A 64108-nucleotide genomic window follows, 5' to 3' on the forward strand; every position below is an offset into this window, starting at 1 on the left:
CGCAGAACACAATGAATTGCATTAATAGGCGCAAAATGTACCTTCATTAATACACTGTTAAAAAGTTCAACATAAATAAATAAATAAATAAGATGGATTGTATAATTGAATGTGAACAACAAAAGTTTCCTTTGTACATGCAAAGGCAAAAGTGATTATAGCGCTACTCCCATCTCACGAGCAACTCCATCATCGATTGTATTGTATGGCTTAGGTTAACAAAAATTCAATGAAAGCTCAACACTGGCGAAAGTAAGGACTAATTCTGATATGCTCATTGCGCTACACACCGCGCAGGAATTATAGTAAACAGTATAATGTGCTCTAAAATCGGGTGGTCAAATTCACAGGATCAGTTTTACTAATATCTTTTCACCTTTTATTATCTAACTTATGAAAAGAGATTGATATTGCTAACCCTAATTATGAAAATCTAAAACCAAGGCGGAGAGAGATGATAACTTAGGGATAAAATCATGGGATAAAGTGGTGGCTCAGGCTTACTCCTCTCAAGACATTTACAAAGACTTCCTATATTCGCTATTGGTAGAGCACTCTTGGATTGTAGAGATTCTTAGAGTAGTTGATTCCTTTAGTTCAGATAATCAATCTTAATCCCATATGATAATTATGCATTACCCTATGATTGCATGACACTTCGCAAATCCCTCTATTAGGTCACCCTAATCGAGAGAGTTCGGACACCATACATCATAGAAGTGCACTCAACCTCTAAGATCTTGACACCATACCTCCTACTCTCTAGGTATGCACTCAACATCCGAGGAGCTAGACACCATACATCCTAGCTTTAAGACTGCACTCTCAACCCCTCAAGTTTCTATATATGGCCTAACATGATGGATTTCTCAATCATCATCACGGCATGTCGAATATGCAATTAAGTCTTTCGCATAATGTAAATTACAAGCATGAAGCAATATAGAAGATTCACAAAAATACTCATAGCCAATATATAAAAACAAGAAAATCAAATACAATAAGTCTTGGGATTCATGGGCTGAGAGCAATCGGATGGCGGTTTAACCTCTCATGTTCAACAATAGCATGATACAATCCAAGATTAAAGACAAGAAAGAAATCATAATGAAAACTCAGGCCGGACCTCAAGGGAAGCTTCAAGGATGGAATCCAAGGATGGAAAAGGCCGATTCATCAAACGCTCACCTCCAGATCTTGAGGAAAGCTTTAATCTCCCCTTGATTGATGGTCTTTGGCACTCTTCCAAAACCCTAGCCATTTCCTTTATTCTCCAACAAAAAGTCCTCTCAATAGTCTAACTTTTGGGCTTAAATATACAGATTTGACTTATGCCGCGAGTCGTGCACTTTAATGGAGAATTTCGCCCCGAACCACTGTGAAAAATCCATCTTTAGAGATTTGTACGGGGTGAAGCATGGCTCGAAGCATGACTGTAAGGAGTTGGTTTTAGTGAAGAGGAGAAAGAGAGTAGTGTTGGCTCAATGAATTTTTGAATTCCAGCTTCTTGTGATCTCGATGGCTTGGAGCACGCGGCTTAAGCACTATTGTGTATGTCTCTGGACTACTCTTTTCCTTCTTGTTTAGCTCTCATGCATTCTCTATTCTTTTTTCCCTCAAAACTTGCTCTTCCCTGCTCATTAATGCACAAAATACCCAAAAGTAGCACTAAAATATAAAAATCATGCAAGAAGAGCAAGCAAAGTGTATGTAAAATGTATGTAAATCATGTATATAATATGCACTCATTAGCTTCTAATATCAACTCACATGCAAGAAAGCCAATAACAAAAATAATTTAAAACCCCAAAATACAGACAAAAAAGGAAACACTACAGGTGAGGTGAGACAAATGAATCTAGAAACCATCTCAGTAAAAACAACAATCAACTTTGAATATCAATGATAATAAAAGATGAACCAAATAGGCTACAAGGTAGCATTTTCCTGCCTCCCAATTACCTTGCCTCACACTAGCATACAGGATTGCTTAAAAAGAGCTACTCCAATTAAAGTGGTAGCTTCCCAACTCAATTGAGTTGTTCCTTGGCTACAAAAAGAGGGTTCCTCCACCCTAACCATTGTCCCTGCTAGTGCAACCAAGAGTTGTATGAAGCCTCACACTACATGCTTGTTTCCAAAACACAAAGTACAAAATTAATAAATCGAAAACCTTGGAATACCACAACATGTGTCAAATATCTAAATGAATTAGTCTAGGGGAAAAACAACTAGATAATCCGTTGACATGGACATGATTCACTACAAGCAAATAAACCTCACACAATTAAACTTGGAGCAATTAAACCTAGTAATAATAAAACCCGGAGCAAACCATGATTAGATCCACATGTCTTACCAAAAAGAGCAAGTCAGCAAATGTAAACAAGACCAAAATCAAATGTAAACTAAAAATAGCAAACATATTGCAATACAAGTTAGCGCATAAAACCATGACATACTCAGCTTACACACACAACATAATGCATAATTAAAAACATATGAACTCATGGATTACGTATATGCACACATTAGTTCATGATAACAAAGAGAAATGAATGCCCAAGTTTGCATGATTAGTCTGTAAAAATAGATGCACACAATAAAAATACAACTAAAAATATCTAGATATAAAAGTCAAGCAAGGCGACAGCAGCAGTAGTGACGTCAAAATAGGAAAACACAATATTACGAAGAGGTGACACAAACACAACATACAGGTAGGGAAAAACAAAACATAATATCGCACAATAGCAAAAGAATAAGTGAACAGGTAACATAACAAAAACATGAGTAGCTACTTCCATATACAAGTCCACATAACCACTTGTACACCAAAACCAAAATGCATGAAATGCATAACCTTATAGAGTTCAAGCATGTAGGAAAAATAAAAGATGCATTAGAGTGTGGAAATGTAGAACTACATGTAGTCAGAAGTGCAGAAATGCATTAAATACATAAGGAAAAATGAAAAGATGATAAGAAAATCAGCATCAGTCCAGGATGACCAAGAGCGCAACAACATGGAAAAGGGTGATTCATTCCATTAGGTGAGAAATTGTTCATTCAAATGTTGTTTGAGAGCCATCGTCCTCACCATGAACCTTCTAGCTTGACTTTCACACTCCTGCAAATAATCAAAATACATCAACTAGCACTTTTTCCTCAAAGCCCTCTACTTATCCTCTCATATAAGGTCTCCGTCCAATGAATGAGTTCTTAATTGTAGAAGCTATTTTACAAACCACAAGGAGATCACTCATCATTAAAGGTTTTTAGTGATCTTGCTTATATGTTGGAGTCATTTGGGGAAGAAGTAGCTGGCTACTAGTATTGAGTGGTGTAGAGTTAGTGGTCACCATTCTTCTCACTAACAGGTTCTGCATAGACTGGTTGAACATTATCATTATTGTTTTCTTCATTTTCTCAAAACCGGGTCCCAAAATTTTGAAAACATATAGACTTCATGTACAAGCCAATTACATTATCACCACAACATTATCCTCAAGACCTTTATAATGTTCTATTGGTTTGTTGATGAATTGCCTTTCAGCTAGTGTGCCTACATCTCAATAAAGAATTGTAGAAGTTATAGTTTAGACAACAATTACATGTAGATCATGCTTACAAACTTACAGCACTTACCTCAATGAATGTGAGTGCTACAATTGGAGTCAAGAATGATTGTTTTTGGTCGTACCATCCCAGCCGAACCCACTTGAGCTCTCTTGCCTTTTAATTTCAACATAATGTGCCTTGAATGTTTTGTAGTGATTCTCTACATTTTCACAGCTGAAACCAATCTTGAATCTTGTGTTCATGTGACAACAACTAACACAAAATGTTGAGGTGCTTAAAAAGACTTTTTAACAATTGAGACATTTCCCTAGCTACTTGCTCCATTTTGCTTGGTTTTCTAATGAAAAATAAATGAAGCCATTTGTGTAAATCAAATTTAGCATAAGTACTAAAAAGACATACAATGGTAAATAAGAAAAAAAACATGTTATAGTGTAGAGCATGGATTTATAATGCATAGCAAGTTAAAAATAAAAATAAAAATACATGCTGCAAGGGTTACACAAAACCTCTATAGCGAATCCACATGTGAATCGCTACTTTATTCTAAACTCCACCATTTGTCTATATTCTTCTTCCTGTGAACTTCATTCAAAATCTTGTTGTTCTGATCAACACTAGCTATAGTTATGAATGATGCAACTCAAGAACTAATCTTACTTGTGCCTTAAATGAAAAGAAAGGGTGTAAGGTGAGAATTTTGAATCTATTTTTAAGAGTGGAAAATGCTCTCTTGACTCATGAGCACAACATTGAATGCCTAAAGGTTAAAGAGTTCCTTGGGATTTGTTGGTGGTCTTCCACTATGTTCTTTAAGTAGTATCTAACACCTCGATATTGTGCTACAAGGGCCATTCATTGTGAAGTGTAACCAGCGCTCTACTAAATAATGTTTCCTATAAGGAAAGACAATCATCAAATAGGACTACTTTTAAGGTTATATGATCTAAAATATAATTTTCTTACCTTCTATTAACATCAAACCATCAGGCTCTCGTTGTGATATTGCATCACGCAAGCCTGTAAAGTCATTTACCTATTTTACTCAACCCGGCAACATATGTGAATTTCAAATTAGGATTCACCATTGTGAGAATATTTTGGGTTAGGCCCTTTCGAGCCACTGAAAGTAAGGTAATTCTTGTGGAGGGGGCGACACATCAATCTCAGCCTATCCATATACCTATGTAATCCTATACGACAAGCATAAATGAATGAATTTGCATTAGTGCTTTGAGAGTTTTATTAGAATCTGGTCGATTGAATCCTTACTTTAAAATATGTGTACCAAGTTGTGCTAGACTCAATTTCAGGATGGCAGGAGCTGCTCGTGCCCACGAGGGGAGAGGGGGTGAATGAAGTTATCACCTATGGCACATATAGCTCAGGCAACATTGTTAACATACCAACTAATTGTTTTCCCAGAGCAGAAGAAACTTAACGGCATGATCCAATTCTTGGTGTTGTGACCAACTATGTGCAGGAATATTTCCAATTGTTCCTCTATAATATGTGTATGCTGCCTACGAACAGGTGCTTGTTATGCATAATAGATGGCAAAATGCATGAAAGGCATAGGTCCATCCTAAGGTAATTGACACTCATAGTCTCGGCCACTCTTTTTAAAATACATTCCATGTGTTTCTTCCCTAATTATGTCTTGAATATTGAAGGTTCCCTTTGCGTCTTGCATCCCGAGTTAGGTGCATCTCTTTAATTAAAAAGACAATAATTACAACAATTGTAGTGAATATTGCTGCCAAAAGTCTCACTCGCTCATTTAAAGCCTAATTATCCATCTACATGATTTGGTAATGAAATATTGTTTTAATTAAACTTGCTATCAAATTGCTATGTATGTGGCCCTATTGTAGTGTTTGCCATTCATAATTTATCGAAAACATGCCATCTAATACATGCAGGAAGTAAGAAGCATGTTAAAGGAGATGCAACATAAGCAAACCTAATGTGAAATGTGAAACTGATCAGACATCAAGGTAGACTATGTTATCCATTATCTTGAGAAAAATTCAAAAATAAAGAAACTATAAGAACAATAGGGATTAATAGATCATAGCACTTAGCAATACAATTTAGTAGTACAAGTTAAGCAATACATATTTGTAGCTTATTAATAAATCATAGCACTATCCACAATAAGCCTGATATATGTACATGGTAGATGAAAAGTGAAGAAGCCAATGACATAAACAAATAGATGTAGTCTAGTAGAAAAACAAAAATATAAGACAAAACATACCACAAAATAATATTATGAAGGGGTGACACATAACGTCTTATAGTCAGGCAACACCACAAAAAATTTCAATCCAATCTTAACAAAATTAATATGGAAGTATGCTGTCGAATAGGTCAGCATAAAAACTGAGGCACCATTGCACAACAAAGCATTCATGTTAACAATATAAAGCCTTGATAATACAAGAGGGTAACAATTCAATGAGGGAAAATAATACGAAAAAGTATATGTATATGTCCATTAGAAGAAACCATGACAACAGCAAAAGGCTAGAAAAACATGACAAAAAAGAAAATAAGAGAGTAAACATTTCAAAACAAACCAAAGAATCTAATGTGGAAACACTGCAGGTTAGCATAAAAAATGAGGACCCATTGCACAACATATAAAAAATGTCAACAACAAAAACCACCATAACACAATAGAAACAAAATTTTAAGGAGAGAAAATAAATCCCATCTATAGTAGTACATATATATATACACACACACATATATACATCAAATGCATGATAACAAGAAGAAAAGACCCAATAAGAAGAGACCATGATAAGCAGGCCAGAAAATTCATAAAGTATGACAATGATATATGAGACCATGAACACAAGGGGAAAAATTTACAAAGCAAAAAGTTTAAAACAAACCAAAGAAAATAATGTGGAAGCACATGTGGAAAACAAATTGCATGTAACATTAGCAAAACATTTCACATATTCAAAAACCAAATGACTTTAATTTGTACAAAATGAGTTTTAGTTCTGTGAGCTACTTCTCATATCGAATAAGAGAATCTGATAATAGGTAATCTTGTTGTGGCAATCATTGTTAATGCATTCTCACTAACTAGTAGGATATATATTGATTAAGTAAAATGACAAGGAAAATCAAAGAAATTGAGGAAGAAGTATATTGAACAACTCTTTGTACCCAAGTATCATAAGAACCATCAAGAGTAGAAGTCATTTAATTCCTTTTGGAAGTAAAATTCTATTCAAATAAAATCAAAGTGCAACAAGCCAAGAACAAGGAAACAAGAAAATTTAGCATGAAGTTATTTTCTTATAAAATGTGAAACAATCTCTCTCTCTCTCTCTCTCTCTCTCTCTCTCTCTCTCTCTTTTCAAATGGATGCTACAAATAAAAACCTTTGACATCAGCTAGTATCAATCAGAGACCAACATTCATTGTGGTCTAACTGTCTCATGACAATACACACACAAAATCAGATATGGTACAACAAAAATGAGGATCCATTGCACAACAGAGTCAGAATTGTTAACATCACCAATAGGTACATTGCACAATAACAACAAAAGAAACCATGATAACCAGAAAAAAATTCACTGATAAAAAATTTCAAAATAAACAAAAGAAATTTTTTTTAAAAAAAAGCACAAGAGGTAAGCATACAAAATGAGGATCCATTGCATAACAAGAGAAATTTATGAGAAATACAAATCTATTTCAGAATATCAATAGAAAACCAATGAAGATAGACTATGCATTGCAATAGCTTGACTTAAAAAGAAACCAAGACAGAGGAAAAATTTAAAACCAAGCCAAACAAAATATTGTGGCAGCATGTTGTTCAGTAGATCATCAGAAAAATAAAGATATGTTGCATAATAAGGTAAAAGTACATCATAAACCATGATAATAATAATAAAAAAAAACTCATGCATGGGAAAAATTCAGAGAGAAAAAAAAATTCTAACAATAGCTATATACACACATACGTATGAAAGCATGATATTAAGAAAACCATGTTAAGAAGAACATAACAACATATCAACACATATCAACATCACAGGAAAAAATGTGGTGGATCCATTCTATCGCATAGATCAACATTAGAAAAAATAAATACATCAAAAAATGATACAAAACGAGTAAAACAAGCTATCAAACAAATCAACATCACAATTTAGGAAAAAAAGAAAAAAAAACAAAGCAAATCAACAAAAATAACTGCATGTGGGAGAAGAGGAGAATGATCTTACAACAACAAAGCTACCAAGAGACAATTGCCTGAAGAGAGACACAAAACAACAAGAAATTTAGGTGACAAAGACCTAAAAGTTTTAAGAAATAAAATAAGCTAAAATAAATCAATGAAATACTACTGTCAAACTAATCAATGTTGCAAATCAAGGGGGAAAAACCTATAACAAACCAGATTAAGGCAAAATATCTTGCTTTAGGAAAGGACAGGGATGATCTTGTTATAGCAAAGCAAGCTTGGGCTATTTTCCTGTAAGGATATGGAAGGCAACAATCAAATTAGGTGACCAAGTCATGAAATCCTAAAAGAAAAAAAAAAAAGAAACATAGAAACAATACAGATTGAAGAGTAATCATGCTACCAAATAGATTTGAAAAGAACCCCATAATGGAGTGGACATAGGGCGAATTGGTGGTTGCAGAGAAGAGGGGTGACCTTAAAACATTGAAGCCACCACAAGGCATATGCTTAGAAATAGCTGGATTACAAGGCAACTAGGGCTTGAAAATCATAAAACATAAATAAAAAATAAAATAATAATGCAAAGTGAAGAGTATGCTGACGGATCATCAACACAAATAAAAAAAACCAGGTTAGGGAAGAAATGACACCTATTAGAGAAGAAAGGAAAGAGTAGAAGACAACAAAATTAAGGTCGATGGTAAAGTGATGATGATGCTGCAACAAAGAAACCATAGACAAGTGAATGAGCGACAACAACGCATGGAGAAGAGGGCCTACTAGAGAAGAGAGGTGAGAATCGTGAAAGAGGCCAAAACCCTAGCAATGGGGAAGAAAAGCTAGAAGTGGGGGTGATCACATTGAGGCCATGTGATACCACGTGCTAACAGTGCATACTTTAGCTCGAGGGAAGTTGAAGACCGAAATAGACTTCATATTTTTTTTTCCCTCTGAAGTCAAAAAAGGAAGTGAGGGGTATTTGGAAATGTCAAATCAAACCACTTCGGATCAAAATGAAGTAAAACAAACACCCTAAAGTGTCTTCTCAAACTTTAACAACTTCCCCCTCAAATGAAGTGAAACAAACACCCCCTTAGCATTTTAATTATGGTCAAAAATTTGACAATATTATCCATGGCAAAATGAAATAATGTGACAGAGTATCTGTGTGACAGTAATTTCATTATCCTTATTAAACCAGTGCCTTGAGATACTTAAGGTGTGGATGAGGATTGTGTGTGTGTCTACGCATGCGTGTGTGGTCATAAGAGCTACCACTACAGCTAGTTTATTAAACCCAAAGAAATAAGGGCCAAAATTACAAACCAAAAACTAAAACACCATTGAACAAACAAACAAACTTTAAAAATAAAAGCCTTGTTGAGCAACCCTCTTCAAAATCCATCTTGGAAGCTCTATGCTTTTGTGATAGAAATGGAGTCACTCTACACTTAGTTATCAATCCGCCTATAGGTATAAGCTCCAAATGAGCACTTGTATTCTCCAACAAGTGCTTAAAAGATGTCACTTGTTACTTCACACTCCAAATATTATCACAATTACCATTCTTAATATGGCAGCACAATATGGGAACACAATAAGTGAAAATGATATCTATCATAAGCTTTCTATCGTTGGAACATATTAATGCTAGAATTCTGGACCCTCTTCACTAGACTCGTGAATCCGGAATGCATTTGAAAAGAACATGTATCCAAAATGAGGTGCATGTCTCATGGAATTGATAACACTCCTTTCCATTTTGCAATTAGAAACAATAATGTATTCTTTCACATGATCAAAAGCTCTAACCACAATTCATTGAAAATCAGGTTTTTTGGAAAAGCAAATTACATCTGGCTATACAAAGATGCCATGATGTAGTGGCTTCAAAGTCAAAAGTGGGAGAAGAAATACCTTCCAACCAATTTCTTGAATCTAAGACCTTAGCAAAGAAGATGTGTTTGCCTAATCTGTATCAAACTTCCCTCAACACTCTTTGAGTTTTAAACAGATATTAAAAATATGATTAATATTCTCATAACAAAGGCCACAAAAACACATATTTCTGTAGGACCCAAATTTATGGCATGCGAAAATTGAAATGTTTTGATTCTCCCATGCATAGTTAACCAAGTGAAAAATTGCACTATAGGTGCAGCTTTTAGTTTTCAAATCCTTTCCTAACCCTTCCATCTATGATCCATTGTACTTTTGCAATTCAAGAAGAAATAAATTGTATAAACCAGATAATTACTATTTGAATTCGGGTAGCAGACAACAGACCCAATTATTTCTTTCAATTAGATCCACTTGAAATTCAAAATAGGCTAGTCAAATTGTCTTTAAACATGCTTCCTAAATTGTTCTTATCCCAATTAGAGTTCACTACAAAGTTTGAAACATGCAAGGAAGCAATGTCTAAACTTACGTTCAGTAAAGTACGTTTCAACGCTACAGGGATCTTAAAGCACCAAGCATCTTCCAAAATAGATGTGGCATTAGAGTTAGTGGAATTAATCCAAATGTAAAATTTGATAGTATCTGCAGTTCTCCACAAAGCTCTAAAGAACTTGGAGCATTTTGTAGGTGCCTTTGAATGCAAAAAATTAAACGAACCATATTTAACATTCAATATGGCTAGACTAGCTAGGAGATTCTCTTAGACTAGAAGTGACAATAGCAGTGGCATTCCTTTCATCATCTGGAACAGTATTACTCATAGTAAAGTTGAGGGGGGTCATGGTATTAGGGATCACATTCAATCAAAACACAAATCACATACATGCACTCTATTATTTAGGGTTAGGGTCCCATGCATCATTGAAACACAAATGCATAGAAAAGGTTATGAAATGTTGATAACAAGCCAAAATACACATGATTAATTTAAACTAATAACATAGTAATTTATTAGACAAATACAACTCACAATCAATCTCACATTCATAGAATTCCTTGTCAAGATAAATTAAATGTGGTTCTTAAACGTAATTTCAAAATTTTCTAGGTAAAATCCTTAGGCTTAGATAGTCACCTAAAGTTATGAAGCAATAACCTGATATAGGTGCTAGTATAATATATAATTTGATGCTAAAACAAATTTAAGATCAAAATTTGATGATAGGAACAATCATTCGAAACATTTAGAGAATCATACCATACATTAAAATCATTAGTGCTCACCTATTTCAAGAGTTAATGTTTGCAACACCCAATCATTAATTGCTGGGGTTGATGTCATTGTCCTTAAAGTGGCCTTTCATGTGAGAAAAGATATTTCAATTTCTATTTATGTGGAAGAATATTGGTGTATCTAAATGAAAACTAGACGATAATACCTAGATCTTTTTAACTTACATTGTATGACGCTGGGTTCATTACTATGAAGAAATAATGTCTAAATAAACAATAAACAAAGTTTTTCATTAGCGTAAAACCAAATGGATAAAGGGACCAAAAGAATGTTTGGCTCAAAGGAAGCAAGCAAGCCAAAGCAAACAGAGTGGTTAAAAGACTTTAAAATTTGATCCGTTGATGGTAAAAATTATAACAAGAAATAATTCAATGTATTATTCTCTCCATAAAATCAACAAAGATGACAAGGCTGAAATGATATATTCATAAAATTTTGTTATCTAGACTAGAAAAAATGCCACAAAATTCCTAAATTTAATGAGAAAAAACAAAATCTTAAGCCAGAAATTGACGCCGATCATTGCCAACAAATTTCACAAATGATAAACAAGTTAGATCCATCAAAATGTACATCCAAAAATCAGAAAATCCATCAAATCACACAAATGGATGAAGGAAATGTAAAGTAAATAAACTAGTTATGGGTCAAGAAAGCCAAATCAACAATAACACATAAAGAAACTAAATTTCTAGTGTTTTAAAGCAAGAACTCATCTCAAAATAAATAAAAGATGAAAAAAATTTTGTAGAAAAAAACCCTAGTTAGAATCCCTCACCATCATGTCGCCTCCAAAACAAGAGAACTTAGCGTGAGGAAGAGGAAAGGCTAAGGAAGAAGTATGCCATTCAAAGATAGGAAGGCGAAGCCAATGATGACCAAGGTCAGAGGCCATCTAGAACTTGGTTTTGTAACCCAAGTTTGGGAGTTTAGAGAGGTTGGTGGAGAATAACCTATGAAATCTTGTTTTCACAGCCCACGATTGGCTGTTTGGAAAGAGCGGCGAAGAACGAAGCAAATGAAAATACTCTGGACATACTTCAAGATGGCTTTGGAAGTGGGGTGAAGTGGGTTTTTTTAGGTGGCTCGTTTCCCCCATTTTTATAAAAAAAATTCAATAGTGGCTTTAATATAACATAAGAGGAAGTGCTGAAATGGGGGAGTATGACTTCTCCCACTTTAGAGCAAATGAATACCATAAGTGGAGGAAAGTCTGACTACTTTAATGACTTCCTCCACCATTTTGCCCCAAACTAACGGCACTCAATAAAATGTGGTATAAATTACTTGCCTTTAAAATTTAATCAATAATGCTTTATTTTCTTTCATGTTCTTATCTTAGGTCAAGGTTTATGTATTTCATTTTATTTAATAAATTTAGGCCCAATTGATTTGTTTATCAAATTCTGTTAATCACAGTATGTTATGATACAACTAAAAACGGAAACACAAGAACAGAAATATAGATTGAAACATGAAGAATAGAAGGATTATAAACTCATGAGTTAAACACATGAAGAATAGAAGGATCATAAACTCGTGAGTTGAGCCAAAATGGCATAATAGACTAAGGGCCTGTTTGGATCATGGATTCGGAGTGGAAATCACATGCACCCATCATATTTGGTAACTAGGAAATGCATGAATAGAGGCATTTCATAGTAATGGGATTGCTCCATGTGGGTTATTTCCAAAGTTTTGAAACCCGGACCGGACCGGCCGGTCGGACCGGTAGAACTGGGAACCGGCCCGCATGCCGATCCGGGGTTTTTGAAATTGTTGACTTGAAGTTAACCTTGTCAAAACCAATCAAACCCGGCAAATCGGCCGGTTTTACTAAGAACCGGCTTGACCCCGGTTTTAAGATTTTTACTTTTTTTTTTGTTAAACCATTAGGTTAATAGCCTCTCTCAGCCTCACAAAATCTCAACGAAATTAGTGCTTCGCTCGCCGTCACAGTCAAGGGGGTTTAGATTCCTCGACTTTGTCCCTCTCATCGTCGTTCTCATCTCCGCCCACATCTTCGCCATGGTACTTCGCCCTTTCCTCCAATTCCCCTTCTCTATCAATGCTTCCATCCTTTCCTTTCTCTCTATAACCTTTGCTTTTTGTTTTTTTAAGGCATTTTGGATCTACAGGCTCGTTTTTGACAAGCAGCCCCATCAGAACACAGCCCATTAGGATGGAAACAACTAGTAAACCCGTTGATCTCTCTGTTTCCAGACTTTTCGTTCATTATGATATACATTGTTTAAGTGGTTATCAATTCAATGAAAATTTTCTTGAATTTTCACGAATTGTTTCATTGCTTATCTGATTGTGGATATGTTGATATTTTTGCTTCATTTTTTTTTGGGAAGAGAAGCGGAGCGAACCCACTAGAGACCCAGGGACGTGCACAAGCCTCGGTGGAACAAGTGGGGATGGGGCCACGCTCACGTGGGTGCTGGAACCATCCATACACAATTACTATTCACAACTCCAAAAAATGTGCCCTCAGCCGAGAATCGAACTCTCACCACTCGGTGAGAGCTCTATTGGCGACCCGTGTACCAATAGACCCGAAGGTCATTGGCGATATTTTTGCTTCATTAACTTGGGGTTTGCATGCTTTGCTGAGTTTATTTGGAGCATTTGTGCAAATGCTTGAATTATAAATTTATAATAAGTGAAAGATGGAAAAGATTTTAAGTAGCTTTTATTCTTGAGTTTAAAGTTTAAGGTGGGATTTTTTTTTTTTTGGTATAATTATACTTCAATTGATACATCCCCTGGAATTAGATATCCTTTGCGGTGGTTAATTTGTTAAATTTTGAGCTATTTTGGATTGTGTTTGAAAATTTAAAAAACTATGTGGGATTATATCTTTGTTTTATGATTTTATCTTTTGATTGTGATAATTTGAAATATTTTTATCTTATTAAATATTTTTTTCATATTGTTAGTTTAATATATATTATTGAATTATCATACAAATATTTATAATTTTATATTATTATTATATATATATATGACATCATCCGGTCCGACCGAAACGGGCCATTCGGACCGATCAACCCATGACCCAAATATGAAGGCGGTTCACTTCCCGGTTCGGTTTTAAAAACATTGGTTATTTCCAATGTTCTTAAAATTGGGGGGATTTATTCTCTTTAGAATGAAAATGACCTTTATACCCTTAATTAGAAAAATCTCACATCTTTCTTTTTCTTTTTCTTTTTCTTTTTCTTTTTTTTCTTTTTCTTTGTTAAATTATAATAATTAGTTGAAATATTTAATTATATTAAATTAAAATTAATAATTAAATATATTGCAAATATTTAATAACAAATTATGTTAATTATATATTATTAAATGTAAACTATTATCTGGTACAATATCATTCTATTTATATAGGGGCATAAGTGTTATTTTACTACATTATTATTTTCACTTATTATAATTAAATATATTAATTAAATATGTAAATTAATTATATGAAGTTTAAATATTTAACTATAATAAATTAAAGTAAATAATTATATTCTAAATATTTAATAATAAATAATGTTAAATATTTATTAATAAATATAATTCATTATCTTATACAAGATGATTTTATTTGCACAAAAGGTATAAATATAATTTTCATTATATTTCTCTTTTCTCTTTCCCTATTCTTATTCCCATTCCTTCTTTTCATTTGTATTGGATTAATGGACCTTAAAACCCTTTTCGTTTAAAAAAAAAATGTAAAGGTGTTTTAAGCCACCCTATTAGTGCCCACAGAAAAGATGTTTTGTAATTTTTTATTTTATTTTAAATACTTGGTTCTAATATTTTTAATTAAAATTTCTTTTGAATTTTTTGAATTTTTTGAATACAAGAAATGCTTTTTTAATAACCCAAGACCTATTCATTTTTTAATCTAAATGTTTTTGAAGTTTGTTAATGCAAGAAACGTTTTTAAGATAACCAATCCCAAATGCAAATCTGCTTAATTTATTGAACAAATAAATAAATAATTGCCTAGAAATACTTCAGAGAACTTTAAAAATACATTGAGCCCTAGATCATCCTATTTAGTTTCAGTCAAGGATGTCATGCTGCTTCTTCAGAGAGATAACTAAATAACAATGACAGTGACTTACAAACCCATATACATCTCAAGCATTTCACCGCTCTAAACAGAACATGAGATGCTACATCAAATAACATGAAAGAAAATGACAAAGACGATGGTTGAACTTTAGAGAATAAATCTACAGAAAAACTCTCAAAGTAATAAATGCCGACAGATTTCAAAAGACTAAAAGAGTGAAAACTCAATTGTTTTCAGCTGCAATCTACAGCCAGACGAGTCACATGCCTCTATTGATGACAAAATAAAAATAAATAACCACTTCGGCATTACTGATGATCAAAGGATATGTCCAGTTTTCACTCCAATTTGGAACAAGGAGTGAAGAACATAGCTGGAATTAGTTTACTTTATTCAAGGGGATTAGGCCAAATAGGAACTATTGGCAAAACTTGATACTGATAGAACATGGATTAAACCAGAAAATGTCAAGTAAACAGATTTAGTTAACATGCGTGACAGCCGCATGAATGGCATCAGCGAGCAGGGGTACTGTTTTAGAGCTCAAACCGGCCATGCTGATCCTCCTGCATAACAAAAGCAACACTTAACATATTATAACACTAAGAAATAGAAGATAATAATCTATAATAACCAGGTTGTAAGGAATTTGTCCATTTTCACCCCTCCCATACCAGGCCTCACGGTTTTGCCCCATAAAAGGTGAGTATCACATATTCAGATCCAAGTCATACTTATATGCGCAAGATCTTTTTCTCCCCTATTCAATGTGGGATTATTTAGTTCATTTCTCCATAAAAATCCTAGTCACAAGCAGAATGAACTGAGGTATCACATAATCACAATTTAACATAATGAAAAATGAGCAAATTTGGCGTTGTGAATTTGGTTGCATCTCAGGCACAGAAAACTCTATAGAATTGTTCAGCATGTTCTATATTTATGTTCCTATAATGCGTGAGTCGTGACAGACAAAAATATGTCCCTCATAAGCTCCAATTTAAAGCATATATGGCATAACTCTTAAGATAAAATATTGGGCGTGATGATGTTTTGCCAAAATACCATCTTGATCCTCTCCTTTCAAAGGAAATAACCAGAACTTTCATTGTCACAAACCTTGTAAGGCAGATAGAGATATTTGTATGCAGCAAGAACCTAAACCATTTCTAACAAACTAAAGGATATAGGCTGTTTAGTTTTGATAGTCTCCATAGTTGAGAAAAATAGCACACTTCTATATTGATATGCTAGAGCAGGTTTAGGAAGATAGAAGAATTTGTACATAAACAAACCAGCAGTCTTCAAAAGATATGGCTATGAATTCCTCAAGGGGAAAAAGCAAATGACTATGCATATTGGAAAGCAGCAGTGAAATCCAAAGATCAATTAGTTTCTATCCCCAAGAGCAATCAAAGATCGTGTTAATAGTGATGCTACAAATGTTATATGACAAAAAAAAGTTTTATCAATTGATAAAGTTAATCTTTACCCGTCAGATGTCATGTAAATGTGGTACTCCTTGGTCATAAAGGCAACTTGCTCGGTGTTTAGCCCTGTGAAAGTAAACATCCCGATTTGTTTAACGATATGAGTCCAGTCCCTTGGTGTTCCTGTAGAATCTCAAAGATAGAATGCAAGTGTTAATTTATATGTTATGGTGGAAAGAACAACCGGTTATTTGGTTTTATTGATTTTAACATGTTTAACTAGTAAATAGTAATGAGAAATCCCAGATAAGTTCGCCTGCGGAAGCAGCTATTGCATACATAAATAATGAGACTGAGAGAACTTCATAGAATTGCTATTCTTGCATTTACAGGTAAAACATGGTGTGTTCCATGGTTATAAACAAAACACAGTCTATCTACAATTTCACTCAAGCCAAAACTGCAAATCATTTACGAAGAAGATGCAAAGAGAATCTCATATCTTCAACAATTTAAGATTTTAATCACAACTCATTTTTGGATTCATAAGCTAAAGTTTTATTCATTAACAACCACCAAATTCACGCTATGTTCATCAATCTATTAAATGAATGAAGACAGCTTAATCCTAATGGTAAAGAAACTTACCAATTTACGTATTTTCAGACACCTGCATATAAACACTCATAAACAAAAAAAGAATGTAAACCAATTCATGTACCTCTTTCACGCAAGGCTTCAAACAGCTGATGGCGCATGCTGATTATACGGTCAGCCATGGCTTTCAACTCAATAGTCCACTCATTGTACATTTCACTACACAAAATTAGATTTAATGAAAGCTGGTACGAGTAAATTGGCAAATTCAAATCACAAAGGCAGAAGCTAGCATGCATTCATGATAGTCTATCACATACCACAAAAAATCTTAATGGGAAAAAAATATCTAGCCTTTGTCTTGAGGGTAATAATGGCTCAAAAGAAATAATCTCCATTAAATAGCTGTAAAATAAGCAACAGAAACCAGAAACATTTTCCCTTCTTCACTTTTTCAGTCAATATGTACAGGCCATATTATCACAAAAATTAAAAATCATTCTACCATGAAATAAATGAAACTTAGAACTTGATAAGGTTTTCAACACCAAAATAATAATTAGCTCATGCTTCCTATATTCCAAGACAAGCAATTATGAACCAGCAGCCATCAATAAAGGCATGAGTTAGAGGCTTACAGGAAGATAGAATTCTATAATATGAAGGGTTTCACCAAAATTGATCTGGATTAGTCTGATTAGCTAAGAATCTAAGTGAATTTTTAGTTCAGGGGCAAATTTGATACCTGTCTTTAAGAATAGTGGCCACAATAGATGCACCATGAATGGGGGGACTGGAATACATGGGTCTGATGACAAGTTTCAACTGAGATTCAACCTTTGCAGCTACATCAGCAGTTTTGCAAACCTTTAAAAACATCAAGTCATATGAAAGACGAAACAAATTAGATAAAATGAACTGCTAGAATGAAATCCTAACTACCTTGGGATATATGATGGGTAGAAAAACCTTTCAAAGCATAACACTTTCCAAAACAGTTAAAATATCTCATGACTGTTAGACCACTCACATGAAAAGAACTATGCATTTGATTCCCTTGTGATTAAAGTATTTATGGTTTTTTTTTGCAGATCCAAAGCTACAAAGGATCAAACCAATAGTACAGAATCAATGTTGCAATGAAACTGGTTGTAATCTATTAATCCAAAATTCTGAATGGTAAATAAATTTCCAAGAATATAAACATTCAAAAATTTGTGAATCAACATGTACTGTGACAAAAGGGGGTAAAGCAAGTTTTAAAGAAACAAAAAAGAAAAAATCCATTTTTGGTTTAATATACAATTTCTACATAAATGCATAATGAATGGATATTAATTGATTTCCTTTCAAAAATTCAGTGGTAGCAAATGTTCTTTTTATACCCATGAAACCAATTGCAACTAGCAAACATATACAATTCTTACAATGCTAAGGGCTCCAACACGCTCCCCATACAAACCCATGTTTTTTGCATAACTTTGGGCAGCTAGCAATTCACCACCATCTGCAGCAAACAGGCGAATAGGCTGTGCATCTGCATCCAAGTTGCCACTAGCAAATCCCTGAATTGGAAAAAGGCTCGTCAGTGACATAAAGAGAAAAGAACAAATAATCAAAGAAAAACATGAAATATTCTGAAGGAAATAGACTATCCATTTAACGAAATGGAATAAAGAATAAATGCTGCAATGCCTCAAAACATTACTTTCTCCAATATAAAATTCATGGGCAACACCTTTCACCAAAACAAACAGTTCTGGCCCCATTCGTAGTTGATGCCATTAATTTAAGGTGAATCTTATGGGACATAAACAATGCTAGTAAAGCAATGATGATGTGAAGGCACACACCAAGATGATTTGAAGAACATATTTTTTCTTTAATGAAACAACAAAAATTTTAATTCCTTGGATTTCCAGATTTACCTGATAAGCACTATCAAAGAAAGGAAGTAATGCTTTTGATCTCATCAACTGCCTAATCTGTTCCCACTGCTCAACTGTTGGATCTACACCAGTTGGGTTATGTGCACAAGCATGAAGGAGCACCACTGCTCCCGATGGAGCTGAGCTGAGGTCTTCTACCAAACCTTTGAAGCAGCCAACAGCATCAAAATTTAGGGACACAATTATACAAAAAGAAATAAGGGAAGAATAAAGGGAAAGTTGCTGATTCAAGAACCAAGGCGAAAAATAGTCTTAAAGAGAGTTAAGACTAAAAATTGTAAGGTATTCCCAATGGCATCTTACATTGAATGAGGAAGAAATACGGAAAGGTTAACCTTATGAAATCTTTTGCAGTGGCTCTCATTATACTTGCTATGAAGATTGAATGCAGAATTTTGGCAGAAAAACTAGGAAAGGAAAACTTTGTACCTTGAAAGTTCAAGCCCCGAGTTGCTGGATCATAATAACGATAAGTCTTTACAAACAACCCTGATAATGCAAAAACTTTGGGATGGTTTCCCCAAGTTGGTTGTGGGATGTAAATAGTGCGCTGAAAAATAAAACCATGTTTTTGAGTCATTGAAGTACTCAGTCTACTTGGATTATAAAAATAATGTTGACAAAAAGACTGAACACCTTACTTGCTGGTAATGTCTGGCAAGAAACTCAGATCCAACTCTCAAGGAGCCAGTGCCTGATAGGCATTGTACAGTTGTCACCCTCTTTTCTTGAATAGCGGTACTATTTCCATGAAAAAGGCAGCAAGAAAAAAGAAGATAAAGTGAGGAACAGCCAATGGAACAAGAATATGGAAAGAATGAATCAAGAACATATGCATTTGATGTGATGATAACAAATGTGATAACTGTTGGAAATATAGTCCCACATCGGTTATGTGATAGAAGTGTAATGGGTTTATATATAGGTATAGGGGTTGAGCCACTAAGTCTCAAAACTTAGTGGCTCAACCCCTATACCTATATATGAGACTTAGTGGCTCAAACTCTATACCTATATATAAACCCATTACACTTCTATCACACAACTGATGTAGGACTATAGTTTCAACATCCTCCCCTCAAGTTCAATTGGGTCATTTTTTTTTTTTTAATTAGTTTGAACTTGCTCAAACTTGTACACTAGAGGTCTATTTTTACCAGGACTTGTACACTACTATGTATCTCAGAGGTACTACACACATGGATTTGTACACTACTTGTGTCTCAGAGGTCTTACTCACATGGACTTGTACATTACTTGTGTCTCAGAGGTCCTATATCTTTTTTTTTAATATATATATTGGCCTCCACTATATTTCTCTAATACCATGTTAGATTTTATATTTTTATACTGGTGAGCCCTATATGGTTGCTACATAAGCTTAGGGTTTGCTGGCTTGATTTGCCAAGCTATCAATCTCTCTCTCACTGTACTGATAGCATGAAATTTATGCACATATTGTTTTCAAATTAAAGATTTGTGCGGTATTAGTTGTCTCCCTCTAACCATATTTTCTTTCACTAGCTAACGTTTTAAGTGCTAATCATATGCGTTCTAACTAAATATTTTACGTAAATTGAAAGATTGATCAGATATTCGAAACCTATGCTTTCAGGATTTTATTGTTCGAAGTGGTAATGTTTAAATGGTCGGTTTCAAAATCCATTGAATGTGACTGTAGGGTTTAGGTTTCTTTTCTTGAATGCTTATTTATTTAGCCCTAAGGCCAAAGCATTTGTCAAAATTGCCTGTGGTTGCCATGCCAACATCCTTGTAAAGGAGGTGAAAAGGAGAAGGTTAGACCCTCTTTCACCCAAACTCTCCCTCCACTACTTTCTCCTTTTTTCTATGTTCTCATTTTCTCTTCTCCGCATCCGGCATTTTCTCCACTTCATTTAAGTCTGATCTTCCATCTGATGATTTCCCAACACTCTTAAGCAAATAATTTTTTTTATCAACTCTGGTTGTTATTATTTGTTAAGACTATATTTGAAGAATGATGGACTTTATAAGCTTGAATTTGTTCAAGTATATTGAAATTATTTCAAAACTTTTTGAGAATAAGTCACTAAGACTAGAAAAATAAAAAAACATAACCCCAAAAAATCTACAGAAAGTTGTTGAAAATACCCAAAATTATTAAAAAGTATCAAAATACTTGAAATAGGGGAAACCTAAGGTTAGAATTTTTGCCAAAAAGGTTATGAACAGTTGCATAAACTAGAAACAATAAAATTGGTCAAAAAACTTAAAAACATATAACACACAACTTGTATTCGAAATTATAATGAAAGCATAAAAATTAGTTATTTAGTTTTGCATATGTGCCCCTACGAATTTTAAATAAGTCCTTGTGATTTTTACAAACAGGTACAAGAATTTTTTGCAGGAATTTTATATATCAAGCCCTAGTTGACTTTAAAGAGGGAGAGGTAGAATGGAAGGTACGATATTGGTGAGTGGAGTGTATTTCATGGATACAATTTTTTTTTTTAGGAGTATAAAGTAAAAGATAATTTTTTTAGGATTATACATTGCTTCGTGGTTATTGAGGGCATTACAAAAAATAAAAAAACATTGAAATAAGACCCCATTAGCATACTGACAAAACCTGAACATGGCGAGTTTGAAAAACTACCTATTGCATAGAACAAAAACTCATGTTTGGTCAAGTCAACATAATTCAAAATAAATTACCAATTATCAGCTGCGATGCTTATTTTTATTTCACAATCACTCCTTTCTAAGTGGCAATTTTCCAAGCAAGATGATTGAACACAAGTAAATCACTTGGTTAGACATTCTACCTTTGGACACCCTCTGTGATGAGTGCCAAAATAGTAATATCTTACAGTAGAGTACCATTTCTTCTATTTTTGAAGACAGTTTTACATTCTCAATCATGAATTAAATAGCATTCTGAAAGAAAATAATATGACCATGATCCAAATGTATTTACATATAAAATGATAAACTTCTAATGTTTTATGGAGTTACCTGTCATCACCAAAGATTAGTTTAGCACTCAGTTTATTAAAATCTGCCAAGCCAGTAATTGGGAGATATTCTTTGACACGAGAACTGTAAAACATGCACCACAAAAGTAAATAATCAAATTGAAAATGCAGCATAAAGACCAAAGTTACTTATCCATGAAGCACATATATTTTTTAAAACCATCATATAAAAGAGAGAAAATACCTAGTCAACTTTCAAGGAAAATTTTGAAAATGGATAAGCATTAGTTACACCAAAAAGCCCACCTACTAGCCAGACAATCATAAAATATCTATAGACATTTCGTTTTGGCTTTATTGAAATAAGATATTGTTTCTCAGAACGCAGTCTTATGCAGTAGGGTTCACAAACAAATCTCAATATATATATATATATATAACAGCAATTTGACGCAGAGGTCCCCAAATGACCAAATGAAAGAAACATCACAAACCATGCGGATTGGGCCCACTACAGCATAGCAATAAATATTAAAGAAAAGAAGAAGAAGAATAAAAAACTTCAACATGAAATGTTTTTCACGAAAAGATCAAAATGGGGAAAAACCAAACAAAACAAAAAAAAAAGGGCAAATTATGCTTTTGAATTTAATAACAGAAAAGAAAAAAACAGCTTTTCAATTTCTATATCGCAAATGCAGTCACTAGAAACAGCAATTTGACCCAGAGGTCCCCAAATGAAAAAAATCAAAGCATGCAAGAGAAAGAAACATCACAAACCATGCGGATTGGCCCATTCCAACATAGCAATAAAGATTAAAAAAAAGAAAAAGAAAAAGAAAAAGAAACCAGAATATTGACATGATTTTATTTTATTTTTTTAAGGAAAATATCAAAATGGAGAAGAACCAAAACAAATTGGCAAATTATGCTATTGAATTAATCAGAGACAAAAAAAAACCACAATTTTTCTATTTCAATATTACAAATGCTGTCACTAAAAACTATATCGCAAAAATCATACCTATCATTCACCAGCATCTGCTCGGCTCGCCTGACCACATTCAGAACAAGCGGTTTCCCTTCCTATGAATTTTCAAGCATTCCAAAAACAATAAAACAGCCCATCAAAACAATCAGAAATAAAATCACAATCCAAAAAACAAGCGCAACAACATCGCTAAATCCTCAGAAATTTCACCTCAGTCCGATACGCCCCAACACCCAAATTCACCTTCATCGGACACGGATCCTTGTTGAACGCCACGGTGACCTAATCAAACAATACAAATCACACCAAAATCATGAGAAAAAAATATTAAAAAAAACCACAAAAAACACTGATTCGAGATCCTTTCGGTCCTCACACCAAGGATCGGGTCCTCAGGGGCCTGGACTACGTCGGCAAAGACAGAGACGCCATTGGAACCAGAGGTCGGGACGGGGCCGAGCATCTCATCGGGGATCGTGGACGCCATGAGAGGGAGGAGGAGATCACCAGTGGATTCTCAGTCAGGTGCTGCGAAAGCCGTTAAAATGTGTGCGTGGTGCGCATTGTAGCGTTTTCCATATTTTCTTAGTTAAATTTCGGAGTATCGTGCGCTGGTTTCAGTGGGCGGAGAGTTGTTAGGCCCTGGATTCTGTGGGCTTTGGGGTGAGTTCTGTGGGTCAGCATATTTCTTTATTTTATTTTATTTTATAAATTATTGAAATTAGTGAAATTGGAAATGTATAGAAAGAATCGTTCTAATATTCGGGATAAACAATTGATTTTATGATATACTTTGTATCGGAATTAATACCTTAATTCAGACAGATGCATCGAAGTTTTTTTTTATTATTATATTGTACACTGTATACTGTATAATATTATAATTTATATTATAATAATTATTTTCATATTCTACATATTTAAAATAGTGTACAATTAAACAAACGAAAAATATAAACCAATTTATACTTTGGCCACAATGTGCACCAAAATTTTTGACTCAGTGAAGTAAATTGGATCATAACCATTAGAGTTGTGGGCCTAAGGGGAGTTTAAATTACAATAATGGTTCTCCTAGCTATTCGAGAAAATAATTATTTACATATTTTTATCCCCATGTTTAAATGGGTTTTTAGAGAAGAAATCGATCCCCTGTAAAGTTATCACAAGCCCCACCACAATTAAACTTCATTCCCCCATGGTGGGGGAATACCTATTCTTTAGGGCTAAAATAACTCTTTTACCCTTACAAAAAGAAAGACATCAATAAAATCCCCAATAATTGAAACCCTAGCTAACAAATATAGAAGAGTTCTTTCTTAAGTGATCAACTCCATCTCTGTGACCTCCTCATTGTTATCATTGTCATCACTGAAGCTTGCTTTTCCGCCATCGCCATCGACAGTGTTATCGAGCTTGCTGGAGATTTCAACAAGAACTCATAAGGTTTGAATCTCTGATTTCTAACATTGGGTGTGTGTTTGTGCTGCAATGCACTTTGTTTGATTTTTGCCTTTTCTTTTTATCAATGAGAAATTAGTCAGTAGATTGAATAGATTCCTAGTATCTCCCTGATTTTTTTTGGCTTTATTAGCTTATTTGTTTGTCTTGGTTGTTATTCGGAACAGTTGGACACATTTGGATGCATATCACAATGAGTAGGGAAAATCATATTTTGTAAGAAAATTGGGATTTCATGTAAATTTTAGGTATTGGAGGATTCTATTCCTATCTTATTTCCATCAATTCAAGAAAATTTTGTTTTTGGGATTCATTTATTAGAGTCCATGTTTGGTTGTTGGTCTCTTGGATATGGAATTGGCTGTGAATAGTTTTAGATTTTGAAAAGAGAAAGGGAAAGAGACTCTCTATCCCTCTTGTCCTTCCCAAGTTGTTGTCACATGTCTTCTTCATTCTTTTTTTCGGGGTAAAAAAAAAAATCATGTGTCATTTTTAGACTATTCAAAGGCTCAAAGAAGCTTGAAACCATTGAAGCTTGGTTAATAAGTTCAGTGCAACATTTCTTGGGAAAAAAATAATAAGTGGATCTTGGATTTAAACTAGGTGTTTTGTGTATCATAATTTGTATGATACACTTATGAAGAAATTTCATGGTATCAGAATGTGCATGTGTTTTGTGTTTTGTGTGTTCTAGGCTCAACAAAGGTAATAGAGTAAAATAGGATGGCCAATTTGGACTCTCATTTGAATCTGAATATAGAATGGAAACAAATACATGGTTTTCCTTGTATATGTATTGGCCATGTATTGATAATGGTGAAAACATCAATATGATAATGAGAGGAAAATGGAAAACATATGCATTTTTATTGAACTCTATCTACATGCATACATATCTATGTGTGCATTCAGTGTTAGACATAACTACGTTTCATAAAGTTGGCATATATACCTATTATTTCATATATCCTACCCATTTCCAGCCACTTTCTTCATTGCCCAATCCCTTCCATTCCCATTACGGTAATCCAAACGCACCCTAATGGCTATGGCTTTAATGGTTATATAATAAAGCCGAATATTGATACAAATGATTTAAATTGGTTGTCATGAGTTGTGGCTTCTCAACAATCTACAAATTCCTCAATTAAAAAAATATTTAAGATTTATATTGAATCTGCATTAAAGATAAATTAGATTTTTTTTCTTTATTAAATAAACCATTAAATGCTTTGATTAAACCCTACAATTTATTACCTCTTCCATATATATGCCATGGCGTATCTTATTCTTTGAAAAAAAAAAAGGACCAAGACTATGTAATGTTATTTTTTTCTTGAAAAGAGGAATCAATTCAATTGAAAAGAAAGAAAGAAAGAAACACAGATTAATTATATGAGGTTTAATCTTTTTTCTTTCTCTTTTGGAATTTAAATTTTATCTTTTTTTTTAATAAAATGTTTGCTTGATATATATAAAATAAATAATAAAAAAAATTGTTAAACTACAATCGTTTTACGGTAATCCAAACGCACCCTAATGGCTATGGCTTTAATGGTTATATAATAAAGCCGAATATTGATACAAATGATTTAAATATATCTTGGTTGTCATGAGTTGTGGCTTCTCAACAATCTACAAATTCCTCAATTAAAAAAATATTTAAGATTTATATTGAATCTGCATTAAAGATAAATTAGATTTTTTTTTCTTTATTAAATAAACCATTAAATGCTTTGATTAAACCCTACAATTTATTACCTCTTCCATATATATGTCATGGCGTATCTTATTCTTTGAAAAAAAAAGGACCAAGAATATGTAACGTTATTTTTTTCTTGAAAAGAGGAATCAATTCAATTGAAAAGAAAGAAAGAAAGAAACACAGATTAATTATATGAGGTTTAATCTTTTGGAATTTAAATTTTATCTTTTTTTTAATAAAATGTTTGCTTCATATAATAAAATAAATAATAAAAAAAATTGTTAAACTACAATCGTTTTACAATCCATAAAAACATATTAACAATGAACTAACTGCAAAAAAATAATGCCACCTAAATTCCATCTAGAATAGCTATCTATGCATGCATTTTATCTATTTTTTCTAGTTAGCGGTTTATTCCCCTCCCACATATTTTTTTAATATTCACATATATATTTTTTTAAGATAGATAAAGAAAATGAAGATTCATTCTTTGGTATAGATAAGTCCGAAAACAAGATGATGGCTAAGGAGAAGATAAGAATGAAAATGCTACTAAAGCTATTGCTGGTCAAGAAGAGATTTCTCTTAAGCCACATGTTGCATGGTTTTTGATTCTATGGATGAGACTTGTGAGTACTATAATCACTATGTATACCAAAAGGGTTTTATGTCAAAAAAGAAGCAATAAAAAAAAGTCAGAAAAAGAGGATAGCGTTATTAAGCGATGCGTATAATACTCTAAAAAGGGGTTTAATCCTCCAAATGGTCTCTCTAAGTAGCACATGTTGTCCTTTAGTCTCTCTATTCTAATATGTTTGAATTGTTTCCCTCTATTATTTAAATTTAGCAAAACTAGTCCAAAAACTAGTAGCGTTAGATTTCTCACCTACTATTGCTGATGTGACTTTTCAATTTAAATATTGTTAAAAGAATATTGAAAAGATTAAAAAAATATTAAATGGATACTTTACATTTTATATTTGGATTTGAATGTTAAACTCAGATCCACTGAAGTCCTACCTACATGCACTTGACTCTTCCTCCTCAAGCCTCGGTCTTACTCCTATTCGAGATCCACCATCCTCCTTTTCTCCTATGACCACCGAAGTTCCACCTTCATCCACCATCAAGTCCCCCTCCTCCATGCTATATAGCCTGATTTTTATAAAACCAGAAGTCTCAGAAGTCTTGGTAAAGGTCTCCAGTCATTGCTTCTTAGCCCAACAAGTCCCCCTTGTCATGTGGCCGAGCAAGCGGTGAATGTTTGGCATTTCTTTTGAGGTGATGCATGGAATGCAATATGGGATTTTTTTTCTCTCAAATATTATAGCTTCTAGTTTAGGGAGAGAATTGGCGTATAACAAGTCAAATTATCAAACTTTGTGTACAATAGAGCAAATTTTTAATTGCGAAGATATATGACAATCGATCAAATATATAATGGCATGTTAGAAGTGATAACAAACCCATGTAGTCCTTATTTCTATTATGAAGAGCAAAAATAGGAACATATCCTTAAGGGAAATAAAAAGTATACCCGCTCCCATGATGCATGTTATGTCTACAAGTGTACAAGCCATATTAAATAATAAAGTGTCTGATAAACACAAGATTATTGATCCAACAATGACATAAAGTACTAGTACTAGCTATTCTTCTATTATCTAATTGTCAAAAGATGAAGATAATGAACACAAACAAAAGTGGATCAAAAAGCTATAAAAGCAATGTAAATTGGCAAGAGAAAAGTCAATCATGAAATGGAGGTATCGAGACAATCAATCCCCATATAATGTTCAGTGAAGTGCTAGACTAGGTTATTAAACTACAACTGAGTCAATTAGACTGCAGTGTTCATAAATTATACTCACCCTTTACTTAAGTCGAAAGAACAACTAATCCCCTACCAAGCTAGGTTGAAGTCTCTTCCTAATCTAAACACCATATGATTACATTAGCACTCTATGAACCCCATAAATAAGGATTAACTGAACTTCCTAAATTACACTAATCTCCTAAAAAGCCCTAAATTGAGATCTCTCTCTTATCTGAGTCTCTATGATTTCTTGAACACTTAATAAAATATGGAGGTAAGGTAATATTAATCGGGAGAATTGAGACAGTCAACCCTCCACCTACTAGGTCTATGTATATGGATGCTCAATTCCCTTCAACTGTGGTAGATCTATGTATAGTGATTGTTCGATTCCCTACACATATATCAAGCATAAACTCAAGATCTCACTATAAGAAAATCATGGTATTCAAACACACAATTGAATCACAATTAAAATGAACTCAAATATATAGGCGATATCTGATGCCAAATACAAAATCACATCATAAGGCTCAGTAATATCCAAATACCTGATGAGGCATGCAAGCTAGCCAAAATAGATGCAAGTACAAGTGTTGTGTCAAGTATTGAAAGTGTACATAAAAGTAAAGTCAACCCCACAAGGAAATTTTGTACTATATGTTAACTTTTTCTCTATTATCTAGATGATCAAATGTAGTTCAAATTTTTAATAGAGAAAAAGTTAATATATTAACTAAGATGTAGAATATGCTTCCAAGAAAAGAAAATATAATCAAGTAAAGATCAATGATACGTCCGTATATGCGTGTAAACCGCAAGTGCACGGGTGTCGAAGTAATAATCCTAGATGAGTGGGTATCGTATCCACAGAGAGTAGGGGATAAAGACACTTAAGTTGTTTCTTAACTAATGTGGAAGATGAATAGTGATAATTGTGACAAAATATGAAATAACGAGAATAAAAACAACAAGATAGAGGGCACAAGTAAAGGAGAAGGTAAGGCAATCGATAAAGATGGGGTACCCGGATATTGATCCGCCTAGAACAATCGTTTCAAGTGCAAGAACCCTCTATTATACTTCCTAATTGATGCAACAATGAGTCGTGGAAATCCTTAATTACATGATCCCAAATCTAAGGTCAACCATGCCTAACTCTATATATGTCCCGGAGGAGAGATTGAATAACCTTTCAACCTCGCACTCGCATAGAATTGCAATGAGCTCTAGGGATTCTAAGTGATAAACTCTATTCTGATGTATAGACCTAACCCTTTGGTCCAGGTGGAAGATCCCTAGCCACAATTAAGCCCTATGTGCTAAAATCACTTCAACGCTTCACTATGTTGCACTGGCAACTAAGCCCCAGCGGAAGGTCATCCCTTAGCCCATTTACTCTACTATGGCTACAAAGAACTCTTGGAACGTGGAGGCAGGATAGATCACACCGGAGGGGAAAGGGGACGCTCCGCTATCTCTCGACTCACCCTCTCAACCCTCTCCAATCTAGCTTTGTCTAACTCTCATGGTGTGTCACTCACTCACAAGAGTTACCAAGAAGAACTCTCAACCCTAGTGTCACTCTAGGGGAGTATTCATACAATCAAGTCTCCAAGATTGGAACTCACAATAAACATCAATTAATTGAAAGCATAATAAAGAGATTCAATGAAACGAATACATCCTAGGGTTCACAAGTATCCAAGTACCCACTAGGAGTTTAGCTCTCCATGGAGCTAGATACAATCAATGAAATTGAATGTAAAAATAAAGCGTCCATGGAAAACCCCCTCGATAGTCGTGACGATGGTCTTGTGGAGAGTCCTCTACTCATTGCAAGGGTCCCTTTGTCCGGCCTAGGATACATCTCGCCGAATCGGTGCCGACGAAAGCTCTCCCACTAACCTTCTTCCAAATGGCGCACGATGTCGGAGCCATAGAACCTCTCCAAAGCCCTAGCCAATACCTCTCAAAACCCTAGCCGTCACCCTCTCTCAAGTTGGGGAAAAGATGGAGAAAAGAATAGGGGAACAGATAGAGAAATCGGGGCTGAATCACAGCTTTTAAAGGGCTGGAATCGGGCATCCACACGGCCCTGTGGATGTTCCACATGCCCCTGTGGAATTTTCACACGGGAGTGTGGAATTTCCACATGCCCGTGTGGATTCTCTGAACTTCTGATTTTCTGCGGGCTGTGAACAGTAACTGATACAGTAAATTTCTACAATGATTTGCTACAGTACTCCCACCAAAAAACAATCCCGAATCCATTTTTCATCGAGGCAACAAAAACGGGCACACGTTTATGCCGTATATCACATCGCTTCTTCAATAAATGTTTTCATTGGTGAAGATCTTGCTATCAATGCACAAGTCGGGATACGCAAATGTGACTGCCCTTGTGCCCCTCCAAATCATTGTAATTGCTTAAATACATGGAGGTTGGCACACATTCACGTATCTTTGAGCCCAACTTGTGTTTTCGCGTTTGTTCCTTCCAAGATTTCATCAAATAGTGCATTCGCGATCTACTTTTGGCTTCTTTTCTTAAAACATAGCTTCACAACCCTACTAGCACAAAAGAACACAAATACACATGTATTAGCGCTTAAACCTGATAAAAGTAATGCTCATTGTAAGGAAAGAACACTTCGCATTCTTAACACACAAACACTTATCAATCAACATGATAAGAGTGGTGCTTGGACATGATTTCCCTTGGTTGTGAAGAGTTAAGACTCCAACTTTTATAGATTCTTGAACCTAATTCATCCAGTTCATTAGACTGTGGAGGCTCTTTACATAAACTAGACTTTATCTCTAAGTGACTAGTGCTTGAACATGGTAGGGCAGATATTTCGCATGTTCTTTCCGTGAATGCATTTTAATTTTGCGATCCTCTCTATTGGATCACCCTAGTAGGGAAAGTTCTTGTCATCCTAGCTATGAGAAATGAATTTAAACTCTTTCAATTGTGGGAGATCATTCACACACTCAAGCTCTTGTTAACTAAGCATGTGATTAATGATAGGGCTTGGGCTCTCGCTAACTAAATTTGTAGATCAAGCATTACTACAATTGAATCTCAATATCAAAATAAATTAGATCAATAGAAAAGAAGTCAAGACAACATATTATGGCTAAGTTCCATCAAATCTAAGCACCAAGAAAGTGATTAGCTATTCATAAATGAAAGTATAATACAAAATATGATTAAAATACAAAAGAATAAGAGTTTCAATAAGAACTCCCTCAAATTCATGAAGAACTAGACCTTATCTCTAAGTGACTAGTTCTTAAACATGGTAGGGCAGATATTTCACACATTCCCTCCGTGAATGTATTTTAATTTTGTGATCCTCTCTCTACTAGGCCACCCTAGTCGGGAAAGTTCTTGTTATCCTAGCTATAAGAAATGAATTTGATAAGTGTCTAAATATACGTATTTTAGTATATATATTTGTTACCTCTAGCATGTATTTTCATTGGAATTGATGCCCGTTTTGTGCTTAATCGTATGTTATTTGCTTTGCAGGTTACGGGAACGCCATGGAAGACACGAAGATATGATTTGGGCGAAAAGAGAAGAAAACCAGGTCGCGGTACTGTAGCATAGGAAATGTAGTACTGTAGCAGCGGCACTGTAGCACATGGAGAGTTTCGAGTCAGGAATTGAATCACGGCATACGGCCTCAATGCTGCCCGGTATAGAGCCCGGGATGATTACTGTAGCCAATAAAGAGAACAAGTTTTGCTTGAAGGTATACTGGCTCAATGAGGTGCTCATTGAGCCAGTATAGATACTATTCTGAGTGCATTTGTGGAGTTTGCCTACCCTAAACAGTGTCAATGAGGAGCTCTATGAGGACCTCATAGAGCCAGTATACCACCTGAATGAGGTCCTCATAGAGAGGAGTATACCACCCGGGATTGAACTCATAAAGAGTGGTATACCACTTGGGATGGAGGCCATTTTGGGAGAGGATGAGTGATATATAGGGGGACTTTTGGACGGGATTAGGGAGGAAGAGGAGAGACTTTGGAGGATCCTTGGCAGGCAGCACTTGGGAAGAAGAGGAGAAAGGAGGAGATTATTTTGAAGAGTGTTTTGGCTTGAGGCTTGGGAAGATCAAGGGGTAGATCTCAAGGGGAAAGCTTCATCATCAAAGGAGGAGGAGTATTCGGCTTTCCTTGGCTTCTTCATCATCATTCGGACTAGGGAGTGTCATTTATGCATTTACTTCTTGTTTTTGTTGAGATTGATATGCTTGTTTGTATGATGGCACACTAGACCCCTAAGGCCACCGGATGTAGGTGAACCTTGGGGGGTTCATCATGTATTTTGGATGCTACATTTACATTTGGAGTGCATTGGTGTGATTTATGGTTTGGTTCATTGTGTTTCATGCCTAGAACTATTATGTGGAGAAATCCTTAGTTCTTGTTTGAGTTGTATACGTAGATGTGACCTACTCGCGTGTACTAGATCGTTAATGAACTAAAAGGGGTAATCTTTGACCAACATGCCAAGAAATTGGATGTAGGTAGCCCCTCCGAACCATGAGGATAAACTTAGGTTAAGTGCATCCTTATCGCGTGATCTCCTTGTACTCATTGCAATCGTAGGAATATGATTAAGGAGAGATCCTTGTCATCATTTGTACCGGATTAGGGTTTAGCCGCCGAGAAATTGGGGTTGAACTAATTTTGAGGTCCATCGGTCTAAATCACCCTTGCCATTTATTTTTATGCATCCTTATATCATGATGACCCCTCTTGGGAATCCTCATCCCTAGGCCTATTCTTAGCATCATTGCTCTTGTGATTTTCTTGCTTGCCTTGGAATTACTATAACTGTACGTGTTTTATTTACATTCTTGCTCGTATTAGAGTAGTATACCATGCTTAAGTTGTAAGGTTAGAAAGTGAGTGATGGAGGAGTAATAGGAGCTCCTTAGCCCCGTGGAATACGATCCTTGGGCTTTTGCACAAGGTATTACTTGGCGACCCCGTACACTTGCGGGTGATCAACCAGAATTCAAACTCTTTCGATTGAGGGAGATCATTGACACACTCGAGCTCTCGCTAACTAAGCAAGTGAACAATCATAGGCTTGGGCTCTCTCTAACTAAATTTGTAAATCAAGCATTGCTACAATTGAATATCAATATCAAAATCAATTAGATCAATAGAAAAAAAGTCAAGAAAACATATTACAACTAAGTTGCATAAAATCCAAGCACCAAGAAAGTGTTTAGCTACTCATGGATGAAAGTATACTACAAATTTAAATCAAAATAGAAAAGAATGAGAGTTTCATAAAAAAACTTCCTCAAATTCATGGAATGAGGTAAAAGAGATGACTCTATTCTCTTCAAGCTTGATGCATTCTTTTAAATCTTTCCTTGATCTTCAAACTTCTTTGATAAAAGCTCTGAATTTATCTCCTAGAATCGTCTTTCAAATTTTAGCCAAAAGTTCTAAGAAGGTTTCCAAAAGTTCCTCCTAGAAAGACATTGAAAATCTATTTATAGTTTTTTGAAAGACTGAACACAATAACTAAACGTGGGGGTGTTTAGTTGGCGTGTTAGGCCATTAAAGTTCTTGATCAGCAACCATCAAGCAAATACACAACCTCAAAACATATGCCCATAGAATACAAACATGTAAAGAACACTTTCTTACGGAACAATACATGGTCATGTTTTACAAGCTTACAAAACAATACATGAATGTATTTTACATACATGTTCCCATGCTAGACTTAAAAAAGTCTATATACAGCAGTGTTTTGGAACCAACTATGTTCCTTGGGATGTTTAGTTATGGTTTTTGTTTTCTCTGACAACACTACCCAAAACTTGCTCAAATTGCTTCCTTTTATAACACAACTTATAAAATGACTCTCCACTTGAAATTTAACAAGACCGAGCATCAAAACTATACAAAACACAATAAGATCAAGGAAAATGGCAATTGAAATTCTATAAAAATAATGACTAATCAAACACTTATCAATACCTTAGGAGGTTTAATTCTCATATAAAGAAAGCACAAAATACAATCAAAGAGGAATACAAATAATATCAAAAACATAATTAAGAAAATCACCTTGTGCTCTACATTTCATTTTCAAGCAATGTTGTTGATATCTTCTCTAAAGAGACGCTAAGGATATCTCTTCGATGCAGTGTTTTTAATCCCCAAGAAGATTGGCCAGAATCTCATCCAAAAAAACCCATTGAAATCCCCTTGAATCGGTACCAAAACCCTTGTCAAAAAATGCTTAAAATTCTTTGGTCGGCACTTTTATAGTCTAGGAATTGGGCCCAAACATGGATTAACATGGGGGTGTGTTCCAGGCCATGTATCTACCCCTGAATCAAACCTTTGAAGTGGAAATGACTCTCAATTACATAGGGGAATGTTGTTCTCTCGGTGCTACAGTACTTTACTATAGTATCGTATCCTGCTATGGCACACATCCTGTGTTAATGCCTATCTCACCTCTTGGAGCCTCAATACTTGATCAATTTGACTCGAGATCGTACTCCAAATTCACTTATGTTACTTCAAGCATATAATTTGTGACTTGAAAATGAATAAGAAATGAATTAAGTACCACAAAGTATCAATCTACTAAAAAGAGCAAGTTAAGTACGCTAATTTATAGTAAAAAAATCAGGTATATTCAAGCGCTTGTCATCCTAACTTTAAATAATGACATATAGCACAACTAGCATTTTTATTGAGATCAAGTCTTTTAGAAACTTTTATGAAATTATGTTGTATGTATTTATAATCAACTCACGTGTAACTGACTATGTAAAAAATTACCTTCCTAATCTCTAAAAAATGAGAGAGACAAGCTTCACCCATTGTTATGAATGCTATTAGTTTGGTGGGCACTCTGTGATTTCCAGGAATTGTTGGCCATGTAATTTATCTATTCGTTGCTAATCTTGCTAGGTTTAAGCTTAGCCACGTTTACCTTTGAATTTTGAGTAGCTTCCCACCTATTAAATACATATGTTACAAATAGTTAACACACTTGAGTAAGTATATTTTGATTGATAAGAGTAGAGTAAAATACCCACTTTTATAAACACATGCCAAAAGTAGAGTATAAAATTACAACAAAAAAATTCTTACCATTGATATAGAGTTATGGTTTTCTCATATTGAATTGCTTATATTCAATCACTAATTATATTGAATTTCTTTCTAATAGAAAGTAGTTATGCATAGTTGTGACTGAAGGCCATAATCCCTATCTAGACACCCAATGCTTGTACAGTTTCCGCTATACTTTGCATTCAATATAAGATAACTGTAACTCTATGCCCTCACCATGGAATTGAATCCAAAAATAGCAAAAATTGTACTAACATTTAGTGCCTAGATAGGGATTATTGCCATAGGGCTATAGTTATCGTATGTTGAATCTCTTATATTCAATCACTCATGCCTTTTGAATTTCTTTCTAAGAAATTATTATCCCATAGTTGTGAATAAAGGTCATAACTGAAAATTTATTATGCATTTCTTTTCTATGTTATGTAGTATGTCATGGCTACTCAGGTTATGTTCACTATTAAGAATCATTATAGAAAGTCACTAGTAAAAAAAAAAAACAAAGGTTAAGTATTTGAATGGATTACTTGTTGAATATATTGTTCATCTGAACAAAGTTTGTCACATGGATTTATTAGGAGATCTCAAGGAGTTAAGGGTATGATATTAAGAAATTCATGAATTTGTTTTACATGGATGGTGGGGGGAATTATTTGTGATGATAAGGGTATTTTAGGTTTAACTGAGTAAGTAATGGAAAATTTGAGAGTACATATTTATGTAGAAACTTCAAATATTAATCATGACAAGAGCTTGTCAGAAGCCTTAATGTCTGATAATGAGAATGACAATGCTAGTGACTATGAAGAAGTTGGTTGATGTCCCATTTATCAATATCAACTCAGATGCTAATGATGAAAGAAAAGAGGCTAGGGAGAAGGTTATAAAATATGTTTAAAGAAGATAATCCAAGAGAATGATTGTGAAAGCGATGATGAAGATGGAGATGGAGGACAACCTATAATGAAGATAAAGATGGAGAGCAACCCACTAGAACACTGTGACACTTGCTACTATCAGTGGGAAAGTTGTTGGTTTTGAGAGTGACTGTATTGACACGTCAAGTCCTAGAAGCTATGAAGATACTAGTAAGGGGTTTGATGCAAATGATGCAAGGAGACACAAGTCCTATAAGAAATACTATGACCTTAATTTCCTCTTGGAGGATTTCCTCCTAAATCTTAGGTTTTAAAATATGCAATTGTTTAAGAATGAACTTGTTGAGTTATCAACTAGGAAAAGGTTTTAGTTTAAGTATGTAAAAGATGATGCGGTGAGGGTGAGGGCTAAGTATTCTGCAAAATGTTATGGATGGTTGATTTTATACTCATGGTGTAGTGGAAAGAAGATGTATGTTTTTAAACGTTATGTGTTAGATCACTCATGCTTTCTTGGGGCTACCAATAGATAGGTAATAGCTCACATCGTAACCAAAAAATTTGATGAAGTGATAATGCCTTTCATTGGCCCTAAGTACTTAACTGTAATGGTAAGGAAGTAGTTTGGTTAAGAGTACAAGGGGGGGAGGAGGATTCTTCGAAATAACCCTCCCCCCTCGGTCGTGGGCCGGGAAATGGGGGGAAACCCTTTCCCTCCTAGCAGAGTGGGCTAAAGGCGAGAATACTCTCCTGACCCCGCTCCTTGTGAGGAATCTTCGCGGATAGCAGGGATTCCCCAACAATGAAAATAAATCATATATTTTTATTTTATTTATTTAAAAATTTTAACATGAATATAATATTATAATGACCAAATATTTGGCTTTTGGGAAAAAAATTTTTTGGTATTTATTAATAATGTTTTAGCATATATAACTTTCCGGTTTAGTAGACATTTAATTTAAAACAATTGGATTTTTATATAATCCTAAAAAAATCTAAAAAAAGGTTTTATATCTATATAAATGTATATATATATATATATTCTTGATGTAATAATATTTCATAAAAGGTTTAATATGAGTTGCTAGTCATACTCCTAAACCCTAGTCTATCTCTGTCACTCTCCCTCTTTTTTCCCTCATTGTTTTATTGGTTGCCTCCACTGCTCACTTGTAAGTAGCACATCTTCCAAATCTTCCTCCACTTCTTCATCACCACACTGGGTTTCCTTTTCTTCCCTAGTAATCTTAGTATAACTTTCAATGCTTTCATCTTCCCCCATTCTCTTTTTTTCTTATTCTCTAATTTTTTTATATTTCTTGAGAGTTTCTAAGTGTGTGCCTCTCATCATTGACACATATCTTATGAAAAACATTTATTTATAATATTCTTACAAAAATTAATAATTTTTGTTTTATTCTAAGCATTTGTAAAATACATTTTTAATTAAAAAAACTATATATTTTTATTTTTATTATAAAAAAATATTATAAAACATAATATTATTATATATTACTTAAACCCATCAATATTAATTTTTTTTTTTTGACATTTGTCAGAAAAAAATATTTATTTGTATTAATTATATAACTTTGAGTTTAATACAAATTTGTTTATTTGTCTTTTTTCCCACATTGTTTGCTTGGTTACCTCCACCACTCACTTGTAAGTAGGACATCTTCTTTCCAATCTGCCTCGACATATAAATAATATGGAGTTATGTAAAAATCTAGTATGAATGTGTATATATATGTATGATATGTATATATGTAAGAACCCCTTTTTAAAAATTTTTATAAGCATTAGTATATTAAAAATTAGTCAATTAGACTAGAATTTAGATGCTAAAAATTCTAAACATCGAGGAGAAATTAATATTAATTATTACCTATAAGATTTTTAAATTAAAGATAAATTTTAATTTTTATGGCCACAATTTTTCTCTTTTTTTTAAAATCTATTTTCACATAATTTTTAGATGATCAAAAAATAATATTTTTAAATAATTTCAAAATTAAATATTATAATATATAAAAAAAGAAAATTTGTAATCCTAAATCCATCTAGTAACTATTATTTATTTAATCAATTATCTAAAACAATGTTTGTTAAATGCCTTATTTTCTAATTTTATATAAATTATCACTCTTACTCAATTATCTAAATCAATTAATTCTTTAAATACTTTTTTTTAAAAAAATTTCATATGAATTATCACTAACAAAATTATTAACCTTGATTTTTTTAAAAAATAATTTAAATATTAAAAAATAAAGAAACACAAAATATTTAGACTAAAAAATAAAAAAACTATTTTAAATCCAAATCAAGACATATAGTTGCCCCAAAATCAACCAACTAGTTTTTATCCCATCTCACAACTCAAATTTATAACCCCTTTGCCTCGTGGTAAGCACTCCAACAATAATTACCCATTCTTTCTTTTTGCCAAATCCATAACCTTTGTGAGAAGCCCTAACTTTAGTGAGAAGCCAACCCATCTCCCTACAGGTCAACAAGCAAATCCTTGGATCCCTAACTTTCCTAATGAGAAGTTAAATGAAACCCGAGCTCCAACAGATTTTGTCGCTAATATCATTTTTTGCAATTTCTGCTTCACTTCCCCAACTTGATTCGATTGAGGACAACATCCGGACGATCTTTGTTCATGCCAAATCAAAGGCAAGCTCAATCCCTATAATTTATTTAATTATATTTTTTCTAAAAAAATTCAATTTGGTTCATGCTTAATTAAGATTTAGCACCAAAATAGGTAAAATGTAAATTCATTTTTTTCTTTTATATGCATTTCTTGAAATGAAATTTGACATATTGGCTTTGATTCTCAAGCTGTGTGAGGATATACTAATGCAACATGTGTTAATGTAGAATAGTTTGGCATGTTTCCTTGTTTTATTGTTTGTATGTACAATGTTTTTATTAATGTATGTGTGGGTAATAGTGAAAGATGATTCCTTTTTTTCTTTAGTTTTTTATATACGCGGTAACTATTGTAGTTAATTGCAATGTCGTAGTGGTTACATGTGAGAAGCTAGAACATTGTAGAAATAATCCGAAGATGCTATCTTTAAGCTAGATTAGCCTTCTAATTGCCAAAAGTATAGGAGATATTCCTTCTCTCCTTGATTTAGCTTCTCAATAACATCAATAAGGTTCTTGTTGTTTGATGCTATTAATGAGAGTATATTTCCATTCCCCATGTGTTAATGTAGAATTGTTTTTGATGAAGCTTCCTTTTCTGTAAGCTTGTTTTTGTTATGTCCTAATGTTCTACTTGAGATGACACTAGGCTTGAAGTTGTTACTTAATTTATTGTTACATATGTTAGTCACTTGAAATGATAGGCAAAAAATAGCCAATGATATATGCTACTCAATCTATACAAAACAATGATTCACCAATATAAAGTGCTACACAATCTATACCAAGAGAAGAAGATGCCTCAACTACAGCTACATCATCAATCTCTTCTACAAATCCAAATGAAGAAAAATTAATTTTAAGTGGTGAACGGGGGTTAAATTAAAAGTATGGAGTTCCTACAAGAATAAAACATTGATGACAAGTGGAGTTTATATACAATTATTGTGGGAAATACTTGGAGGAGACACAAAAAAATGGGACAAAAGCATTTACATGATCACTATGTTATATGCCCACAAAAGAAAGGATGAGACATAAGGCAAGCATTGTTGAAATCCAAGGTCGAGGCTAGTATAGCAAACGGTCACTTGGAACTTATGTTTATGATCAAGAAGTCACACGGAAGAAGATGGCTACAATGATCATTATACATGAGTATCCTCTGAAAATGGCAAAGCATGTTGGATTTTAAGATTTTCTTAGTTTTGTTCAACCATTGTTCAAGCATATTTGTATAACTATAGTAAGAAGTAATATTATGAATATTTTTTAGCGTGAGAGATCAAAAACAATGAAGTTGTTTGATCAAAGTCAGAGTAGATTTGCAATAACTACTGGTATGTGGACTTCCAATAATCAAAAGAAAGGGTTTATGGCTGTCACTACACATTACATTGATGATAATTGGATTTAAAAAAGCCAAATTATCAAGTAATAATTTTTGTCAATTGGTTATTTGTCATTTTTATTTTTTTTAAATGATATGTATTTAATTATATTTTAATAATTTTGAAATATAGGTTCATTTGTGTGCCATGCCCACATACTTTTGATGGATTGGAATCTAGATAACAATTTCTCTACATTGACTTTGGATAATTGTTCTACAAATGATTTACTTGTGAATTGGATTGTGAATAAGTTGTTAAGTACCAATCTTTGGATGGATGAGAAATTCATACATATGCGTTGTTGTGCGCACAGTTTGAATTTGTTTGTTAAAGATGGCTTAGATGTGATTAATGATGCAATTGAGAATATTTGTGACAGTGTTCATTTTTTATTGCTAAACCCAAAAGAAGTGAGAAGTTTGAAGAAACTATGCATTAATTGAAAATGAATTTCACTAAAAAGTTGTTCTTAGATTGTAAGACCAGTTGGAATTCAACTTTTTTGATGCTTAATGTTGCTATTGGCTATAAGGATGCTTTTAAACTCTTGAAATAACAAAAATCCCTTTATAAATGTAGTCGATCTAATGAAGAATGGGAAAATGCTAACTGATTTGTGATAGATTGAAGTTGTTTCATAGTGTGACTGAGTTATTTCCAGGGACAAAGTATCCAACAACTAACCTATATTTTCCTAAGATTTGTCAGATTAGCATTGATTTGGAAAAATGAGTTAATTGTGGCATTGACTATATTGAATCAATGACATTGAGAATGAAGTCAAAATATGAAAAATATTGGAATAGAATTCATGGTATAATGGGTGTAGCAATTGTTTTCGACCCAAGATTCAAGTTGATGTTGTTGGAGATGTATTTTGCCATTGTCTATGGTGAGGATAAAGAAAAATATGAAATTCAAAAAACTTAAAATCTTTGTTATGATTTGGTGGGAGAATGTTCATCAAAATCAAAATTAAATGAATCTAGTGGTTTTGTGTATAATTCTCCACAACTATTGGTCAATGATGATGATGTGGAATTCATCAATAATTATCAATTGTTTGTTACTTCGCATGGGTGCTAAGTGGAGAATGTGGAGTCGGAGTTGAATAATTATTTAGAAGAGTCTATATTGATAATGAAAGCCAATTTTGATATTTTGAGTTGGTGGAAAAATGCTTTGAATTATTATACTTTGCAATTAATTGCAAGAGACATTTTGGAAAGTTTTCGTATCTATTGTGGCTTTAGAATTGACGTTTAGGACGAGCAACAGATTCATAAATTCACATCTTAGCCACCTTCAACCAAACACAATAGAAGCGTTGATGTGCACGCAAGATTAGTTGAAAGTATTATTAATGTCGTTAGTTAAATTTATTTCTATTTAGTTAATGTTATTTAAGAAAAAATTGATTCTTTATATTTTTATTTTTTATTTTTTTGAAGATTCTTGTTCTTGGTCAACAATTCAACCTATTCGGTCTACATTTGATGAAGATGAGGATGAAAATGATGAGGTAAATATGTTTTTCATATAGTTTTATTTGTAATATTGATATTATTTATAATTTTATTATATACTTACAATTTTATTTATTGTTGAGGGATGAGCTATCATGTCAAGATGCTAGTGTTATTTAAAGAATAAAGAAAAAATTAACGGAAATATGAAATTGTTGTATTAGCTTTATTGTTGAAGGATGAGCTATTAGTTATTCTATTAATGGATTTCTATTAACTTGTTGTATCATATTTATTATATTATGGTTTATTATGAGAAATATGTTGTGAATTTTTTTTATTTCATATATGATATGTATTTTGTAGTAAAAAAATCTGGTAGGGCGGGGATTCCCTTACTAGAGGAAGTGAGTGGGGGCAATTTCTCCACTCTGTGGGAAGCGAGGAAGGGAACATGGATCCCATTTCGCACCCCACCATGCCCACTTGCATTCCTAAGTTGGGTGTCTTTATTTTCAATAAAATTTGCAGAAATGCCAATGCTTGGTAATTAAAACAATTGAAGGGCAGTTTATGAAAGATGTTAGAGTATTGAATAATTATATGCTAAAATTGAAATTAACAAATCCCGATAGCAGTGTATTTGTTAAATCTGAAAGGCAAAAATATAAATGACTTCTCTTATTTAGAAGATGTATATCTGGCTGATAGGTGTTAGAGAAGAGTTTATTGTTGGTTGTAAGAGACTCATAGGGCTTGATGGATGCTTTTTTAAAGGTATACTAAAAGGACTTCTTGTGGAAGTAAGGAGGGATGGGAATAATCAAATATTCCATATAGCATGGACAGTTATGGAGAAGGAAACAAATGGAAGCTGGATATAGTTTATTAAACATCTAAATGTTGATCTTTCTCTACATTAGGGATAGTCTTGGATGGTCATTAGTTACTAATATATAGAAGGTATGCAAATTGTTTCAATATAATCTTTTTCCTTAAGGGGCACTATATTTTAATTTTATCATTATCTTTTTGTAGGGTCTAATCTATGTAGTGAACACTCATTTACCATTTCTTGAGCATAAGATGTGTGTAAGGCACATTTATTGAAGATGGGGAAGAAACACCCACGTAAAGAACTCAAAATTCATTTCTTGAATACTGCTAGGTTTGCTAGTATGCCCACGATGCAAAAACAATTAGACAACACGAGAAATCTAAATGGAGGGATGAGGACTGTAGAGGAGTTATCAAATAAGTTGCCTATTGCAAGTAGCTGTTAAGAATTTCTTATTGACATAGTCAAGTGTGATGTTATTGATAACAACATTCATAAAACATTTAATGGAGTAAAACTAGAAACTAGAAATAAGCCTATCGTTACCATGCTTGAAGATATTAAACAATATGTGATGACTAGTATAGTTGTCAAGAGAGACAATCCAAGGAAGTGGCAAGGTGATTATGGCCCTAACATAGTTGCCAAAGTAGAAAATAAAAGGAAGAAAAGTAAAGAATGGCATGTTGAATGTAATGGGAGTACAAGCCATGAGGTGATTTAGGATAACTTGGTGTTGTATGTGAGGGAGGCTTATGTTGTTAGGTAGGCAAGCCATAGTTGTTATTTGAGAAGTGGGACAAAACTAACATCTCTTGTTAACATACAATGGCTATAATTACATTTGATGGGATAGATGTACCTGATTGTGTGTATGAATGGTTCAAAAAAGAGACACACATGAAGGCACACGACAAGAAATCCAGGAAAAGGTAACAAAACAATTGCTATGGAATAATTTCATTGTTATTTGTAGATACTGGTGACAAGATCAAATACAGATTACCAACAAAATAAGACTTCATGTCATCAATAGATATTCCTTAAGATTACCGATGGAATCTTAAGCCATAGACATGGAATATGGTTGAATAGCATAAAAAATGTAGCAACAAACTATTTCCATGGCTATTTAGTTACTAAAATTTACACGTGCTAAATTTGTGGGGAATTTCCGTCAAAAACTTGCCATGGAAAGATTCTGTGTTTGTTTGTAGACATTGGCAATGGAATTAGTGTCAGTTAGTTAATGAAGAAGACTTCATAAGTTTCATTGATATTCCATAATATTACTAATAGAATCTTAAGGACTATCATCAGAATACAAAGAAAAGATAGCAATGATAATTGTGCTGCGATTCAGTTGCTAGAATTTGTGAGCGCTAAAGTTTCCAAAAATTTCCATTGCAAAAAAATTGATACGTAAATATTATGTCCTTATTTGTAGATATCGGAGATGGTATCAGCATCAGATTACTGACATAATTTGGAAGGTTTTCCAAATTGTGACCATTTTATCAACCATGCTTAATAAGTTTCCATATCTATATATTATATATAACAATCCCTAAACTTTGAATTATTATTCTTTGTAGTTCAAATATCAAAATTTCATTTTAGCCCCTAATTTTACAATTTTATTTATTTTAGCCCTCTATTTTATATAAATTTTAATGTAAATATGTCAGGTATTTTAATTTGTGTAATTTACGCTGCATGAGTCAAAAATAAATAATGATACAAATAACTTTAATTTTAATTTCACTACACAATCACCTAAACTACTTATCATCAACAAATATATATATATATATATATTATATGATGTTTTATTAAAAACTATATATGTTTATATAGGCTTTTATGAGTTATAGTTCTAGTAAAAATATATTATTCTATTTTGAATGGGAGTAAAAAAAAAAGGGAGATAAATTATTAAAAAAAAAATCTATCATCCTATTTCAAATAGTAGGAAAAAAGAATCTCGATAAGCAAGGAAAAAACCTATCATCCTATTCCAAATAGGAGTAAAAAACGATATAAATCCAAAATAATAATAATAATAATAATAATAATAATAATAATAATAAAATAAATATAAATAAAAAGATGGAAAAGATATTTAGAGAAAAAGAATTTTTTTAAAAATTGAAAAAAAGAGGAATTAAAAAAAGGGAAAAGGAGAGGGGGTTGTGAAATAAAAAAAATCAAAAATCAAAGAAAATGAAATTGCAATTTGAACAAAAATGAAAAAAATTGAAATTTAAAAAAATCCCATAACACGATCATGGGGCCAAATGTGGGGAAAAGAATCACAAAAAAAAACTCAACAAAACAAAAATAAAAAATAAAAAAGATTGAAGTGCAGAGAGAAAGAAATAAAATCGAGAGTTTGATCAAGAGAAAGGAAGGAAAAAAGTAGATTAAAAAAAAAGGAGAGGCCGACACAAGGTTATCGTGTCCAACGAGGAACAAAAGAAATTATGATAGAAATCACTTGAGTCCGAAGACAAAAGGAGATGCAATATCTTTCTTCAATTATGTGCATACCTGATAAGTGCTTGTGTAATAGTAATACAAAGTATTTTTTTCTTACATTGAGCATTACTTTTCTCAGATTTTATCGCTTATGCATGTGTATTTGTGTTCTTTTGTGCATGAAGGGTTATGGAGACAAGTGTGGAAGAAAGGAACCAAAAATAGATCGTTGATGCAATTTTTGATGAAGTCTTGGATTGAACAAATGTGAGGACACAAGTTGTGCTCAAAGACATGTGAGTGTGTGCCAACCTCCATTGTGCTCGAGCAAACATACTAATTAGAGGAGCACAAAGGCAGTCACACTCATGTGTTCCAACTTGTGCAATACTAGCAAGATCTTTGTCAATGTAGATTGAAGACACAACGTGATCTAACGCATGGATGTGTGCCCATTCATGTGGACTCGATGAAAAGTGTGGATTTGTGAGTATTTTGGCAAAGTACTATAGTAGGCTATCGTAGCAAATCACTGTAGCAGTTACTGTTCATAGCTCACAGATAATCAGTTTCCTAGAAATTCACACGAGCGTGTGGAAATTCCACATGCCCGTGTGGATGCATGATTCCAGCCCTATTTAAGCCGTGATTTCAGATGTTTTGAGGGATCCTTTTCTTATCTTTTCCCCATCTTTGGAGGTGCTTGCTGCTAGGGTTTGGAGAAGCTTCGGCTAGGTCTTTGGAGTGGTTCTATGGCCTTCGACACCACGTTCCTTTGGAAGATATTTATTGGGGGAGCTTTCATTGGCATCGATTCGGCAAGGTGTGCCCTAGGCTTGATGAGGAACCCTTGGAGAAAACGAGGCAACTCCACAATACCATAGATACAGAATACGAGGAGGTTTTACTTATGGATTGCATGCTTTTACATTTGATTTTATTATTGACTGTATCTTGCTCCATGGAGAGCTAAACCCCAAGTGGGTGCTTGGATTTATAAACCCTAGGATGATTTTGTTTAATTGATCTTTCATTATGTTTCTTTAATTGATGTTTTTAATTGAGTTTCAACTTTAAATGCTCGTTGAATTAATTTTCCCTTAGAGTGACACTAGGGTTGAGAATCTATCTTGGTAATCCTTGTGGATGAGTGACACACCACGAGGGTTAGACAAAGCTAGGTTGGAGATTGAGGGTCGAGTGGGTGAGTCGAGAGGTAGCGGAACGTCCCTTTTTCCCTTCCGATGTGATTTATCCTACCTCCACGTTTCAAGAGTTCTTTGCGGTCACAACAGAGTGAAGTGCTAAGAGACAAACTCCACTGGGGCTTAGTTGCACAAGCAACAGAGTGAAGTGTTGAAGTAATCCTTAGTGCTGGGGCTTAATTGTGACTAGGGGTCTTTCGTCTGGACCAAAAGGTTAGACCTATATTAGGGAATAGGGCTTATCACTTAGAGTATCCCTTTTGCGGGGGCATAGTGTGAGGGTTAGTCACGGTTGACCTTAGGTTTGGGACCGTGTGTCTTAGAATTTCCACGACTCATTAGACATCAGTTAGGAGACATAATGATTAGTCTTGCACTTGAAACAATAGTCCTAGGATGAGTAATGTTCGGGTGCCCCATTTTCTATCGATTGCCTCTCCTATTATTCTATTGCGTCTCTTTCTTCTTTACTTTATTTCTATTTGCATTGATATTGTTCACACCACTCTTAAATCATCTTCACTATAGTTAAATAGCAATTCTTGTGCTTCTGAGCACTATTCCCTGTGGATATGACTACCCACTCACCAGGGTACTTTATTACTTCTATAACCCGTGCACTTACGGTACACACACGCAAGGTGTGTGTCAATACTGTATGATATCGTGAAACATAAAAAAAGGAAGATGTCTTGATTTTTCATTTTTTAATGATCTATTCCATACATGCATTGATTCATAAAGCACTACATGTATGTATGCATGGCGGGCCCTTGCTTATGCTTTATATAACTGTCATCTAAATGGGGTAAATTTTTTAGTAAGTCATTAATCTTTGGCTCATTTTCACTTTGATCACCAAACTTCAATTTGTATCGATTTGGTCACTCAATTTTAATTTAATTTCAACCGACAATAAATCAAGGATTTCAACCCCCAATTAATTACATGGCTATCTGAAAATCCAAGTCAGCCCTCCTCATGACATATCATTAAATCTATTAGAGGTATCCATATCATCGAAAAGGAGCCACATCATTCATTTGGGGGCCGAAACCTTTAATTTACTACTCAGTGAAATCAAATTAAAGTTGAATGATCAAATTGATACAAATTGAAGCTCAGTGATCAAAGTGAAAATGAACCAAAGTTTAGTGACCTACTAAAAAATTTACCCCATCTAAATGTGAAACAAACCATGGAATAATTCTTCATCTTGTGATCAATGTTTGGTGGGCTCCATAGTATATTTTAGATCATTTATACATGTTTCTGGATCTCATGGATGCATGCTTGATAGTTATATTAGATTTTTGGTCTCATGCCCACGTACTTTAAGCCATGTCTTTCCCTTGATATCGTTGATAATTGTGGGTTATGATGCATACAATATGCAATAAATTTTTATCAACCCAATTTTATATAGATCGATTTGGATACCCGTGCAACCAAACACCCATTTTGGCTCTCTTGAATACATTACCATGGTTAACATGCATGCGGTAATTAACATAATAAATGATTAGGTTGAAGTATGGATTTAACAAAGATTATCTCTTTTGTTATCCAAGAGAGATAAAAGATTAAGAAGGGGGTTTGTGTGAAAGAATTTATGAAATATATGAAAAGGTGAAAATTGGGGTCATTCTAAAAATTCACAATATATATATAGGAAGAATTCGGGGTTTATTCGCAAAATCCATGGGAAATGTAAAAAAGCATAAAAATTTTGGGTTTTGTTAAGGAAGAAATATGAAAGCGTGAAAATAGGAAAATTTAGGGGCTCAAATGCAAATTTCACAGTTGAAATCTAAAAAGGATTATAATTACGGTTTATTTGTAAAGTTGGTGTGAAATTTTAAAAGAAAATGTTCGGGCGGCTTCATGGCAAAATTCTTAGGCGTAATGTAAAAGATAAAAAATCATGGTTTTCTTATGAAGTTAGTATAAGAAAGAGCCAGGGTTATGTCAAAAGCAAGATTCCATACCCCTCTAGGAAATCCCTAATAGAAATTGGAGCTCTCCCTACCCAACTCTACTCAGAAGAATCACAAGTGGCCTATCTCTAGCGTGTATTCTTGATTCCCTTCATCTATGGGTGATCTCACATGATGAATCTCTCAATCTCAATAATGCAATCAAAATGAAATAGCCTCATTACACTAAATCAACAATATAAAGACATAGATGAACCCAACAAGCCGAAGGAAATATATATTAAAAGCAATATCAAAATGAATTTACACTCAACTATATCAAATCCGAACACCCAAGGAAGTCACCCTTCCATGGGCTTCATGTTCATCTCAAAGCGATGGAAATAAATCCTTAGAACACTAAACATAGAAGAAGAAACCCCCTCTCAATGTCTTCACAATAGGAATCAATGTGAGCCAATATCGTCGCCTTGGCTCATCACTCTAGTGACTTCTTCAAACTCTCTTTTCTTACTTTAATTTACCTTGAAACCCTAGCCATCGCCCAATAGTCATTTTCCTAAAAATTAAGCTCCCCTAATAACATTTTCAGCTTTCTATTTTTACCCCTAGGAATCTGGCAAGTATAAGGGTGTGTACTTTACCTGTATAGATCTCTAGATCACTCGAAACCTAACTCCTGGGGTACATGCCCAGATGTACGTGGCCGTGTATCTCCTCATCTGGCTGTGTATATCTCGAGATGGTTCTACTCTTCAACTCTTGTGATGCACGGGTGTGTGTCTTACTTCAGCCCATGTTCTTACTTCATATACACGACCGTGTTCTTCTCAGAAAGACTTGGTCTAGGGAGTGCACAATCATGTACATGGCCATATCCATGGACTGTGTATTTCGTTGGATGCTCAGCTTGTTGATATTCAAAAGATACATGGGCAGGTACACGGGTGTGTACCATGTCCATGATAGTTTTTTGTTTCTCGTTTTCAGCCCCATTTTGCTCCTGATTTTGTTCATTTTGCCCCAATTGTGCTTATAATGACCTGTGAGTATAAATGGAACAAACTAAGTAGGAAATTATCCATAGAAACACTCTTGAAGACCACTTAAGTGTAAAATATAATCAATAAGATATGTATGATATAGCACTTATCAAACTTGCTCTTTTCTATCAATGGCTATCAAATAATTGTTAGGAATAGTTTCTAGAATGTTATTCAGAGTCATCTCTACGTGAAAATATGGCAATCATGGTCTTTCATCCTAAAAAGCATTAGATTGCACATATTGATACATTGGCCCATGTTTAACATATATCCATTTGGGAATAAAAGATTTGTTAACCATTTCTGAAGTAGGGATTTTGACTGTTTATCTAGAATATAACATACTTTGGAAACTTCCCTCTACTAGCATCCTTTTATAACTTTGGGCAATAACAAAATTCCTTCAAGTCTTCCTGATTTAGAATTGTCCATAGTCTTCTCCTCCACATTTATTAAAGTGTAGAATATATTTTAAAATACATTTTTCTACAAATCAAATTTGCTCTTCAATAAAGCAAATCCATACAAATACTATATCTTCTCTGATAGCTAGCCTTAGCAATGCAGCTTTTGGTCTCATATTAACTAGGATCAATGACTTGCTCCAACCCTAAATGTTCTATTAGCTTCAAGATCTCATCCCCAGATAAATTAGTAAGAGCCATATCTTTTAATGTTTTATTTTTTCAAAAAGTCATTCTATTCTTTAGAAATAGATGATTAGGAGGTAAAAACTTGGGCGATTGTTAAACCAAGTTTGAATGGCATTTTTCGTTAGATTAAATACATTCGAACCTTTCCTATAAGATGACTAAATAGTTATGATAATAATTCTTCATCTAGACAACATTGAATATGCAGTGAAATCACTTATTATACACGTTAATACATCACACATTTTTAATAATATGCTTATTTGATGCATTGTATATTTCATCTCCAATTTCCTTTAAATGTTTCAACTCTGCAATCAGGGTTGAAAATACACATTTAATATGTTTTTTAGATTATTTGGATGAAAACCCATTACATTTAGGAGTATATACTCTTCCATCATGCACACTAAGAAGTCAAATTGTAACAAGTGACTATAACTAGCAAACATGCTAAATTGATTAAGTAAATAATTAGAACCCATTAGTACATAGTACAAACCTTACATTTAGATTTTATGATGTAATGAATAATGGACGTAGAAATACTTCTATGTAGGGGTGTTAGAATAATGATGCATAACGCCTTCTTTAGACGTATGCTTCGCATGGCACCTCATTTGTTTTATTGTTGCATTTGATGTATATAATCTTTATAGACTTCCCATTAAAAGAAAGTAAAACATCTTCTTTTATGTAATGCAGACTTTTAAATTGTCCACCTTTTCTTCACTTATACTTAGGATACCCTTAGACGTTTCATAAGTGCTAAATTGGTCATATTTTCTATATCATTTATACTGCATGTAGCATGAAACTGTACTTGTTTAGCATCTCATTAGGACAAAATTTCATTCTTTTATTCACAATGACCTTTATTTCTATTTTAGGAAGAAAGAAGTGAATTCGAGGATGTTTTGAAGCAGAATGAAACAAGTTGCTGAATCAAGGTTACACCATGACTCACAACGAGCGTTATGGCAACACACAATGTCCGTTGTCTACACTCACCACTACCGTGATCAAACCATAATAGAATGAGCTCACTGGTAGCAACATAGAATCCATAACGGCCTCACAACGACTGTTGTGAAGTCCATAACGGCCGTTGTCAAGACACATAACACCCAAAGACCATGCCATGATGCACAACGGGCATCACAATGCCCTTAGTGAGGCTATGGCGGAGCTGATTACTATAAATAACTCAGTATTATCTAAATTTGGGGAGACTTCTTTGTCCAAGAAGCTAGGGCGGATAGATTTCTAGAGATCTGAGTAGCGAGAGACTGAGTTTCTTCCATATTCCAATGAATTTCAGTGGATTTCTTAAGAGTATGTCAATGAGCATCATCGGAGAAGATCGCGCGTGACAGGAATCTTCAAAGATCATTATCTGAGAGGCGTGAGTGACACACATCATCGGACAATCTTGGAATCCTCTAATCCCCATCTTTGGAGAACTATTGGAGGGAAGTTAGTCTAGGAATGCATTAAATGCTTATTTATTCTTTATTTGCTCTTGTTGTTCTCTTGTGCTTTAATGTTTTGCTTGTTATGATCCATAAGAACCTAATTCGAGGGGAATTGTATGTCTAGGTCCCTCAGTTATTATTTATGAATCTTGATTAATTAATACAAATTGTTCTAGTTTTCATAATCATTGCATGTTCTTAATTGATTATTACATGTTGATGAGGAGAATATGCCCCCATATTGATGACGCCCATGCCATGATAGATCTATGCATGTTCTACAAGGTTAGGCATAGCTAGGTTTCTGGATTAGGGATTAATTGTCCCTTAGGCTTAGGGTCTAATTGGTCTCTTCTCGTGGAATTCCCGTACCTAAGGTAAACATAGGAGGCTAGGGTGGAAGAGATTTCATCTTAAGTTTTTAGTGATTTAGACCTAGGCGCCATGGCTTATTGGGGCTAGTAGGCTTTTGAATTCCCCCGGTTCGAACTTAGAAGAACACGATTGACACTTAACGCCTATTATAATTAATAGTCAAGATAACTTTAGTACATACTCCCAACTCTTTCTAATTGTGCTTAATGTTGTCTCTAATTGTATTGTTTAATAGTGTTGTATTAGTAGAACTAAATAAAGAGCATAAACAATTAGACTATTGATTAAGTGAAAATGAAGTAATAGGAGCCTCTCGCCATTCCTGCGAAATACGACACTCGTGTTCATCCACGAGGTATTACTTGACGGACCCGTACACTTGCAGTATAATGGACCAATTGTAGTATTAAGTGCATACTTGCATGCTTATATATTTGCATAATTTAGACTGTCCATCAACAATGAAACTTCTAAACCACTAGAGATGTAACAATAAATTTTATATGTTCATAAACTATTGTTGTGATATTTATACATTTAATTTTTAAAATTTTAAATATCATTAAATTAAAATTGATTTTTTTTACAAAATTTAATTTTAGAAATGTAATTATATCCTATTTCTAAATTCTGCATAAATTCAACTTTCAATTATTTTAAATTTAGAAACGAAATTAATTCTCCTTTCTGATTTAGAGAACAATTGTTATTCTATTTCTAACTTTACAAACATGATATAATTCCATTTCTAAAGTTAAATTTCATAAAAATATCACTTTTTCAAAGATATTTAAAATTTTTAAAATTGAATGTATTAATATTGCAATAATAGTTTATGAGACATTAAATTTACATATATCACCTATGGGTGTCAAACGGGTCATGTCGACCCGAGCATAGCATGACCCGACACGAAATAGGCTGTGCTTGGCCCAGGCACATTACAACAGTATCTCGCTCGAGCCGTGCATGGCATAGCCCCCCTCCCCTCATGCAATCCTGGGCTGGCAATTTGCACGCCACAAGCCGTGCCCGCATGACCCAGCACACCTAGGGGTGTAATCGATCGAGTTTGAGTCGGGCAGAAAGCTACTCAAGCTCAAGCTCAGTTAAAAACTCATTGCTCGATACTCGGCTCGATACTCGGCTCGAACTCGATCAAGTTTTGTTTTTGTAACTTGAGCTCGACTCAAAACATAAATTGAGCTACTCGAGCTGACTCGATTAAGCTCGATAAAGGCTAATAAACTCAGTTTAATCATAGATATTGTTATACTCAAACTCGAACTTGAGCTTGAATGCAATTATATATATAAAACAAATTAAAATATACTATATATACACACAAATACAACTACTCGATTAAGCTCGCGAGCACTCAAGTCAAGTATTACGATGCTCGAACTTGGCTCGCTCGATTACTTGAGCTCGAGTTCGACTTGACCATAATTGAGTCGAGTTCGAGCTTTCCTTGAATCGAACCCCAGTATATTGCGAGTAATAATGTATCATTTACACCCTTAGGCAATCCACATGGGGTTTATTTTATTTTATTTTTTATTTTTGGCATATTTTTAGTTTTTTCTAATGAGGTCTTCACTTTTATGTTTTCAAATTTTCCCTTTTTTTAATAATTTTTAGCAATTTTAGGAATATTTTAATTTTTGGGTTTAAAATAAAAAATATAAAAAAATATGGCCTTACCAGGCCACGTGATTGGCCTACCTTAGTGGTAGGTGGGTCGTGTCGGTCTAACATGAGTTCAAGGTGTGTCATGCCGGCCAGGGCACACACAATTCCCAGGCCATGGAGGACCCGTGTTGTACCGGACTAGGCCGACCCACTTGACACTACACCTTTAGTAATTAGGAAAATAAAATCTTGAATTAATGATTGTATGATATATTTAGGAGAAGAAATTGAATATGCTAGTTCCAGAGTTTGTGAGTATCCAAGGTACGAGTAACAAAAAAGTGGACCTTCTTAAAGTAAACCCCATTCTTTATATGAAAATGTATAAGTTTATCTTAATAGCAAGGCTGTAAAGATTATTTGCATAGATCAAATATAACATTGAAGGAATGCCATAGCATATTGAGCATAAGCCTAAGAAAAGAGTTTTGTATCTTTGTCCTAACAACCTTACATGGATTTATGTAGCCTGGCGAGTAATATTCTTGTTGGGCAACTGAATCCATTCCTTATAGCTAACATCCTTGGTTGTATATGAAGGAATAGTATATATTCCTATGGTGGCATTTAGTTGGAGTTAATATTAGATTACCCCAGGAATTTGGACAAGATAGTGTAAGATTACAACATTTGGATGGTTACGGTGGAAACTACTACATTACTAAAATATGATAACTTAAGCAACATTACCAACAATGTGATTACCAACTTGGTAGATGGTAATGTAACATTCCGGGTGGATTGTGAAATTTTTCCCCCCATTATATCTTCAAATCCAATAAAATCTCCAAAATATCAACATTTTCAAAAGTTAAAAAAAAAGTTTCATTTTTATTTTGCACAAATATCTCTTATATGAAAATACAGAATATTTGGTTTAACATAAGAAAATCATTTGAGATTATTTTTTTTTCAAATATTAAGTTGGAGAATTTAATTTATATATTTTTTAAAATAATTAAATTTGATTTATTTATATTAATAAAAAATAAAAAATTAAAATTTTACTTTTTTTTAACAATAATAAATATTTATTACTAAGCAACCTTAATATTTACGTCAAAATATTATGAATTTTGACATCTTTAGCACCTATTAGGAAAGGGTATTTAATAAAAAAAATTTGATAATATAAGATTCTCAACTAAGCAAACATAATAGCATTACATTACAATAACATTATTGTTTTATCAACCAACAGAAATTGCACATATTCCCTTCAATATCACTCATGAATTAATGGTTCCCTAAATGTAATGGTTTATTGCCCCAACAATGTAAAAATATGTTAGATGCATATTTGAAGCTCCCCAATTGTAGACTTGAAGAATTTACAGGAAATTGAAGGTGAAGCATATAATGCATCAAATAATAATACTTTCCTAATCCATGCTGCACTAATGTGTACAAGTGATTTCCCTCCATAGTTAATGTTGTTTAGATGGAACACTATTAACAAGACTATTTTTTTATATTGTAGGGAAGATTCATATGCATTTAATATGATAAAAAGTGTAAGTAATCTTGTTTTGATAACAACCGCATGTTTTTACCTCCTAATCATCTTTTTAGAAGGAATAGAACAACTTCCCATAGTAACAAAAAAATAGTTCCCACTAATATATATGAGGATGATATCTTGAAAGGAATAGAATATTTGTGTTTAAAGAGTTTAAAAATCCTAGTGCATACAAGACTAACAGTTGTATTATTAAGACCAACAATTGGATAAAATGGTTTTGGGATTTGTCTTATTGGATTTCAAATCTCATTCGACTCAACCTTGATGTTATGCACTCTAAAAAAAATGTAAGGAACCAAAAGTTTAAAGAGCTTTTGTCATATAAGCTTTAACAAAATAAGCTTGAGGAATACTTGATGTTCTGCTAGATTCTGCAAATAATGAATCAAAGTATCTCTAACATCTTGCAACATCATCAGTGCAACAAAAACCTTTAGTTGTGCTAGAATTTCTTTAAGCGAGCAACAATGTTATAATCTTGTGTCTTCAAAATAAAGGACTTCTACAGTTCATTGATGTGAATTGCCTTGCTTTTTTTATCTTTTGTTCTTCGCATATAATTAATTATTTAAGGTTCTTCTCACTCATCTGGGTGATTATATCAATCATCATACCATTGTTCAATTGTCAAAGGTGAAGGACTTCTACGGTTCATTGATGTGAATTGCCTTCTGCTTTTTTATCTTTTGTTCTTCACATATAATTAATTATTTAAAGTTCTTCTCGCTCATCTGGGTGATTATATCAATCATCATACCATTGTTCAATTGTCAAGGCATAACATGTACTTGACAACTCAAAGTACCTTCTAGGTAGGTTTATAGCACTAGACTCGAATGCTTTATGTAACTAATTAGCTCTTAGATCTATGACAATCTTCTAGTACATACCCTATTGAATAATAAAAAGGGCAATTCTCGGGATGATTTCTCATGTTTGATGCAACATCTCCTTTGTTCTTTAAAAGTAATACCTCTTCTTCAACCATCTTTTGATACAACTTATGAATTTGTCACTCCTTGAGACGAAGTCGGGTCTTCTACACTTCTTAAAGGTTGAGGTCTACTCCTTTGTTTCATGATGTCTTCTTAAGCTTTACTATGGTTGGATTGTCAAGCAACACCAATCCATTTCTTCCAGCTAGATAATAGAGGGTGAATTAGTACTAGAAGCACTGGTCCTTATAGATTTAATTAACTATCCAACTTTCGGTTACACTTTACTACTTGTTATGACCTGTGCACTTGCGGGGTATACGCAAGAGACATATCACTCCATAACATCATCTTTTCTCTCCTTTTTCTCCAAATGGCCCTCTCATGCACTAGCTATACAAAGTAGTAAATTACACACCCAATCAATGTATATACAAGAGAAAAGCATGCTTAATCTATACAAAATGATAATACATAATATATCCTTTTTAGCACTTTATTAAAGTCCTCTACACTCTGGTGTTTGCTCTTCCTCAAGCAAACTAATCGATAAAAACAAGGAATAAAATGAATAAATGCTTGACCTTAGGTTCAACATAGAGTAAAAGAGAAATTCCAAAGTCCAAGGGATTCATACAAATGTGTGTGATAAGGCTTCCCAAATTGCTATCTTTTTTACTCATTAAAGGCCTATATGGCAAGAGATTTATTTCCTAAATTTAACACTATTTATTTTGTTTTCAGTGGATAGTAACTGCACACGTTCCCCAAAGTAGCCATTTCTCTCACTAGGCCTCTTGAGAGTGGTTCACACTTCAGAGGCGATAACTCTCTACCATTTTTCCCTCAATGAAACAATAAATTTCATACATCTTGAGAGGCAACCCTTTCTCCTACTAGAGTATACAAGGTGTCTGATTTGTTTCGAGTAGTTTGGCACTATATGAGTGGTAGCCCTTTTTGCCTCGTATCCAAGTTTTTTTTTCTTTTTTTGAAACTCAAACTATAAACATTGTTGCCCATTGTGTCATGAAATAAAACTTAAGTGTCTAAGGTGCTAATGAGATGGATCAAGTACAAAGATAATGCATATTAGATCAAAAATGAAAAATCGACTAGAACTAGAGACTAAGAATGATTACCTAGTGTCGGAAGCCCCTTTAAACTAAGAATTTCTACTTATACACTAGAATTAAACTTCATTGCCCAAATTAAGCATGTATATTTTAAGCATGTATTAAAATCGCTCTAACCTTTCCCACACTTAGAAATGTATGTACATTGTCCCCAATGTATGCATACAAGCATAACAATATAAAAAGACCAAAGCATGAATCAGAGATGAGAGTGCAACCAAACAAAAAGACTAAATTTAAATAACAAATTACACATATCAAAATGACAGTTCTATATATTGCATAAAGATTTAATTTACATTAAAAGGTACAAAAACATTGACCTACATTAATATTGGATCAAAAGAAATACAAAAATTAAAAGACAATAAAAACATTTAATCATCAATTTACAATCAACAATAGCATGAAGCATTCAATTTATATCGTGAAAGAGACATACACAAATTCAACTACATTGCACAAAAAAGAAATATAAAAACCAATTCAACATTGCACAAAAAAACAAAACATAGTAGTCATTTCAACATAACATGAAACACAAAATTTTAGGTAAAAGACTAAATAAACACTACAAATTCAGCTCAACATTAATTACATAGGCTTAAAAAATAGTTTAAATTTTATCATTAACAAAGAAAGAAATTAAATAATAAGTTTGAACACAATATTACAAATATTAATAACAACAAGTCATTACCATCATCCTAAATACGACATTACACTAAATCCAACATGACAAAATATGATGTAACACAAATTTTTGAATTATTTGACAAGGTTTGATCAATTCATATCCTATCAGCATCCTTCAATTTAATAAGAAAATCATTCATCTAAAAACAATAGAGACAGCTTTTTTAATCAAATCATTAGCTAGAGGAAGATTTTGAAGCAAGTGATTATAATCCAAAGAGCAATATCATGCTAGAATTTTATATTCAAAAATCCTTGTTGAGATAGGCTAAACCTATGTTGCCAATTAGAGAAGAGCGATTATCCATCTAATCCGCTTTCCTTAGATCCCATGTCCAAGAATCTTGAAGTCTTCATGTGAGCACTAATACATACATATATATATATATATATATATATATATATATATATATATTCTCATGTAAAGCTTTCACTACTCTCAGGACAGTTATTAATTTTTCATCATTTCTGTATTCTTTGCATTTATTTGATATAAAGCTCATTTTGATAAATTCCATATAACTCAAGATAAATTATTTGGATTGATGGATCTAGTAGCTATTGTTTGCTCAATATGATGTCTCATGGTTGATATAATTGCTCCTCTCCATATAACTCTCCAACTTCATCAAAAGAAGTACAACAACATAAACCAAGTAGAGGAGCAATTATATCAAGCATCTTGCATCCTATGCATATTGGATGCTATTGGTTTCCACTAAAATCATATTTGGCATAAATGATTACCATGAAATGTGCAAAGTAGAATAATTATTTCAATCATGTAGATCCCTTTTCCCATGAAGCTTTGGAAGAGTGCATGCTTTCTTCAAGGCTTTGCTTGGGTGGCAAAGAATAACATTATTCTTACTCTAGATATATACACTTGCGAAAAGCAACCCTTGTTGTGGCTAAATTTATTGCTGACATTGTGATGTTGAGAGTGAGTTAATTAGCCATTTTATTTTCCTATGTCCCACGCAATAATAGTTTTATGTTGCTATGGTTGTTCTATTATGCTTTGTTTCTTAAATCATATTATAGTTGTAGCTCACTTGGAGGGGAAGGAGTAGCATTAGCCTGTTTTATTGTACTTCGTTTCTGTGTGCAAACAGAGATTGTAATGGCAGTTGAAGTCGTGGTAGGAGACCATGAACAATTGCTTGTGAAGGAGGGAAGGAACAACATTAGTTTGATATTCTTCAAGTTCATTGGTGTCATCTTCTTGGCAGGTGCAATTTTCTACCTCTCCGTCAGCAACTTTAATACACGGATGGTGGAGATCGAAAAATGTATCTTCTTTACTTTGCCTTACCATGCTTCATTGTGAGATGATGAATATTGCATTCATTCTTTTATACATGTCTTTGCCTATTTCAGTCTCCATGTCACTGGAGAAACAAGATGTATTAAATATTATGGCTTTGACAAAGGAGTCAGCTGTAAAAGAGAAGCAGCTGAAAAAAGGTAGATAACAACTTCTCAGTCTTCTCTATCTTTCTGAAAACAAAAGGTACTCAATGAGTTACATGTTTTGATATTTGAATACAGGTACAGAAGTATGTGATCTTTGGGTTGGAGAGTGGATACCAAACGCTGCTGAACCAGCATACACACATACCTGCAATCTAATACTACCATTTGAAAACTGTGTGAGGAATGGGAGGCCTGATACTAGTTACCTTCACTGGAGATGGAAACCGAATTCCTGTGACTTACCTCCCATTGATCCACTAAAATTTCTGAATGAAATGCGCAATAAATCATTTGCATTCATAGGGGATTCGATTTGCCACAGCCTTTTGTCTTCCTTGATGTGCCATCTATCTAAGGTAATACTCCAATCCCCAAATTCCACATTAATCCTATCCATAAACTATTTTGTGAATCAATGGATTTTGAATTTATTCATTCCAGGTAGCAAAGGTTTATGATGTCTATCATAATCCATCATTCACCACTAGGACATGGTACTATCCTTCTCACAACGTTACACTGTATATGATCTCGTCTCTATTTTTAATTCATTATGAGACTGTTGATAACCATGGAGATGCATCTCAAATCCACTTACACCTTCATCTTGATATCCTGGATAGCAAGTGGACCAGCGAATACAACAAGTATGACTATGTGGTGATCTCCATTGGTCCACATTTCTTCAGATCAAGCATCATATATGAGAACAACCAAGTCATTGGTTGCCATCACTGTCCTCACCTGAATCTAAAAAAGTTTGGAATTGATGAACTTTATAGGAAGGCTCTCCACTTGAGTCTCAATTTTATTGCCAAATCTGAACACAAGACCTTTGTTATCCTTAAGACATGGTCACCAGACCACTCTGAGCATGGAGAGTTGCCCAGTGCTATACATCGCGGTAATGGACTAGGCCATTCAAGAAGAGGATCCTTTATAATTTTGCAGCATTGCTACGAGGAGAGTCGAGGTCGAGGGGTTTGAGAAGGCCGCAGCCTACTGGAGGCGTGGAATGGTGCGAGAATGAGTCTTGATACTTACCATCTTTTCACTCTTAAGACACGGCGGTCATCCCGGTCCTTATGGTACGGCCATCCAGCTTTGATGGTGATAAGAAGAAGAAAGTTAAAAATTGATTGCGTGCCATTGGTGCTTGCCCGTCCTGCGTGACACTTGGAAATGAGTCTGCATTAATAAAGATAGTAAGCAGTGAGGATGGTGACTGACTATTGTTCCTACATTCAACGTCAGGAATGTTACTTACTGGGTGTAAAGCTTGTTATATGTTATAATATATATATGTTTCACTTTTAAATAATCTTGATGAAGCGCATGTTAGAAACAAGAAATGAGTGGTCACACACCTTAAAAATAGTCCAAAGACATCTCCATATAAATGATAAAATCTACTAAATCTTTTGCTCATGCAAACCATTAACATTTCAAGTGGCCTCTTAGAGTGCATGATGGCTACCTCAAATTTCTAGACTCATGCATGAAGCACATCAATACATACAAATGAACCCAATTTTATGTTACAACACAGCATTCATTTGCTAGATAAAACAAGGCATTCTTTAGTTTACTTTGAAAAACTTTGAAAGTGTTCGGTGGCTACATATTCGAGCTTGAAGAAAGCATATCACAATTACACCTTTTGTCTCATTTAGCAAATGGTCACCAGCACGACCTTTGGGCATTGACGTGACTTTGGGTTCAATAAAGTAAGTGGCATAAAGTGAGCAAAGAGCCCAACAAATATGATGGGCTAGAGGAAGTCAATAGCCTAACAAATATGGATGTGCTATAAAGTCATGATATATATCTATTATTGTTGAAAACTAATGAATTAGTCATTATTGTTGAAAAACTAATGAATTTACATGATTATATAATTGCTAATAAATAAATAAATAATTGATAGTAAAATTCCTATACCTAAAATTATCTTAGAATAAATGGAATAATATAACAAGTGCGAGAGACCCTTTAGTGGGTTGTTTGGTTGTGCGTGAAGTCGAAAGTACATGTGAACTAAACTTTACAACGTAAAGCGGTAACACCGTGATTTCAACTCTTAAATCAGTCAAGTATTTGAGACAACAGAAGTGAAAATACGACTGTGATTTACTACTTTTTCTTTATTTGGTTTGATGTAAGATAAAGTGATATACTTACCATGTAGGGTGAGGTGGTGAGATTACCCTCATTATATGCGTTAGTTGTTACTCCTAATTGTTTAATAGTCTTATTAATCGGAATTTTAACTAATATATATAAAGTGAGATAAAGGTTTTCTCCCAGAAAGCGTGCCACAATATTATTCAAAATAGAAATGTGAATATGATGTACCCGATCAAGTGCTCCAATGCAATCCTACTTTGTTAATGTAGAGAAAATTGGTAGGCTTAGTAATCTCTTCTTCCTAATTTAATCATAATTAGCCTGAAAATATGTTAAAACATGGTACACTGAATCTTGAATCTTTGCGCTATGATCGGACTAGTAACAATGTTAGGTGGTACGATCAACTCTCACCACGATGTTCTCCAGTCGCATGCAACACATGGATTTAAACATCGGGTACTGACAATTTCTCCAAATCTTAAAGAAATGCTATCCCAACGACTCTATTTCTCACTGTATGTGTCCAACAAACGTGAAGGAACATGGTCATTGGCTATGGTTCTTCAACACTTACATGTAAAATTATTGAATAACCAATCACTTTCATCTCAGATTATATCACAGTAGGAATGGGTGCTTTGTAGAAGAGTGAGACGAGGTCTTGGAAAAGGAGAAAATAAGAAAGAATTGGAAAAGGAATAAGGGCGGGTGTTTAGAGTGGAGATAGGGATGTAGCTGAAAAAGATATCTTCTAGTAAGTTTGAAGCTGGGCAGTTCTCTACTTTCTGTTTTGCCAGTGGCGCTGGTGTGGAAAGGAGAAATGAAGAAAGTGAACAAGGAATGGAAGTGCTGAAGGACGAGATGGGGATGTACATGAGATATCTTCTAGTAAAGTCGGATACAGTTTCATTCTCATTCCACGAATGATATATAGATAAAATAAAATAATATAATTGGTCACTGGCTACTATTATTATATAAATATTGATATAATGATAATATAGTGCCATTAAAATTTTATTTTATCAAGCATTATTATTTTAATTATTATAAATGCACTACTATTAAACATTTTATTATTTAAAACCCTAGTATTGTCGAATATTACTTATATACATATATAATGTAACATCAATTTTTCTCCAACAACATTTATCAATAAAATTAATTAATTAATTAATAAATGACTATGTTTTCTCAACAAACCCGAGTCACATCATAATAATAAATATCTCCATAATAAAACATAATCAATATTATAGAACATTTGAAATATAGAGCAATGACATGTATGTAGAATTTTTAACATCAAGCCATAACAGCGTAAAAGAGGTAGAATAAACTATCCGAGCCAGCAGACACTTTTTATGAACTACTGCGCTAAGCTATAAAGAATCTCAAGTCTATTCCTAAAAAGTAGTAGCAGGGATAGCTGCTAGCTCGGTAAATACAATATTTATAAAATTATATAGGAAGTCATATAATGAGATATAATTAATAACATGCAATTAACCATATCAATTAAATTTTCATTAAAAAAAAATATAAACAATAGAATAATACACACAATCAATGTATCAATCTACAATTTTAAAATCACTATCCTTATTTTTGTCATCAATAGTTATTCCATTTTACTGTTACACTAGTTAACCCTAGCTAAAATGCCCAATAATCTAATGTTCCATATCTCTCACCAAGCACTTCTTTATTATACTTCTATATACAATTTAGAAACAAAGCATAATAGACACTTTATCAATAACTTATATGAACAACTTTCAACACCCTACCATCGCCTATATGGATACAGAGCCCATTGCTATGATCACATCACGGCATCGTTCACGGGCCAAAGAACATACTATTTAAGCAAGCACTAATCTTTGATCTTTCAATTGTTTCATACATCACATCTCTATATATTAAATCAATTCCATTCTACCATATATTTCTATTATCTTCAACCTTCAACTTGCATCTACCTCAAACGAAATAATATATACTATTCTAGCTGTAACAACACAAATTTGAGCACACCATCAATCCAAAACAACAACATCATATTCAATATTTTTCATAAAATATATGTATAAAAGAAATTTTCAATAAGTGACTCAATCCACACACCTTATAGATATATATATTTCACATAATCAAATTCAATTACCTACAAGAGTATAAGTAAGTATTTCTGCTTCACTTGATTTGTGCACCCTTGCCTTATCTTGCTCTTTTTAACCATAAAAATTCCCCGTAAATTCTGATCTCATCCCGACGATATGATTAATACGTGATAACTCTGGTTTGGGTAAATGTAAATTCTTGAATAATAACTGGTTGGTGTTGATATCAAACTTTTTAGATAAATTTTTTTTTAATTATGATTTCAATACAAGAAAAGGTACAGATTAAATTACTGGTTTGTTGATTCTCTACATTCCAGTTGACATTTAATATTTGTGACTTGGAATTAACGGAAGCAATCTCTTGTTTAGATTGAAGAATCTCGGAAGGAAGAAACATGAAATTGAAATGTGGATAGGTAACACATGTTTGTGTTTTCTATGTGAAGTTTTTACGTCTGAAAATATCCAGGTATTTCCTCTTTAAATAATAGGCTGCATAAGTCTTTGTTTTAGAACAGATCACATGGCTTCATTTGAATCTTTGTTTAATTATGATATGCGGCTTTACTTTATTGAGGACATGGCTTTCACGTGCCCTAATTTCCGGAGTAAAATGAACTTTACTCACTTCCACCGAATGTTTAGTCAATACAATAGTAATAAATCTTTAAACATCCACCAATAACACCTAATTTTGAAATTGGATACTTTAGATTTATAATAAATAATTTATGATTTATGTTGGGTGATTAATTAGTTATAATAAAATCTAAAAAAAATGAGCTTTCCCAGACATTTGAGCAATTATAATAATCTGAATCTTAAATAAATGATCAGAATATTTTTGCACATCCAT

General features: G+C 33.6%; 2 protein-coding genes and 1 long non-coding RNA gene across 3 annotated transcripts; 1 reads left to right on the forward strand and 2 right to left on the reverse strand.

The window, feature by feature from the left end:
- Positions 1–5650: 5650 nt before the first annotated feature.
- On the reverse strand, positions 5651–11770 carry LOC120254053. Its single transcript, XR_005534514.1, has 3 exons — positions 8205–11770; positions 8015–8092; positions 5651–7869 (listed from the first exon to the last, which is right to left on the reverse strand). It is a non-coding gene; the product is annotated as an uncharacterized LOC120254053 (long non-coding RNA).
- Positions 11771–15297: 3527 nt separating this feature from the next.
- On the reverse strand, positions 15298–23592 carry LOC120254052 (aspartate aminotransferase, cytoplasmic-like). Its single transcript, XM_039262202.1, has 12 exons — positions 23382–23592; positions 23216–23287; positions 23039–23100; positions 22055–22138; positions 19699–19798; positions 19487–19607; positions 19037–19200; positions 18536–18673; positions 17854–17975; positions 17233–17327; positions 16574–16694; positions 15298–15647 (listed from the first exon to the last, which is right to left on the reverse strand). Exons 1-12 carry the CDS (start codon positions 23490–23492, stop codon positions 15563–15565), a joined length of 1275 nt encoding a protein of 424 aa, XP_039118136.1. The 5' UTR covers positions 23493–23592; the 3' UTR covers positions 15298–15562.
- Positions 23593–58515: 34923 nt separating this feature from the next.
- Positions 58516–59980, forward strand: LOC120254051 (protein trichome birefringence-like 25). Its single transcript, XM_039262201.1, has 4 exons — positions 58516–58809; positions 58898–58984; positions 59069–59349; positions 59435–59980. The coding sequence occupies exons 1-4, from the start codon at positions 58641–58643 to the stop codon at positions 59978–59980; spliced, it is 1083 nt and encodes a 360-aa protein (XP_039118135.1). The 5' UTR covers positions 58516–58640.
- The last annotated feature ends 4128 nt before the right edge of the window (positions 59981–64108 follow it).

Source organism: Dioscorea cayenensis, unplaced genomic scaffold (assembly GCF_009730915.1).
Source record: "Dioscorea cayenensis subsp. rotundata cultivar TDr96_F1 unplaced genomic scaffold, TDr96_F1_v2_PseudoChromosome.rev07_lg8_w22 25.fasta BLBR01000323.1, whole genome shotgun sequence".
NCBI lineage: Eukaryota > Viridiplantae > Streptophyta > Magnoliopsida > Dioscoreales > Dioscoreaceae > Dioscorea > Dioscorea cayenensis.

What these genes read in the sequence shown, in the direction of transcription:
- LOC120254052 (XM_039262202.1), bottom strand. Translation starts at nt 23,492, where the DNA reads ATGGCGTCCACGATCCCCGATGAGATGCTCGGCCCCGTCCCGACCTCT. An exon ending in TTGCCAGACATTACCAGCAA is followed by an intron (nt 19,608 to 19,698) that starts GTAAGGTGTTCA and finishes TTTATTTTTCAG; the next exon opens with CGCACTATTTACATCCCACA. An exon ending in GCCACTATTCTTAAAGACAG is followed by an intron (nt 17,328 to 17,853) that starts GTATCAAATTTG and finishes AATTTTGTGTAG; the next exon opens with TGAAATGTACAATGAGTGGA.
- LOC120254051 (XM_039262201.1), top strand. Translation starts at nt 58,641, where the DNA reads ATGGCAGTTGAAGTCGTGGTAGGAGACCATGAACAATTGCTTGTGAAG. An exon ending in AGAGAAGCAGCTGAAAAAAG is followed by an intron (nt 58,985 to 59,068) that starts GTAGATAACAAC and finishes ATTTGAATACAG; the next exon opens with GTACAGAAGTATGTGATCTT. An exon ending in TGATGTGCCATCTATCTAAG is followed by an intron (nt 59,350 to 59,434) that starts GTAATACTCCAA and finishes TATTCATTCCAG; the next exon opens with GTAGCAAAGGTTTATGATGT.